The 71,665-nt window shown below is 43.1% G+C and overlaps 3 protein-coding genes across 6 annotated transcripts in view; 1 reads left to right on the forward strand and 2 right to left on the reverse strand.

Moving 5' to 3' along the window:
* Positions 1-7,508: 7,508 nt before the first annotated feature.
* On the reverse strand, positions 7,509-30,258 carry RGS10 (regulator of G protein signaling 10; the record flags this gene model as incomplete). 2 transcript variants are annotated; one of them, XM_084210214.1, is made up of 5 exons in its annotated part: positions 7,509-7,655; positions 11,339-11,482; positions 18,209-18,295; positions 19,711-19,829; positions 29,999-30,258. In XM_084210214.1, the coding sequence occupies 5 exons, from the start codon at positions 30,060-30,062 to the stop codon at positions 7,509-7,511; spliced, it is 561 nt and encodes a 186-aa protein (XP_084066340.1). The 2 variants fall into 2 exon arrangements, with proteins under 2 accessions (XP_084066340.1, XP_084066341.1); XM_084210215.1 differs by lacking the exon at positions 29,999-30,258 and adding an exon at positions 25,295-25,343.
* Positions 30,259-31,461: 1,203 nt separating this feature from the next.
* TIAL1 (TIA1 cytotoxic granule associated RNA binding protein like 1) lies at positions 31,462-54,042 on the reverse strand. Of its 3 annotated transcripts, none has more exons than XM_084210639.1 (12): positions 53,826-54,042; positions 47,364-47,460; positions 43,994-44,092; positions 43,641-43,695; positions 43,243-43,330; positions 41,266-41,341; positions 39,236-39,344; positions 38,861-38,956; positions 38,692-38,776; positions 38,280-38,403; positions 37,664-37,803; positions 31,462-36,815 (listed from the first exon to the last, which is right to left on the reverse strand). In XM_084210639.1, the coding sequence occupies exons 1-12, from the start codon at positions 53,852-53,854 to the stop codon at positions 36,698-36,700; spliced, it is 1,116 nt and encodes a 371-aa protein (XP_084066765.1). In that variant the 5' UTR covers positions 53,855-54,042; the 3' UTR covers positions 31,462-36,697. The 3 variants fall into 3 exon arrangements, with proteins under 3 accessions (XP_084066765.1, XP_084066764.1, XP_084066766.1); XM_084210638.1 differs by having other exon boundaries at positions 43,994-44,143; XM_084210640.1 differs by lacking the exons at positions 43,243-43,330; positions 43,641-43,695; positions 43,994-44,092; positions 47,364-47,460; positions 53,826-54,042 and adding an exon at positions 41,808-42,138.
* An 11,315-nt stretch (positions 54,043-65,357) lies between these two features.
* BAG3 (BAG cochaperone 3) overlaps positions 65,358-71,665 on the forward strand; it is a 16,669-nt gene continuing 10,361 nt past the window's right edge. The window contains exon 1 of the mRNA XM_084210324.1: positions 65,358-65,851. Within this exon, the coding sequence (XP_084066450.1) occupies positions 65,681-65,851 (171 nt within the window). The 5' untranslated portion in view covers positions 65,358-65,680. The remainder of the gene's footprint in view (positions 65,852-71,665) is intronic.

A 71,665-nucleotide genomic window follows, 5' to 3' on the forward strand; every position in this document is an offset into this window, starting at 1 on the left:
GGCAAATTAGGAATCAACAGTGAGGTAAATAATGGATTTCAGGTTATAGCTGCAGCTCCCCTGAGATCAAAACTGGAACTTGACTGAATGCAGATTTTCCTATGTCACTTTAGTTGCTATTATGCCTTTCTCAATTTTATTTAGCACACCATGAATACCTTTTGAAACTGATAAATATAAAAACATAAACTGATTTCTGCCCTCCTTTTTCTGTGCAGTTTCAGATCTCTGCTGGGACATCAGTTCCCTACACAAGGACAGCTGACCCTTAGCACTGAAACCTTGAACAGAATTTACCTTTGGCAGTTCCCAGCCCTGCAGCTTTCTCTCTCCATCCACTCCCACCCCTCTGGGGGTCAGCTGCATGCTTGAGCATCCCTCTTTGAAAGTGCTGAGCCCTGAAAAGTCTCAGCACTTCCCAGTTCTGTTTCCCTAACTTGTAGCCTCTCTTTTTCAAAAGTGAAAGAAGAAGAAAAAAAGACTGATTCAGGTTTTGGCAGCTCTCCTCTCACAGAAGACTATTCCACGCCTGCACACGAAAGGGAATTTTTAGCCAACCAGAAGAAGGAGTCAAAATAAAAAACACAATTAGCCCCCAAAAATTGCCAGACTCAGTAGTTTTTCTGACTGCTGCTACTGGCTCAGTGAGGGGATGGTTCCTTGCCTAATCTTGAGCTCAGAAAAAGACAGATCATCTTTAAGTTTGCAGTGCTGTTGGCCCAGCTACAGAGGATAGGATTTCCCTCAAGCCTTTGCCCAGTGATGACTCCAAAAACAACAACTCTCCCCGAGGCTGGAAATTCTGCTTCAGAGGGATTTTGTTCGTGTTCCGTAAACGATACACAAATTTTCATCTGAGTGGATGGAAAATGTTTGCAAGCTGCACCAGGCAGGGAGTGAGACCAGTCCTGAGATGGAAATAATTTCCTTAATTCCTTGCAGCACTGCTGTCACTTCCAGCCATCTGTTAGCTGGGAAGTCGCTGATAATCCACGGAGCAGCCTGGGCAATGGAACCTCCTGGAAGCAGAGATCACAAAGAGTTCACTTATTGCTCTACAGTAGGAAAGGAAGTGGGTGGGGAGAAGGAATGAAAGGATGAAACGCACAGCTCGTACCCCCCTGGCTCCAGGATACAAGATTTGCTTCAAAGAAAACCCTGGTAATTCCAGACTTCCTTAAGGAGAAATGGTGTCCAAGATGTGGAGTGAGCAGCAGGCAGAGTTCTGTGAGCCCAGTGATCTTCATTATGGGGTTAGATTGTCATTTTAATCCCACAGCTCTTCCCTGGGCCTGGAGATTTTTCCAAGCAGCGTGGTCAGGATGTTGAGAACAGCTTTTAACAGTGGCTGCTGAACACTGCAGGGAAAGCTGCAGAGATGGGTTTCCCACTCATCCAGGGAATGACTTGCACCAAAACTCTGCCCCTGAGCTCTCAGCACGAGCTGGGGTTCTCAGTCTCAGTGACATCTGTAGCAGTGCTGCTTTTTATCCTTCATGTTTTGGGGTTTCATATTGTTGGGTATCTCTTTGCTAAGAGGGACATGAGCTTCTCCTCTGTGCTCTTGGCTGTCACATCCATCTCTGTGGCACCTCAGGCATGCCAAAAGGATATATGTTCATGTTGTGTGTAGTGCAGAGGTGTAAAAAATGTCTAAACCTAATATTCAAACCTTGGAAAAATGATGGAATCGGTAAATACAGAACAGGAAGTAAGAAAAATTAATGTTCAGATGTTCCTCTGGACTGCAGCTTGAGAAAGGACCTGAAAGGTTTCAATTTACTGCCAAGTCACAGTGTGTTTTGGTAACTCTGGGAGAGCTTCAGTGCTGCAATTGTTAACCTAACTCAGTCAAACATTTCAACTTCCTATCTCATCTTAGTCATGACATGGAAAAACACTTGAAATCTATCTAATCAAATGGTTCACCAGCTGAGATAGGCCTGATGAAAACCACATTTGTAATGCTGATACAGCTGGAGCTCAGCTCCTGCCAGCTGAAGTGCAGCCTGGCACTTGGACATGTCACCCCTGGACGTGTCACCCTTGGGTGTGTCACCCTTGGACATGTCACCCTGTCCAGGACACACTGACCACCACCATCCTCCGTGGGCTGGCCCACCTCAGATTCCTTGGGAATTCCTTGGGGATTCCTTGGGGGAAATGTGCCCTGAGAGGCTGCCAGGATCCAGCAAGGGGACAAACTGACAGATTCTGCTTGAAATTTGTATGGCAAAGGAAACAGGAGCCTTTGCCTGGCATCATCCCCCTGACAGCAGTTGTGGTGCTTGCCTGAGACATGGGGCAGTGCAAAATCCCCATCCCCTGAGCCTACAGCTCTGCTCTGCCCAGCCAGCCTTTCCTGCTGGTTTGCAGAGTTCTGTGCCAGGTGAAACAAGAGCCTGAGAGTAACACGGGGTGCAGCAGGCACAGGGTTGAATTTTGGACACATGACCTCTGGAAAGGCTGCAGTGATGCCTCAGGTTTGGCTTTTATATTTTTCACATTCTGTGCTGCTTTAGTGTGTGGGGCTGGGGATGGTGAGCTCTGTGCACAGAGCAGGGAGACAAAACAATTCCTGCTCCAGCTGGGCACCAAGGACAAATGACCCAAATCTCAGCCCAGGAGCACAAACCCCGTGGGCTGGAGAGAGAAAAACAAGCAGGGTGGGACTGCAGGGGCTGAAGCTGGGATGGGACAATGAACTGCAAGGTGCAAATGGAGCAGAGCTGATCCCAGGGAGAGACCCCGTGCCCGGCCGGGCATTTTGGGGCCGTTTTGGGTCATCTTGGGTGCAGCCCTAGCTGGGCTCTGGTGCTGCCCAAGGTGCAGCCATGGAGGAGATCCTTTGGATAAATCCCTGCTTTATTCTTTAGCTCTGTCCAGCCCCTGTTCTAGGTCAGCCTTCTGAAGGCATTAGAGTGGCAGGAGCTGTCAGCATTCCGGTCACTGCTCCCTGCAGGAAATGTCCTGACTTTGGGGGGCTCAGCTGGGCACAGCACACGAGCAGCAGGGGTGAAGGGACAGCTGCTGGCCCTGCTCTGCAGGTTTGTGTCACAAATCACGTTATCTGAGTGCTATCTGCTCCAGAATGCCACCTTTCAAAGCCATTTTAATCTTAGTGCGTGGGGATCCCCCCAAGTTTTGATCAGCACGACATCAGCTGACAGGCAGAGCCACTTCAGCAGAGTGTTGCTGTCCCTGAGCTGCATTTCCTGCCGACAGAAAGGTCACCAAGTGCCCTTCATTTGAGGAACAAGCAGCTTGAGACCTTTTTCCTTGCTGGGACTCTCTCTCCAAGCCCGAATCCCTGCGAGTTATTCAGCCGAGATCCAGGAGAGGGTGCTGCTAATTTTGGCAGCGCTCCCGTTCCCCTGCCAGGAGCCACATGCCGCTTTTCCCTGCTTCTCCCCAAGCCCCTAGGAACGGGAATGCGGCGCTTTTGAACTCCTGGCTGCCGTGGATTCGCACAGGATCGGTCGGGATAGAGGAGCCCTGATGAGAAGCATCTTTCCCTTAATTACAGCCAAACGGGAGCCATCGGAACCGCGGCTGCAGCTGCTGAGCACTGGCGTGGCAGCACAGCAAAGTCCCAGAAATCCTCGGATAAAGGATGGGATAAAGGATGCCCCACAGCTCACTTTGCACTGAGGCTTTGCCAAAAGCCCTGGGACACGAGCTGTGCTGGATGCAAACGAGAGGAACTGCCTCTGGCACGGGGAATGATCGCTGTCGTGTAAACAGGGCTGCTGGTTTGTCAGGGGGGATATTTGGCCAAAAAAAAATGCATTACTTTGTAGGACTTGCTGCCCTGCTTTAGCATGAAAAGAGTTATAAACAATTTATAAAAGGGAGTTTATACCACTTTTCATCTTTGGATCAGTCACACAATTATACAGGCCCTCTCTGCATCACCGACCTAAATAGTTTTTAACCCAGATGCAACCCACTTAAAATGTCTGAATTGTCAGTAAAGAACCAAGCACATTCCAAACTGTCATCCAAACAGGAACATTAAAATCTTTTCCTCTGCCCCCCTCCCACTCTGATTTTTCAAACCCTCTTTCTCCACGCCAGTGCAACGAAAGAAACGCAGCAGGAACAAAGGAAATGGAGATGGAGCAGGCACAAGAAGCATCTTCCCCTGTCCAAGTGACTTACTGCAGTTTGTTCAGAGCCCAGGCAGAATGAGCCCCACTCTGCCATTCCTTCTTCCAAGGAAAAAGCCCCACACACTAGGGCAGAGTGTAAACTGTGAGAGCTGAAAATGAGATCATGGGACATGAAGCCATCTCAACCCAAACTCTGTTCAGAACATCAAACACCTGCCAGCACACAGATTTGGTGTACTTCTAGGATATTTTTATTTTTTAGCTGAGAAACACAAAATAGGGTAGAGTTTAAGGCATGCAATCAGGCATGAAACTTCTCTTGCTTGCTTTGTGTGCTCATACCTTCGGTGTAAGTTCCATGAAAGGGAGTAGATCCTATCCTTAATCTCTACATAAAGCAACTCTGAGCACCCACTTAAAGCCTGAGGTTGGATGCAATGTTTACAGTTCCTGGAATGAGGGATTTACTCCACAGTTCTTTTTCTGTCTGTGTGATTTGTCCTGTGCCACGTGGAGCAAGTGTCACCTACTTCCAGGAGCAAGTTTGTAGTAATAACAATTTTCCCAAAATATACACAAATTGCAATCACAGACATCTGCTTGCATGGGTTTAATTTGATTGCCCTTTTACTGAAAAGTACAGATAATCTAATAAATGGGAAAAACATCTTTTCTTTCTGCACACTGCAAGTCTACTTCTTGGTGTGGTAGAGAAACCAAACAAACCCAGGCACCACAGCAAGAATGGTGCAATCAACTTTTTACCTCTGAGGTAAAAGAGCAACTCGAAGACTGAGAATTTTGTGGGTTAAGGTACACTAGGTTAGGGACATAATAGGTACTGAAATAAACATGATAGGATTGGAGATGCTGCTGAAAGATCCATTTCCATTTCAGTAACTTCCATCCTGTGGCAGTGTAAAGCACCTTTGTGTCTACTCACGTGGGGATATTTGCTCTGAGCAAGCAAAGACAGTACCTGAAAGGGAACACATTGCCAGGGAAAGGGTTCTTCATAAGCAGCAACAAACTTGTTGTCTCTCTTTAACACCCCACCTTTGTTCATAAGGCTCCTGGTTTTGTTCTCTATTATTAATTACCCTTTTAAAACATGATAGCCAAAGACTCTCCTCCCTTGCTCATGCATTTTTAAAATCAATATGATTAAAAATGAATCTGCTGTGCATCCATGTGATGAATGTGGCAAGAGCTCATTCTGCATCTTTCCCATGAATGTCCCCACGCTGAATTTTTCAGTATCACTAAGACTAATGCAGCAAACACTGGGAAAATGCAAATCCCAGGTCCTAAACTGGTTAAGCTGCCCAGTCCCAAGGGTTTCAATGCTATCAGAAGTTCTGTCCTCTGCTGTGGTAGTCATTAAGAGTTCTGTTTTTACAGTGGATTTTCAAAAGAGGTAATCCTGAGATTACAAATAGTTGGCAAGTCCAGAACTGGAGGGTCCCATTTCCAAGGCCCCAGCAGAGAGGAAAAAAAAGAAAAAAAAAAGGTTCATGCACATGTTTAGTTCATTCTCATTCAGTAAAACATTGAAATACAGCTTAAGCATGAGGTCAAATACCACTGAAAGTGCCTGAAGTAATAGGACTTCACCATTAAATCCTTCAAGAGCATAAAAAGAACATTAATTCAGTGCATAAGAATTACACCTTACAACATGGATATTGGAGGCACTGACCTCTTCTTTTGATTTCCTAAAAATGAACGGGGCATGGAGCTCTAGGGGAAGAATCAGAACTTCCATCCCCACTTTTAACTAGGGAAAAGCCCATGGAATCAATTTCCTTTACACAATATCTGCAAGAGTGGCTCAGAGTTAAAAGAAATACTCAAGTCTACCAAGTGAGTTTGCATTCTCAAAAAATGACAAACTAGGCTTAGATTTTTAAACATTGATCTCGACAGCAATGTATGAAACATATCTGGCCTTTCTGACAAAAAAAATAAGTACAAAATGTTCAAAAGCTAACTGTGCATTTAGATTAACCAACACATAAACAAAAGTTCAAGACATGCAGTGCAAAAAATGGAAGAGTAAATAATGAGAGAGTGGGAAACAGCCAGACTACAGCTGTGAAGCTTGTAAATAGAGCAAGTAGCTAATACACTTTCCCAGCTTAAACTGCAATTTAGTAACAACTGCAGTGAATTAATCAAAAAATACACGAACCCATGAAAAACTCCACGCCAAAATGTGCTTTGCAGCGCTGACACATTCCCAGGACAGCATGGAATGCTCACTGGCAATGTTTTTCTTTGATTGCACAGGGCAGAAATGAACTCCCCTCGCTCTCAAGCTTGATGTGAGAGTGGCTGAACCCCAAACCCAACTCCCTGTTCCACTGCAGCTCTCCAAAATCACAATTAGGAAACCCTGAAATATTTGAGTGGGGCAAAAAAAAAAAAAAAAAAAAAAAATTCAGCAGGGTGATTTGTGATTTTAGCAGGAAAAAAATCGAGTAAAACAAAACCAGATTTGGTTTGTTGGTCCTTTGCCAAAGCACTGCTGCTGCACAGGGTTGGTCAGGGGTCTGGGAGAGACCAGGTGCTGACAGCAGCATCTGATGTCACACGGGTATGAGGGACAAGGCCAAGCTCTGCTGAGACCAGTGTGCCCTGAGAGGGACATTTACTTATTTGCTGTCACATTTCCTAATGGCAGTTAGGAATTCTTCAGAGATTCTGCCTCTTTTAGAGCTTTTGCTCCCAAGGGAATAGGGGTTACCCCATCCTCTGAAGAAGGTGATTGTCTACTGCAAAAAGAAGGGGGAAATTGAGGAGATACAAGAATGAAAATCATGACTAGGGAAGTGTTTTGATTCAGCAATAAAGGCAAAGCAAAACAGACTGAAAGAACAAAGTCACACAGGAAGGGGTTGGGTTCTACTGAGCATAACCCTGAAAGATGCTGTCCCTTTATGATTAAATTTGCTGTGAATGACTCACCCACAAACTACTGTGAAATGTTCTCCTCAGCTGCTTCTCCCAGCAGTTCAGGATGTAAAAGCTAGTCCCAAATAAAAATTACAAGGCAAAAATAAAAACCCAACCACGCTATCTCCCCATTTCTCGTCACCAAGATGCCTCACAAAGGAAAATAAAGGAATTGAAAGCATTTTAACTTGTGAAGTATGAAAGGCAATTCATGCTAGGGAGGAATACCTCAGCCTTTCAGCTGGGGAACAGTCCTTCCATGGGTGCTTGGTTAATAGCTATCATGCAAAAACAATTAGTCATTCAAGCAATTAAGAAGGTAAGTATCTCCTAAAAAGGTTCTGAGCTTTCCAAGCCCTAAATGCAACTGCTATAAACCTAGACTGTTCCTGAGTGTAATTTCCTTATTGTGTGGCCTCTCCTGAGGAGATCCATCGTGTCTCATGTGTTGTAAATTCTTGATGCTCTTTTAGCTGCAGTCTGAGCCTCTGGTGAGTTCTCCTCTTGCTCTTCACTCTTCTTATGGTTTAGGAAGATGTCTGACTTCAGGAAGCGGCTGTAGCTGTCATATTTCATGAGGTTGAATATCTGGGAAGAGGGGGGAAAAGAATACAAAGCAAATGAGCTCAGTAAAATGAGATTTTTCAATGAGGAGGATGCTTTAATTCCAATGTACTGTCTGTACAATGTTCTGTCTGTACTAGAGCATTACATTTAAAAAAAATGCATTTGCAGCTCTCCAAGGGGCAGCATGTAGCAAACAATGTTGGTTCTGTGGTCACTGCCTGGCAGTAACTGTAGCTATGGTATTTTATGAAAAATCCTTTCCTTAGGATTTTTTCTCCTGAGAAGCTGAGAGGCCTCAGGAACAAAATGCAAACAATGATTGTCTGCTGCTGTGGGATGCAGCAGGTGGATCTGGGATTGGGCTCATGTGGTTGTTTCTAATTAATGGCCTATCACAGTCCAGCTGTCCAGACTGTCTCAGTCAATCTGAGCCTTTGTTATTAATTTCTTTTCTATTCTTAGCCAGCTTTCTGATGAAATCCTTCCTTCTAGTCTTTTCATATAGTTTTAATATAATATATATCATAAAAGAATAAACCAAGCCTCCTGAAACACAGAGTCAACTTCCTCATCTCTTCCCTCATCCTGGGACCCCTGTGGCCACCATCACAAGTAACATCCACATTAGTTTAAAAATCAAATTCCACTTTTCACAATAGCCAGCTTTGCACACCCAACACTGAAGGTGAGAGGTGCCATGCCCAGGTCAGGGAGGAGATGCTCAGATCCTGCTGGCAGGGTGTCTGGAGGGCACTCAGAGGGACAGAGCAGAGCTCTGAAGCAGGAGAGGCACCTTCTGTGCACCTCTCTGCCTGCAGTGACTCCTGAGTGCTGCAGAGGAACTCATGCACAGCACTGGGTAACTAAGGAAAGCCTCTGAGTAATTCACACAAATACTGAAACAACTGGTTTGGCCAATATTCCTTAAACCTTCACCAATCTTCCCACCCTTGTTAGATGAAATGCCAAGAATGGTCTCAGGCCACATGAGAAACGTTGCAGGAACCTACCACAAAGAGTTGACCTGGTACAGATGTGTTTAGCCAGTCAAAATGTGGGTTTAAATTGCTGGTGGATTAAATTTGTGTAATTACACTTTTCACCAGGCCAAGAGCTTCTCACAGCCAGCATGGAAACACAAAGCCAGCCCCAAGTACAGCTTTTCTCTCCCAGGGCTTGAGTTCAGGCTCATCCCTCAGCATAACTTCTGCTCTTCCATTTATACCCACTGCAACTCTTGGAGTCTTCTGAAAACAAAAGGGTTGGGAGAGGAGCCTGGATTCTGTTCAGGTGTCAAGGGCAGGACTATATTCTGCTTGGTGTTGAAACAGAGGGGAAGGGAAAAAAGTAAACTTCAAAACTATAATTGAGGCAAAACCAAAGCCAGCCTACCCTCAGCCTGTTATTTCACTGGTGGAGCCTCTCTGAGTCATGTTTCAGGACAGATTATTTCTTTTTGATACTCAGAATAACTGAATTTCCAAGACAAATTTCTGGATTCTCACCTGCAGATGTGGCTACTCCATGTGTGGATAACTCATATTTGCCTTTACAGGCCTCACTTCTAACTGGTAATACAATCAGCTAACACAACTCTCTGCTAGGAGCAAAGAACCAGTCTCAAACTGATTCTTCATTTCACATCCTTGAGGAACCTGGACAGATACAGGCAAACACCCAAAATGTGACTGTTCTTGTCTGTGCATTTGCTGAAATAGCTCCCTTACAAGGAAATTACTAACCAGTAATTTACTGGATTTTACTCACCAGTGTTTGTTTACATATTTAAATATTTAAGTTATTGCCTAAAACTGTGGAAATATTAAGATACATATTGGAATATGAAAAAAAAAATCCCAAAACCCCCACTCTGTGTAGAGCCTGATCTTCAGGGTCTGAACTCTTCCTGAGTTAAGCAAAGTCAAATCATCCCTCCTGGCTAACTACAACATAATTAAATTTATCCAACCAGCTCAAGGGGGAAAAAAAATGGTGAGGAAGACATTTCCTGTTAAAACATCATGCCTGTGTTAAGAACTCAGACCCCTCTTGTTCCTGGTGTCCCTTAAAGCATCTCCCAGAGAGAAAGAGCACTGAAGATGAAGATCTGCAGTCTGGCCAGCCCAATCCATGGAGCAGAGCCCATGACCACGTGCCAAAGCAGGACACACTCGTCCCCCTGCCTCCCTCCTCCTCTCACAGCTTTGTGGAGCAGCAGCATTTACCCACCAGTCCTCTGAAGCCTGTGGATTTCTGAGGAGCACTCTCACCCCACCTCACCCAGCACAAACCTGGGGGCACCACCACACCCCACCAGTGTCCCCAGTTAGGGCAGGAGCTCTCTGGAGAGCTGGAGCTCTGTCAGCAGCCCTGTGAACACCAGGCTGTGACCTTCCAGCCCTGCCTCCTTCTCCTTCAGCCCCACAGTGCCAGCAGCGCTCAGCACTGCTCTTCAGAGAGCAAATTACAGCACTCCTCATAACTTTATAAGGATTGAAAGCTGGAGGAGACCATAACTCTTCTGAGCCATTATCTAACAGCAATAAACAGTAGCTTCAAGCACTGGAAACTTGCAATGACCCATAAATGCTCTGCATTTGTTTTCAAAAGCTCTGAGATTTTCTTCCCACACTAGAGGGATTCCTCTACCACTAGCCCAGGGTGTTTCCAGTTCAGGTATTTCTGATCTTTGGCTCTCCATGTGCATGCCATTTATAAAACAGCAAATATTTTAACTCACTCCAGTATCCTCTCCAGCTTCACTCTTACAGTCACTCACCCTGAGCTATCTACCAGAACAGGTCCTTCCCTTTACCCAAGTCAGAACTTTTTCCATTAAAAACTCTTTTTCTTCACATGAAAATTGTATTTCAGGTATTTCCACTGCTAATGTCTTGAAATCTGCCTGAAAAACAGCAGAGCCTTTGCTCCTCAGACCCCTCCAATGCATTCAATATCTGATTGAAATGGGCTGAAAACACTGCTTAAATCACTGAGCTGTTTCTCCACAAAAGGAAAGAGCCAAATGGAAAATACAGGTAGTCCTGAGGATGGTACAGGAATTAAAAATAGTACTGCAAGTGCTGGAAAGCTGCAGATAAGAATGACTCACTTCATAACTTATGCTTTGAAATCAGCTGAATATCAAGAAAATTTACCACCTGAAGACATGCCTGCAAAATTTCTAATTTCTACCAGACCTCCCAGGTTCTTTAGGGAAAGGCAAAGCAGAGACCAACTCCTCTAAGTCTTGCATGTTGCAGAAGAGGAGGGTTTTCAGAAAATTCTGCTACATTCATATCAAGATAAATGCCAAAGCAAAGTAAAATGAAGAAATTTGAGCTCTCAAGGAAACCAGGGGCAACTACAGAAACAAACATCAGCAATGACTCAGAACAAGTGAATACACAGGAAAACAAAGGCACTGAGTTACTCAGGGTGATTCTCAAGCTACCCACGCTGGAACCCCGGAGAAAACTCCAGCCAGTTTTCCAGGAAAGTCCTGAGCTGGAATTAGAATGATTTTATTGAGTTTCTTAATCAGATGGGGCCAAGAACCTAGAGTATCTCAGAGCAGCTGCATTAATATCCCCAACATGGACAACCCAGCCCTGTGCTTACCTGTTCAACCATGGCTAGAAAGCAGAGTTCACTAAAACCAGACAAAAATGAATGAAACTGTGCCATGAAATAAACAACTTTACCTGGTCCTGGAGCTTCTGGAACATGAGAGGGTGAGGAGTCTCCAGGATGGTCTCACTCAAACGGGACTGCCCCTCAACATTGACCTGGGAGGAAGCTTTGCTGGACAGGAAAGTCATGTAAATCTCTTTAGCTTTTTCCTGCATCTGCAAAAGGACATTGGTTTAAAGAATTATTTGCTGTGGGAATGTTCTCTGCATCAGGTTTATCTCACTTGTGTATGGTCATTTGTGCTGGAAGGGGAACACCCCTGCAGGCCAAAACCCACACTGGGATCAGTGAAAGCTGCCAGGATTCAGCAGGTTGGGATGGTGAATCTCAGCAGCCAGTGGAAAACTGGATGCTCAACATCATCAACTACACCTTCTCTTTGCTTTTGAGGCAAATGTTTTTCCTAACAGATCAGCATGGGCAAGAAACCCAGAGGGAGAAAAACTGGGAAGTGAATACAAGGGAAAATTAAGTGAAGAAAACAAATTAGGAAACACCAATTTGGCTAATTGGCAAAGATAAGACTCTCAATAGCCTCTGAGAGTTGATAAATAAGGGCCTGACCTGCATAGAGCTGTTTGTTGGCATTTGCCCTATTTCAGAGCTCGTCCCTTGTCAAACCTGTAACAGCAATAACATCTTGACCCCACCAAGCTTCAAAGCAGTGAGTGGCCACAACCCCCTGAAGTTCCAGGAAAGGCCCCTTAACAGATGGCTGGATGAGAGGGAGAAGAGAACCGAGCCAGGCAAGAGCCAAGCCCTGCTGCAATCTGAATTCTGCCTGCTGAGAGGCAGCCAGCAGCAGCTGCTCGGGGCCATCCCGAGCCCTGGGCACTCACCAGGCTCCCCAGGGCACCCCTGATGAGCATCCTCAGCAGCCAAAGGGCTCTGCCCCTGATGGGAAGGGGGCTGGAAGAAGGAGGCATTAAATCCAGCCCACGAAGGAGTCCCAGAATTACTTCCATGTTTTACAGCTGAGGTACATTTACACTCAGGGGTAATTAGAAGAAAAGCTGCATGTGCTTGAGCATTCAGGAGGCCTAAAGAGCTGGGGCTCTCTCACTGCTCAAGGGGACAGCCAGGCTCTAGAATGCCTTTTTTAAACTCATTATTCAGCTGGTGGGTAGAACATTACGTGTCAAGTGCATGAGGTCACAATGAACTGTTTTTAACAATTTCCAACTTGTTTCACAGCTCAGGGAGGACTGGGTCAGCCACTTCTGCTCTGAATGACCAATTAATCCGAGGGATCAAAGGTGTGACTGCTGCATGTGGCAAAGTTAAAGTCCTAATGAGGGCACAGCCAAGGGACCTTCAGCTATTATTGCATGAGCAATTGCATTGCCAGTCCCAGCCAAGTGACTTCTGAGCCTGCTGTCCAATTTCAGCCATACTTGAGAGAGGGGCAGAGGACTCAGAAAAAAATCACCCTCCTGCTGAGTCGATAGAAAATCAGCAGGAGAAGAGAGAGGGAGAGGAAAAGCAGCACAAGCACCAGGGGAAAAGCTGCAGTCAGAAGTTCTCTGCTCTGCTTGAACTGCCAGGATGTTCTTTGCTGCAAGGCAGATGTAGCTCCTCACCAGCCCCAGCACAAGGACACAGGAGCAAGCTGGGCACTACAGAGAGAGAGCAGAGGGAGGCTCGAGAGGGAACACAAAACTGGAAGTAACCGTGAGGAAGTTTAAAGAGCATGGAGAGGAACAACAGGACTGTGTGGGAGGCTGCTGAAACAGGGAGGCTCTTTGGATTTTGTGAGGAAGAATAACAAAGAAAGGAAGTGAAAGAGCTGTGGCAGGGAGAGGAGGCCATTGCAGAGACACAGAGGACCTGGATTTACAGCACAGATTTGGAAATGTTCAGCTGAAGGTTACAGGTTCTGCTGCAAATAGAACTGCTCTGCCACGTCTGTGCTTCAGCAGCACAGCAGCTGATTAACTGCAGCTTATAATTTGCTTTAAAAAGAAAGAACAGTTAAAGCTGCCAGTGTGCTCATACACCCCCCAAATGTCACTCAGGCAGAGCCAGGTTCAGGTGGAGGAGGCAGAGATTGTCCCTGTTCACTCGGTGACATTCTCTGCTCTGCATCAGCCTGAAACGAAAGCCTCAGCCCAGGGGACTCTGAAACAGCCCTTAAACTGGGATCTTCCTCCCAGGTGGTTATGAGAGGATTGCTGGCAGTCCCCAGTTCCATCTGCGTGCTGTCCCCAGGTCCCTGCCACATTCCCACCTGGAGTAGGAAGCTCTGCCTAGAGCAGCCCCTCGCTATTTCCATCCACTGTCCCTCCCCACTTCCCTTCCTAAGGTCAGGCCCAGCTCCCAAAAAGGGGAATGGGAGCCCCAGATGCTCAGCAGAGCAGGCTCCAGCCCTCAGCAGCTGTGCAGCATTCCCCAGCCCTGCTAAACCTCACTGCATTCCACATGGGGAGCAACAGAAGAAACCCCTGGATGCACAGGACTTTGTTCTGGAATCATTCACTACAAACCTTCAATGTGGATATTATTTTGGTGGCTTTTAGCAATAGCTGAAAATATTCCCTGTTGTTGGAAGCATTCATTACAATCTATAATTTATTTTTGAAGCTCGGCTGCAAGAGGGGAAACATTTAAACCCTGGGAAGCAGCAGGCTGACATGTTGTTTATTTCATTAACAGTCACAAATGCAACAACACATGACTAGCTCCAACAAAATATTTAGAGTTAAATTTTATTCCCTTATCCCCACCCCTCCCATTTCAGTAATTAAATTCATGCCCTAACACAAGGGCCACATGGGTGGCAGCAGAACTCACTGCTAAGAGTGGACTTGACCCCATTGCTTGCTCAGGCTTCACCAAACATTAAATCTGTATTTTAGCTTCAATTTTAAAGGAATATCCTGTTTTTGCTGTTTTTATTTTGTTGGATTTTTTAGCTACAGAGATGTGTCTTGAGCTGAGGGGTGAGTTTGTACTTTCCTGCCAGAAGAAGATGGGCTGAACCCACCTGAAACCTGCCTAGAGCAGCAATGCACTCTGCCTGCAGCTGCCAGAGATCTCCCCTGCTCCCTGAATCATCCATCTGATGGAACAGCAGCCTGTGCAAACCCAGCCTCTGCCCCAGGCTGGCACAGAAAGGACAACAAGAAATGTCCCTGGCACAAGGGATGCTTAACCCACTGCTCACATGGAGACCTTTGGGCAAGGTTAGACTGACCAAGCAGAGCTCCAGGCCAGAGCTCTCACCTCAAGTAATGAAAGGTTTATCTCATCCTTTAAAATAGGGGGGAGAAAATCCCATTCATAGAATCATGGAATGGTTTGGGTCTGAAACAACTTTAAAGTAATTTTGAAATAAAGTAAGTTTGAAACTACTTTTGGAAATTACTCACTCAGCTCCTTCCAACCCTCTGCAGGGACAGGGTTCATCTCTAGCTAGATCAGATTGCTCAGAGCCCCATCCAGCCTGGCACTGAACATTTCCAAGGATGGGGCATTGATCACCCCTCTGGGAAACCAGTTCCAGTGTGGCACCATCCTCACATTAAAGAACTTCCTCATCTTTATTCCATAAAGAATTTTCCTCTTTATCTAAATTTGTCCTCTGTCAGTTTGACATGGTGGATTTCCTCGTCCTGTCCCTCCATTCCTGTGCCCAAAGTCCCTCCCCAGCTCTCCTCCAGCCCCTTTAGGCACTGGGAAGTCTCCCTGGAGCCTTCTCTTGCCTGGGCTGAGCTCTCCCAGCCTGGCCCAGAGCAGAACCACTTCAGCCCTTGGAGCATCTCTGTGGCCTCCCCTGGACTCCCTCCAGCCTGGGCTGAATTTTCACTCCATCTCACCAAGAGCCTCAGTGCCCACGAGCTAATCTGTGAGAGAAACCAGTTTTAAGGAGAAGTGAGCTTCAAAACCAGTAAAAGACTGTTTGTAGAATGCTGTCTGCACAATGGAGAGATGCAAAGGGACTTCTGCAAGAGTCAGAAGAAGAATCCACGCTTCATGCTACCATAAACACTGGAAAGATTTCTATTTTTAGTGCTTTTCCTGGCTTTGTAAATTATCTAAACAAAGCCACCCATAAGCAGTAGCTACAAGAATTTACTGTAAGTCTGTGTCATTCTAAAGCACATTTATTCAGGCAGTTATAATAATTTGGACAACCCCAGACTCCAGGCTGACCACACTATGGAATGACTGGTACTGGATAATTAACCTAAATGGAACCTAGTTAAATCTCTGTCCATTCATCTGGCAATTCATTGAAGGATTCACCAAGCTCCTATCCCTGTACATCACTTTAACATTTTCTCTACTGGCATCCTAAATTAGCAATCCTAGATCAGCTAGAAATATGGAAATTATTTAGCAAGGGAAAATATGATTATTATCCCACTGAAAGCGTGGGACTTTACAGAAAAGTCGACTGCCTGGTTGTTCTTTCCTCAAGACTTTCTGTATTTCTGGACCTTAATGAGGGAGGGAAGCAGCTGAATACACAAAACTGGAATTACTAAATGTTACAAAGTTCACAGACAAATTGAACATTTCCCTCTTCTCGCAAAAAAAACCCAGTATTGTTGTATTTTTATGGATTTATCAATACCCAAAAAACACTCACAGCTAAACCCAGCAAAATTGTTTTGAGGGGAATTTTTTTTTTCAGTGCAAAACACAGGATATTTACAGAAAGTAGACTCCCCTACCCAAAATACATGGTTTGGAAAGACAGGGAATTTTTTTTGTTGTTGAAAATCTGCTGGGAAACTGTTTAAGCTGACAATATTTATTTACTGTTTAGGCTGACAATATTTGTTTGCTGTTTAGGCTGTCAATACCTGACTGACCTTAAGAGAGGAACCTGCAGTCTGGGCACAGCCTTCTTACACCTGCACTCCATAACCCCTCTCCTAGCCCAGCTCTCCCACCTGATCCCTGCTCCTGGGCATTCCTGCTGTTCCTCCAAGCACACACAGTCCCAGAGCACACTCCTGGGAAGCTGCAGCCCAGGGCTGGGACAGGAGCACTCTGTGCTGGGGCCAGCTCTGGTCAATATCTTTATTGATGACATGGATGAGGGTGTTGAGTCTTTCATCAGTAAATCTGCAGGTGACACTGAGCTGGGGGTGTGTGTCCATCTGCTGGGAGGCAGGAGGGCTCTGCAGGGAGAGCTGGAAGGGTTGGATGGATGGATGGGCAGAGTCTGGCAGGATGAAGCTGGATAAGCCCAAGTGCCCAGTGCTGCATTTTGGCCACAATAACCCTGCCCTGCTCTGGGCTGGGATGGGCAGTGCCAGGCACAGAGGGACCTGGTGACAGCAGGAGCCAGCAGGGAGCCCTGGGGCCAAGGAGGGCAGTGGGGTGGCCTGGGCAGGATGGAGAGGCAGCAGAGCAGGGAGGGCACTGTGCCCTGCCCTGGCACTGCTGGGGTCACACCTGGAGGGCTGTGCCCAGCTCTGGCCCCTCAGCTTGGGAAGGAGCTGGGACACTGAGCACATCCAGAGGGGCTGGGAACACAAACCCTGAGAGGAGCCCTGAGGGAGCTGGGGGTGCTCAGCCTGGAGAAAAGGAGACTCAGGGCTGCCCTCATCACTCTCACAGCTCCTGAAAGGTGCCTGTGCTCAGCTGGGCTGGGCTCTGTCTGCAGCAGCACTGACACAGCCAGAGCACACAGCCTCAAGGGAAATACAGGCTGGAGAGCAGGGAAAAGTTTTTCACAGCAAGAGTGATAAAGTTCTGGAATGTTCTGCCCAGGGAGGTGGTGGAGTGCCCATCCCTGGGTGTGTTTAACAAAGCCTGGATGTGGCACTGGGTACCAGGGCTGAGCTGTTGGGGCTGGGTTGGACTCGATGATCTTGAAGGTCTCTTCCAACCTGTGAATTCTGTGATTCACTTGGAAGAGGTTTAAGGGGCATTTTCCCACTCTCACCTCTTCATGGTGCCAAATGTGCCCTTTGGCAACAAGAGCTGCGCCCAGGTAAAAAGCATAAAAGTGGGATTTCAAAAAAAAAAGACCTCTAGAAGTCTGATCTGAGTCTCAAGGACAGGGATACTCACTCGGAGTTTTGATACTACTTAATTTCATACTCACAGAATGAGCTCTTAAAGAGCAGATAAATTTGAAATTTCTCAAGAAAACAACAAAACAAACAAAAAAATAGACACAAAAACATTTTGAGAAACAAGCAAACAGAACATGGTACATATTTTAGGCCTGACTCTAAAGGCTAAATGTGAAAGTGGATCCTGTGTTCCTGGTGTATTTCAATGTAAGCCAAGATCCAAGCAATGGGAAAAAAAAAACTTACTGAAGGTGCCTGGTTGAAAAATTTTCCAATAGAATATTTCCTACTAGAAATGTAGAGCTGTCATCAAAATGAAAAGACCCTGCAGATAAACATCAATTTGGATAAATATTTAAGTAAAAAATTTTAAACAGACTCCTTATATTTTGTAACTTGTAATTTGATAAGGCAAAATGTTTCATTTTGGTGCTGTAAAATATTTTTGTTTGGGCCATTTGTTATTTCTATGTTCCACTAAGATAGCACGGTGGTGTAAATTTCCAGCTAATAGCTGCTATGCTCTAAAAAAGTTCTGCATGAAATATCTTTATATTTGCAAACAAGATGATGCAACATCACTGAATTAATAAAACTTTTGCTGCTCCCTAGAAACTACAAAAAGTTCTGTTTTCAAAACAGGGGAAACTTGACAATTTCAGCACTTTGTTTTGATTTGAAATAGAAATGGTTTTGTTTCCGAACAATTCCACCAGGATGATTTTAGTGCAATTTCTTCAAATATATTTATTTGCATTCACACAAAGCACATTATGCAACAGAGATGGTTTAGCTCCAGCTCTGCTAAGTAAACTTTGTTGACAAGCAGAATTTATTTAGGAAACATACCTGCTTTTTTCCCTGTGTTTTCTTAAATTCCTCACACGCTAACCAGAACAAAACGTTTTCTTCACTAAATTCTTTCTTTAAAAATTCCTAGGAAAGAGAAGAACAAACACACAAAGGTTAGGATCCAATTTCTCAGCTGTTTTTCCCTCTTCCCACTACAGCTGTTAGAAGCAGAAGCTGCCTAGAATTAACTTTGCCATGGGTTTACAGAAGCACTCAGATGCATTTGTGCATCTGCAGGGCTGGTATGGGACACCCTGATATTCTGCTCTCTGAGAGAACATTCCAGGAGGAGGATGGGCTCCATCTAATCTCAGACCATATCAGTAACTAACAGGAACAGCTTCTTCAGCCTCCCTTAAATAACTCGAGCACTTTTACAGCCACTGCTCAAAGGGAAATCCAAAAAGAGATGAATTCATTCCCAGGTGAGTAAAATGAACCATTTTAATGAGAGTCACAAATCACTTGGGATTCTCAGGTAGTATCTTTCTGACTTTTGTAATGAGTAGAATCTCTACAGATAACAGTATTTCTAAATGGGATCATCAGTGGCAATAAATTCACTTAAACAAGCTGAAGCAGAAGATGTAGCTGTGTTCTCGATGCTGTTTAAACACAGCCCATTCCTCCAAAAGTGAGGCATGCTTTCAAAGGGGGAAAAATGTACATTGAATTTATTTATGAAATATAATGACTGAAACTTTTACAGTTCTGAGATCATCAGTTTTCTCTTTCAAGTGTTAAAAAATAGACACTAAGGAATGCCAGGAATTAAACAGCACCGAGATTACTTGTTTGGTTGGTTTTTTTAAGAATTTAAAACCAGCATTTTGTTATTCTTGTTTACCTCACTTTTTCAAACCAGTCTGGCAGGAAACCATTTTATCCCAGTGCATTTTATCAGTGCAGTATGGCAAAAGCACTTTGAAGTAGGCAGTTCCTATTCTTACATCTAGCATGGCAAGAAGGCCTTGAAACACCAACTCACCACCCTCACCTAATTAAACTTCGAGCCATTTTGAGCTGCACCAGCCCACACTTTGTAGTAAACTGAAAGGGAATATTTTCAGTAGAGCTGCTAAACACAGAGCAAGAGCCACAGAGTCATCAGAGTGCTCCTGGTAACTCAGGGCTTAAGGACAACGTGTGAGAAGTGGGAGCCCAGGATCTCAGTGATAAATAATGCCTGGCAGGAGGGATCAGTGGCTCAGGGACTGCAGTTTATCCAACAGGAACTCGTTAATCCTGGCAAGAGAGGACAGATCCCATTAGGAAGATGCAGCCAAAAGTCTTGCCCGTGCCTTTTGAGCCCAGGCTGCAGTGGCAGGGGACAAAAGGTGCCACCTCAGAAGCTCTACCAGTGGCACAGCTCCAGCTTTAGAGGGATGTGTGCCTCTGCTCACAGCCAAGCTGCACCCCTCACACTGAGGCTCATTCTGCCTTAAACCCTGAATTTGGCTTTATGTGGATATCCATATTGATATATTGAATATATCCACCCTAAAGCGTTTGACTCCCTCCGGGTCCTCCAGGAGGTTCTCCAGGGACGTGGCCCATTTCGAGGTTCCTTTCAAGGCTTGGTGGCTGCTGCTTGGGTGGCCCTCACCATCATTTATCTCTGGAAAAAAAAATAAAAGGGACAAAACAGCATCTTCTTTAGAAAGAGACAAGCATCAGCCACGTGGATGTCTCCCCCATTTCCCCCTGCACTCCTGATTTCTGCTGCTCTCTTTGAAAGAAACTCCTTTAAAAATACACATAAACACATACACATATTCTGCTCTGCCTGTAAGGAGGCAAAAACTCCTTACAGCCACATAATTCATGAGCATGCAAGGAGGCACTGTCACTGCTTTAGAGGGGTTCAAGCAGCTCCTGCCTGGGGAACACAATGACCACACCAATGTCCTTATTTTGCTCTGGCACTGTCAACAGTGTTGGCTTCTCTAAAGGACTTCTGGCCAGTCACACATGTGAAACTTATTTTTAAGAAGAGAATCATCACTGGAAGCTGGATGTTCAGTAAAAGCAGAGAGAGAAAGAAAAATAATGGTGTGTTTAGTTGGAGAACCAGTTCAAGATATGAATCCAGTCCAATGGGAGGAAATACACCCAGCAGAAGAGCATCACTCCAGCTAAGTCAGCCTGGGTTTGGGCAAGAGGGTGATTTTACTGTTTCCAAGCCCTGAAATTCTCCTTTTATAAGGTGTACTGGACTGTGCCCACACCTGATCTGCCAGCCAGCCTCCTCACAGACAGCAAAGATGGAATACAATTCCTACTTTATCCCAGGAACAAGTGCATTTCATTCAAGGCTGGTGATGGCAAAAAACCCTTCAGAAAACCTATCACTTGGAAAAACTCCAGGAATGCTATTGCTCATCTGAAAAACTCTAACACAGACATAAAGTGCTCAGCCTCCTCTCCTCTCACACACAAAATGCCCTGGGAACACAGGAGGGAAGTCAGAAGGATAAGAGCTGCACTTCAGGTCACTGTGCACTGCAGAGATGCACAAAACTCTTATTGCAACCAGTAGAGCTTCTATTTATAACTCCTTCATTTCTCCCTACCAACTTACTGGAAATGTGGATCTGGCTCTGCTTAAGCTCAGCTTTTAAAAACTCTCTCCTTTCACCACGAAACTAATCCTCGCTAAGTATCTCCAAAAACTCTCTATGCAGAAATACACATACACATATATTTGTATTTAAATACACACTAGAAATACACATATATATATATTTGTATTTAAATACACACTAACAGATGCCCTTTCCAGCTGGTGGCTGGAAATAAAGCTGGGGTTAAAGCCCTACAGAATATTGGCATGGCAGCAGAGGCTCCTGAGCTTTGGTCGGTAGGGACCTGTGGAGTCTGTTTGTTTCACCAACTGCTCTAAATGAATGAACATCTCTCCTGCCTTGATAGGGAGGGGATTTTGTTTTAGAAACTCTCTGCAAGCTTAAAGGTCAGGAGTCAGAGCCTGAGGATTGTCTCCAAACCACAGCTGCAGCCTCCACATGTGACAGGAGCACAGCGAGCCAACACCGCCTCAGTTTGCCCCCCTTCGTGCAAAAGGATGTGGTTCTTGATTAGCACTTGAAAAAATTTGTTTTAGAAACCTGACTCAAAGTATTTGGGCATCTTATCTCAGTAAGATTTGTGAGATTTGGGTGGGAATGGCCAAGCGTGTTGCAGCAGAGCACAGAGCGCCCTGAGGAGCTCGGATGTGCCGCTGTGTTCGCGCTCACCTGGGAGAGGGATGGCAGCTCTGGGTGTGCAGCTCCCAGAACCAGGCCATTCCCCCTCTGAGCATGGCTCAGCACACAACAGAAAGGGGCAACATTTGATTTCCAGTGTTTCTTTTCCAGCCAAATCTGAAGTGGACACTAATGATTACTTAGTGGTAAAAGCAGGTGTTTCAATGAGCCAATGCAGACCCAGGCCCTTGAAAACCTAAAAAAAAATTCTGGTGAGCAAAGGCCAGAATAAGTCCTTCCAGAAAACCAGGATACATCAATTTGCTTATCTTCTGCTGCTTTGACTGATCCTCATTTACTGTTGGCCATTCTCTAGCCTCCCTGATCATCATTTTCCCCATTTTCCTCTCACTTCCAGCCCACACAGCACAGCCCAACTTTACCCCTCCACTCATGTTCTGCCCCCTCTCCTCCTTGTCAGCCTTCAAACCCTACCCCCTCTACTCCCCTCTTCCCTGCCTTCTTCTCCTACAGCCTTAACTTCAAACCCAAAATTTGGTTCTGGAGGGAGGACCTACAGATGTCCCAGTGTCCATTCTGCTGAGCCTTGCCCAGAACTCTATCACTCAGTTTATTTCCTCACTTAACCAGCTCCCCACAACACAAAAAGTACCATGGTACAGAGACAAGGGTTGTCTGTCCATTGCCACCCTTCCATCACCCCTTGCCTCATTTATTCCATTTATCCCTTGCCTCATTTACGTCCCCAAAGCTGAGGGATGTCTCAGGTGCTGGGCAGCTGGGGTGCCACCAGAGGTGCAATCCCAGCTCAGCCCATCCTACAGCTGCCAGCACTGCCCACCCAAGGCTGGGGACACCAGGCTGAGCCCCATTAATTCCCATGTCCAGTGTTCCTCTGCAGCCACCACAAAACATCAACATTCCCCTTCAGCACAAACACAAATAGGCTGCACATGACAGTAGGAAACACCCTGAAATTTTATGAGGCTATTAAAACTGCTGGGTATTTTTATTATACCCCATTAAATATGCCATCACCAGCATTTATTCTAATACAAAAGTGACCTGACATCCCCTCAGTCAGGATCATAACTTCCCGCTCCACACTCTGGTTTCATGTAGCGGATTTAATATGTGATTTTCAGATTTTTTTTTTTAAAGACAGGAAAGAGGTTTTCCCCACAAATGACTCCAGAAGCTGATCCCCAAATCTATATCTATTACTAAATTACCTTAAAAATGATACTTTCACTGAAGTGCAAATTAATGAGTCTGAAAAAATTCATCTGAGGAGGAAATACAGCAGTGTAGTTCCAGGAATGATCCTTCTGACACCTATTTATCTGGGATATTTATAAAAAGACAACTTTCTCTGCTAAAACCATCTGCTGACACAGTTAAGTAATATAGCCTTGGAAACAACAAGTTTGATCCCATTGATTAGCAAGAACCCAAATGTACATACATTTGTGTGATCATTTAAATGAGGAAGGCAGACATTTGCTGTTACTAAAAACTGGGAGATAATTTTGTGCATCACAAAGGGCACTACAAAATGGCAGTTCTCCCACCAATATTTCTGTCAAAGTAACACACGGAATACGCATCAGATGATAAATAAGCCAACTGCATTTCTTACATTACAGTACATTTATTACATTATCACATGCTAATTAAACTTCAGAGCAGAGCCTGCTGCCTTTCGCATGGGTTAGGAAGCAAGAGGCAGAGAAAGGCAGCAAGGCACACACAGCAGAGAAGCACACACAGTTATAAGAGTTTCTGCTGAAGCAAACTTTCCACTGAGTTGGAAATCCGCTTGGGAGCCACCACGGCTCGCACGGAGCAGCCAGCTGCTCCTACCAACGCAGCAAATGATTAAGTGCTTCTTTTAACAGCACCATTCTTCAGAGCACTCCATGCTCAGCCAGCAAGCAGGCAGTTGCATTATCTGGAGCATTATTTTAGAGGGAAAGCTGGCGGAAGCTGCCTTCCCATCACACAATGGCACTGCAGCAGCAGGCTGCAGATAAAGGCTCTTTGTGCGCGGCACAACGGTAAGGGCAGCACTAAGAACGCCGTAATTATCAGCGGAAGAGTGCTATCAAAAAATGCCAAATATTTGCATCCTCCAAACTGAAATCCCAGGAGGTATCAATACAATATATACAACTTTGCAGGTCAGAACTCACAGTCCTGGCCCTTGTTTCTGACAAGCACAAAGAGCGAAAACCTGCGGGAACCCATCAAACGGAGTGATTCAGACACAGCTAATTGAGTTAGCCACGCTGATCACCCTGCCTCCCAAAGCACTGCCCACTGCAGCCGTTTCCCAAGCTGCTGCCACTCTCCAGCTGTTGATACCGTGGCCTTTGTGGCCCCATATCGAGCAGCACAGACTCACACCCTTCACAGAGTCCTGCTGAGCACATCCCTTCCCAGCCGCCTGTTCTGCCCATCTCCGGCCCGCACACCCCTTCTGCACACCCCCGAACAAACAGCAGCCACACAAACACTCACAATGACAAAAGCACCATGCAAGCAGCACATTCCTCACTCCATATTTAAGCATGGATGTACAACAGGAAAAGCCACTTCCATTTCTTTTTGAGGAACTTCTGACCAGTCCTCGCCTCATTCACCTGGATCATAAATCTGCAAGCCATGAGCCTTTATTATTACTTTAAAAGCACTCTGAGCTTGTCCTACAGTCACCAAAATGCCTACCCAGCAACAATCACCAGTCTGGAATTAATAAATCCAAGGTATGAAGCAGTGGGAAACTTCATTAGCAAGCAGCTGAAAAGGGAAAATTCCCTTACTTTCCATGTATCCAAGCATCAGCAGATGAATCCTCGCACAACAGTTTTTTCCTAGTAGCAGCAGAATTTTAGACCTTTTTGCTACAGCAGAGCTGTCCTCTCACGCGTGGGGTGTTCAGAGCACGAGCTTCAACATCCTCTTTTGACTGTCTCTAGCAACAGATGGCTACTGGATTCCACTTTTAACTATAAGGAAGGAAACTAAAGGGACGTTCCTCTTTTGTAGCATCTCTGGAAGTGTTCACCAGACATACAGCCTTTAAAATACCCCCTCCCCGCCTCCCAACCAACCCCCCCCCAAAAAAAAAAAACAACCCAACCCAAAAAAACCCAGAAAACCCAAACAACTCTAGACAAAGATCTCATTTGGCTTTTCTTAGAAAGATTGCAACTTCGTCCTGCACACCATAAAACACAGTGTTATTTTCTAGGATTTGGAGATTGCAACTGTCGCCCCAAATGTCTCAGCAGTGACAGGCATCAGACATCGCCCCTCGGAACCGACAGACTCGCAGCATCGGGGATACAAAACACCCAACCGCGTTACAGCGCCTGTCTACAGAGGGATCCGCGATGTCCTACATTATTACTGCTTGGAAATCTCCATCCCAGCTCCAAAGGCAAACTCCAAAGGCAAACTCCTCAAAGTCAATTTGGAGCCCGAACAACCACGCTCTGATGTCCCGGGCTGTCGCCTCGGCCCCGGTACCAGCGGCAGTTCCGACTGAGACTCGGCTGCCGAGGCACAAGCCCGAGCAGAGCTCAGTTCCCTCTTCCGCGCTGCTCAGCGGGAAGCGCCCCGGGCGCGCATCCCCCGCGGCCCCGCGGCCTCGCTGCGGAGCGGAGCGGCCGCCGAGCAGCCCCGGCCCCGGCCCCGAGCGCCGGCGGGGCCCAAGGACCGCCGTGAGCCCCGCGTTTCCCCCGGCGGGGCCGCGGGCAGCGCAGCCCGGCCCGGAGCGCAGCGCAGCCCGGCCCGGCGCTTCCCCGGCGGGAGCGGCCGCGGGCTCGCCCGGGGGTCGCCGCCCCGTCCCCGTTACCTGAGGGCGGCCGCTTCCTGCTGAGCCGGCTCACGGCCCGGTTGAACATCCCGGGCGCCGCTCGGCCCCGCTGCCGAGCCCGAGGGCGGCCGCGCTGCCCCGCCCCGCCCCGCCCCGCCCCGCCCGGGGAGCGGCGCCAGCCCCGCACCTGCCCGGCCCCGCCGCGCCCGCCGAGCCCGGGGCGCTGGGACCTCCCGTGCAACGTGGCACCGCCGGGGCTTGGCCCCCTCGCAGCCTTCCCCCGCTCTGCCCGGGCCACGCCGCCCCCGCTCCCACAGCCCCGTGGTTATCGCCGTGCGCCCGCGCCCTGCTCATCCATCCCGCCTCTACCTCCGCCCGGCTCAAGCCTCCCGCTCCTCAACCAAAACTGCTCCTGTCGTCGTGCTCGGGGACACGGGATAGCAGTGCCCGTGTCCCCGCCCGGCATTAGCCACCAGCCAGCCTCCCCTCCCTGCTTGGGCCACCTTAGAGCAGGTGCAAGAAGCAAAAACACTTCCCCAAGATGGGGAAATTCATGAAATTATCTCCTGTCATACCAGAATAGACACGCCAAGCTTTTTATGTTGGAGTGACTCCTTTGCTCTTCCAACATTTCAAAGGACAATTATTTCTGCACAGAAAAGCGCAATTACAATTTTAACACACTTTCACTTTCAGAAATGTTTTTACCAACGTATTTGCTCAAAAATCCAGCATGTGAGAAGTTTGTGTAATTCTGACAAAGCTGCAAGCCATCATACAGACAATTACTTCAGCAAAACAGTAGTGGGAGGCAATGGGAGCGCTTAAATCCCACTGGAAATATCACCAATACACAAAAAATCACAGAAACCACTGCTAGCAGACAAGTCAACAGTTGTTTTATTTCCACCTCAGCGAAATCCCATCCTGAACGCACAGTAACACATTGCTAAGAAGCTCCGTTCACAGAGGAAATTGGATGGGCTCCCCATCTCACTGAAAATTATGGATATTTTCCACTTATATGCACAAGGCCAAGATCTCATTCCTGGGAACTGGTGACACCAGAATACTGAACACAAGAATCAATTGCATCTGTGCTTCCAAAATAAACAACAGCACAATACCTTCCAGCTGAAGGGATTTGGCCTGCACCCCCTGGACCTCTGCCTTTGGCACTGGGGCCAAAAGCTGTCTTAGCTGGTGAAGATTTCTTGGCTTTTGGGGTGGATTAAAAAAATATGAAAGTTTGCTGTTCTGCTGAGGGAACTGCGAGCAGCTGCACGTGGTGCTTCCAGGCAGATGTGTGAGACAGGCACAACATTTGGGACACAACTGGAAATTCCGTGAAGCATCAGAAGAACAGGGTGTAACACCCCGGCAGCAGCAGGGCCCGGGAGCCACAGCTGGGAGAAGGAAAGCACGTGGAGAGGCACATGGGAAAGGAGCAGGGGGCAAGGTGGGAGAAGACAGCTTGGACATGCACTTCCCAAAGCTTTTTATAGTCATATCCACTAGTGCCAGGTATTCCAGGCAGAACATTTACACTGAAGCAGTACAGACATCACCAGATTTTATTTTTCCTTCAGAATCAGGTCACAAAGCCCAAAGTTTCTATTTTAAGTCTTAGGAACTCATACTCCTAGGACAACTACATCATCTTTGAGCCAGTGTACTGACAAGAAGTTACCAGATTAGCTTTAAGACTTAACGTCAAGGATTTGGGGCTGAGGGAGTACATAAGAACTGTGAGAATGTTTGGAGGTCAGATTGTGCTCAACAGACCCAAGAGAGCCCAGCTCCTTGTCCATTCATATAACAGGACACTTGACCTACAGATGTGCCACAAATTGACTCCAGAATCCATGGTTCCTTTCCCCACCTTGATACAAATATTTCCAAGATTTGTTTCTCCCCTTTTCCTTGAAAATACTGCTGTAGAGGCAGAATCCCAGGTGGGCACAGCAGTGCCTGCCCTCAGTGCCGTGTTCCTGACACTGCTCTGTGTGTTCTGCTCTCATGTTCAAGAGCCAGGGCTCCATCAGGCAAAATGACTTCAGGAAATTTTCCTTCCAGGTGAATTCAGTGCAGATTTTCAGGCATGGTTCATTTGCTGGTGTTTTTTGCATCCTTTTCCACAAATAAGCTGCAATACCCATATATAGCAAATCATTATTTAATTCAAATTGTGCCAGTGTCCATATGCCACATCTCTACATTTTCACATTGATTTTTAGACCTTGCATCACTTTTTTACCATCTTTTACTCATTTTCACAAGGCAAAATTTCCCTTACAAATGACCCCACACACGTGTTTCATACTCTCTGGCTGCAGGCCAGGCAACATAGAGAGGATGGTGTGCTCTGAGTACTTACCACACCTAATGAACTGGGTACCATTAAAACTGAAATCTGTTCAAATAGTCAAGTGCCCTTAAAAGTGACCCTGAAAGCTTTTGTGAGCCTCTCCTGCTCCATTCTGCACAGACATGACTTGTTAGCACACGGTGTGAGAGCAAGTCTTGGGCTGCTCATCAGCCCAAACCAGGGCAGCTTTTTGAATTTGGATAAAATTCAGCAAATTTCCCACTGACACTGTCAGGAACAGGTGTGAGTGTGTGTAGGGGGAAAGAGAATGTGCAAGACACCCAAAAAGGCAGACACACGGTTGATAATGTGATTTCAGACAAAGATTCTATTTTAAAATTTGACTTGTATTCTGAAGAGTAATTTTACTTAAATTTAAATAGCTGGATTTGAAAAGAAATGAAAGGAGTTGTGCTTAGCTGTTGCCATTGCAAAAATCTATTCTGGAACATGCTGAGCTATGAATAACACCACAGAAAATTCATAAAATGCACAGCTCATTTCAACACCAAATTGCAGTTGAAAGACTCAAAATTAATCAATAGACTATGAGAACCCCAACTCATGATTTAAAGCTGATTTCATTTACATCAACATAATGCAACTGATTTCAGTAGAGGTGGAACTTACTTATGTGATTATAAGAACTTAAAATTAGAAGTGTTAACAATGAGGAGAGGAGGCCCGGCCTTCAAAGTAGGAAACTCTCTTTTCTCTGCAAAAAAAATCCCAGCCTTTAAGTCTGGATTTTAGACTTTAAAAGGTTAAGAGTAGAAAATAAGACTAGATACTGCACTGCAAACTAAACACTGGCCAGAAAATGAGGAATTTTCATCAAGAATTAGTGCACAAAAATCATACACTGTTCAGAGAATCACAGGTTCAATAAAAACACGTTTCAGACTTCATCAGTGTTCATCTCAACATCTTGACATTCACAATGGGCTGGCAAACTCAGCTCGAAAGCTTTTCTTTCCACATCAGCCAATGCTGAAATGCACAGAGTATCATGAACCTGCAGGGACTCATTTATGGCGTTTTGCCTAAATGCTTCAGCACAGACATTTTCAGTTTCACCACAAAGCACGGAGAGACTGCCTGCTAGAACACAGCAGTGTGGTTAACCTTGGTCCTTTCAGAGGAAGCAACGGGACTGGATTCTAAGATTTGGGGTGGTTTTTCACAGTTCAAAGCCAAGAATCACTTTTGAGTTTTATTAACCTTAAATCAACAAACTGTTTTTAGCTAAATGCAGCTATTGCCTGAAGATTCACAGATGCCAGAGTGAAAGAGCAGATAATAAAAGGTTTTAATCTTTTAGTAAGATAGACACAGAGTAAATCTAAACATAACCTTCCTGCAAGGTACACAGCATAAAACAGCCTTGAAGAAAATTCTTGTAGAGAATTATATTCTATTTCAGGCTTGCCTAAATAAATCAGGGGAATTCATCCAGCACTCCTCACTTTGAACTCACAGAAAGCTCTGACTCACCCCTTTGCAATACTTTCTAGTAGAAGGAGGTTCACAGGGTCAACTTTTATCCCTAATCTTGTGGAACATTCCTCGGTGCCTCCAATCCAGCAGCTTTATGCGTGCCAAAATAAAGACTGCAAAACTCTGGCAGCGAATTCAAACATGCAGAAACTGAATTACAGGCTGAGTAACAGTAGTGCTCCCACCTTACATTACTTACACCTATATCTCTTCATAAATTGCTCTCAGAAAAAACAAGATCACAGGTTTCAAACCTTGAAATTTAGGTGTGACTGAGATTTTTTAGTTTTATGCTCTTTGCATCTGTCAGGGAAGAAAATGTTTCATTAGATTAGTAATAAATGTGTATTTAAGTTTGATAACAGCCCTACTACTAAATCACTCTTGTTTTCTTCAACTTTGTTCTATAAAGAAGAAAAAATTGTATTTTTCTTTTATATTGCCTTTAAATATCAAAGGCAAATACCATTTTTTTTTTTTTACCTACAGGATTTAAACCCAGCTTTCAGAAAATAAAGGAGCACTATGAATCAAGTCTTGAGATGAAGAAGTATGGTTTTCAATAAGCAATTTTACAGCAATAAAAATCTTGACTTCATAAAATATTCATATATTCAACTAGAAATAAAATAAATCATCATCAAAATCTTAAAAGCATTCTAAGGCCTTCTAGACTACACATAGGTAGGACTGACTGGGGGGGTGCAGTAAAGAAAACCCAACTTTTGTGACATGTTCAGTCTGGCATGGAGCTGAAGATTAAAAAAAAAAAAATTACTTAACACATGCTTTCAACACCCATCTTTAAATACTAAAACAGGTATAGACAACAGAAATAAAAAGATTTTTGCATTACAGGGTAATATTAAAAGTGATACCTGAGGTCAGTGTGTTTCTGCTAAGAACCAGATGCAAATACAACAGACTTGTCTTCTGGTGCATGAAAAGCAAGTACAGCTCTGTTGACTAGAAACATAATCAAAGTGAGAAACACAGCAAAAGGGGTGTGGAAAATGAAGGAAACGTGGCCCTGACAATAACTGAATCAGAGCTCACAATTCAAACATCCACAGGCATTTTCTACAGTGAAAATAACTACAAAGGAATGTCCGTTTCTCCAGCCTCAGGAAACTCAGACCTACCTGGATCCTTCTAACAAGTGTCTTGCGTCTTGTCTTTCTTTTACTCAGGAGTCACTGACAGGAGAGACCCCAGAAATACCTTTCAGTAAAGTTTTGCTATAGAAGCATTTCAAGGCAACATCAAGTTTTAAGTCATGCAGCTTGTCAGACACTTGGCACTAGACACTGTGACCTTGGAACATGAATTCAAAGTAAAATGTTACATACCTTGGCAAATTTTTATGCATACATCTTGTAGGACAGTTCCTGTGTTCTTCCACAAAAACCCACAGAACAAAAAGGTGCTGGAAAGAACTCTTTCAGAAGTCAATGTGAACAAAGCATTACCCTGTGTATTGGCCTTTCCAAAATGCAGCACACATTCAGCAACAGCTGTTGGTCCTCTCAGGTATTGAGCATTTCAAAATGTATCAGCAGTACATGTGAACAGCTGTTACACTTCTGGAACAAGATCTTGTTATATGCATATTTCAAGTTTATATAGATTTATTCCCTTATGAAAATATTCATTATAAGTGATTTGAGACATGTTTCTGGACCTTCATGCCCTTGTTCCATAGAATACATAAATCCAAGTAGGAGGCAAGATTCACTTAGGAATAGTATCCTAGAAACATCCACATTTTATTTTTCTCAGTCTGAAAAGAACCACGTTTCTAGCTAATGTCACAAACACAAATTCCTCCTACAAAACCACAGCATGTACCTGTAAATGAAAGAAGCCCCAGTTCACACCAAAATAGCAAGAGCTCAGAAAACATTGCACTTCAGCTTTCTCTGAGTATTTGCAAATATTTAGAAGAGATTTATTCTGTACAGAACACAAGCTTTGCACTTTACCAAAGAAAGGAGCAAGGCATAAATGTTTCCAGCCTTTGACTGTGCAATGAGATCTGGTGCAGCAGCTGTAGGATGGAACAGCAGCTCGAAGCAGTTGAGTCCAAGGTCTATTTGTGTAGACTCCTTGTGCTTTCTGGTGCAAGTAAAACCCAAGTAGAAATGGTTCCATAAAGGTATATTGCAAAATTAAATAGTCCTGTTAAATTAAATAGTCCTGTTAATAACTAAGAGGGTAATTTTTTCCCCAGTCAGTACCTGAGTTGGAAGATTTAGAATAAACAATAAATATTATCAATTAGTCTTTCCCATCACACTTGACAACCCAACATGAAAGGAAACAAATAATTTGTGGAGTGAAAAAGATCTGCCCCATTGAAAGGAACAAACAACCCATGAAGAGCATTTTTCATGGAACAGCAGCCCAGTAATAATTCCCCATTTATTAAGGTCAAAGAACTAGCTACTCAAATGGAGGACAGCAGCTTTTCACCATCCCCTGTGATATTTACACTTTTACAGAGTTGGCTCTAGTAAGTCAATTTCCATCCAGGAAATGTGAGCATTATCCAGTGTTTCATGTGGTAGACCTACGATTTTTATTCAGTTCTTATCCATCCCTGTTCCAGAAGTTGTCAAACATGGGAAGATGTTCAACAAGCAGCTGTGCATATCTGAAACTACTTCAATTATAAAAACAAAAAGGTCAATACAGATATGCAACAAAATGCCAAGCTAAGAGGTCTACATTAAGCAGAAGTCTGCAAATTCAGATGCTTAACACAATTTCCTCCTTTGTTTAGTCATCTTCAGTGTTCTAGGTTGGCTGTTTTAACATGCACCTATTTTGTGAGGAACCAAAGAGGTTATGTGGTTTCTACTTTTGTAATTTGAAAGCCACATTATTTGAAGCAAGCAGATAAAGCAAGTTTGTGTCTGAATGGTCACAACTCTCAGGGTACTGCTGCAGTATCTGTGCAAACCTGTTGTGATCTTAAACGTGTTTGACAGTCTGCCTTGGCACTGCTGCACCAGGCACACTGGACTGTACCACCTCTTCTCACCATCTTCAGCCTCCTCCCTTCCACACCAGCAGCTGGGAAACACAGCTGCTGAGAATCTGGGATCTGTGAGAGCCAGGTTCATGCAAGGAATGGTAACTGAGCCACTGTTTCAGAAGGGAAACATTCAAACACCATCACCCATCAGTACAGAAAAGTCAGTTTACACTGAATTCCCTGACAAATCCATTAAGTGTTTTTCTTCTAAACAAAAAAACAGTCTGTGCAACTCTGATGTCTTATTGACAGCTTCAATACTAAGATAGAAGGCAAAGCCATGTTTCTTTCCACAGCATATCAAGAATACTTTAATAACCAGTAAGATTCAGATCAGCTTTAATCAAAGCATAGGGAGCTGTGTATTTAAGCAAGAATAACTTGTATTCAAATAATCATTACTGATGTCAAATTAACGTTCTGAGTCATTACCCTTGAAATGTCAGTGAGCAGAGCATGTCATTCACACATCCATGATCTACATCAGCACACAGCCTCAGAAGGACAACACAATCAGTGTTCACTTGTCAACATGAAGTCCTGTTTCTTTTTCAAGTAAAACATTCAGTAAACACTTCAGCATTTTTCTTTGATTTGAAATTATGGTATGGCAGGATGAGATTTTATCCATGTGATACTGAAAAACACAACAACTTTTAAGGGATTTTTTAAACAATCAACTGGATTCATAGGAGTCAGCTGAAATGAAACACGCCAAAGATCTTCCCAGAAGCTACTGCCTTGCAGTTGCCTTTTTATGAACAGAAATTTCATTACATAGTGAAACCCTTAAATTTATCAATGTGGGATAGGCACCACATGTGATCAGAACAAATGAATTCTCACTCAACTTTCAAGAGAACTTTCTTTTGCTCTTACAGCCGCAATCCAGATCCCAGATTATATCTATATATGAAAATTCAAGCTGGAACAAGGCAGTTCTTCACAAACCCCATCCATTTTTTGGAAGTATACTGAACAAAAGATTGCCTGTATCTTGCAATGTAAGAACAGTGCAACAAAATCTTTTATTGCTGACCAGGAAACAGTTTCACGTGATTAAAACAAACACTTGTGCCCTTGTTCAAAAACAGTCAGTTAATTAAGAAGTATCAGACACTAATCATGTCCATACAGTTTAAGTCTGCTTCCTTGTGTACAAACACAAGAAAAACAAATCACTATTTTTCTGCAAAACTAAGCCTTATTCACTGTGAGACTTTTTTGAGTGAAATGAAGGCAATGATTCTGGTACAGTGAATCGCTTCTCATGAAGTTATCTTAGTAAGAAGAAGGTTCTGCAGGTATGTCTAAAAACTGTTAGCAAATATACACAAGGAGGCAGGATTGATGAGAAGCTACGCATAACCTTAGATTTACAGCCTTACTACTGCAATTCTGCAAAATACAAAATGATTTTGTAGGAAAAATTTTTAAATAAAACATCTTTTACATGGTTGCAAGTGCATAGTTTACAAGTTCAGCCTTGTCTGCCTGTTGTCAGTTTTACAGCAAAGAGGGACAATGCCTTGACAGATGACAAATACAGGATAAGCCCTTTATCATGTTCCACTTTTATTGAACATTTTCTGCAAATGCAGATTACAACCTTGATTTAGGTTGCACGCATCAACTTAAGCCATAATAAATCAGTGTCTCTGAAATCCAAATTCTAGTGGTAAGGGTTAGGTAGTGGTCAATTTCTGTAGTTAGAGAAATTACAACAGTGTAAGTGTCACTCATAAAAGCAGTATGGTGCAAGAGGCTCTTTGGTGCCAAAAAACTGTCAGTGATGCATTAATGAATGCTACTGAGTAAAAAGCAATCTAATTTACAACTCCTCCTCGCAGCGCTAGAGAAACATTAAAGGACACTGGAGACCCCCACACCTTGAGCAGTCTGCGAGGAAATATCACCAGTACAGAAAAGCTGTATAAAAATCAATGACAAAAGACTTAAATCAGAAGGTATATCCTATCTTTCATCCTGAAATACAGGTCAGGTATGGCCCAGCTCTACAGCAGGCATATTAAATAATCAGATTTAAAGTGATCTACACATTGAGACCTGAAAGATCACTGCCTTAATCTCACACCCATTTATATGGGCATTTATGTGGCAATGTACTTGCATCATCTAAATCTTCAGTAGCGCCTAAAGAACAAACTGCCTCCACACCAGCATGCACCCAGAACAGCCATATGGCAAATACCTAGAAGGATGCAGAAACCCCAGATTTCAAGTGAAGCCTAAGAAATCCTAAAGGAACTCACAATTCGTATCTCTACTGACTCGTGACTTTTTAAACCAGCTGAGTGTAACAAAACCACAGACTTACTTGTGAGGTTTTCCCAAACTACAATGTATAGGCCGATCCTCGCATAGATATACACATATGTACAAAATGTATAGAAAAACAAGAGTCCTGTAGGCAAGAGTCCTATCTTGGGTGGAAAGACACTACAGATACCCTAAGGGGGAAAAGGAGATAAAGGGCCAATTCTGCCAGCACGAGCACTCGTGGTTCCACACTAGCCTCAGTCATTATTGCATGCATTAGATGCCCAGAGTCACAAGTACCTCTGGTGCAGCTGAGCCAGCTGACTAAACTGCTCTTCCAGTACGTCTCACTCTCAACCTGATCTAAAAGTCAAGGTACTACTTCACACATCAATAAAAGAGGAAAGAAAACCCTCATGTGATTTGCTACAGCAATAAGTGTAGTTATTTGCACAACCTGGCTGGGGTTAACACAACTGCAAATCTCCATTTCAAAACAGACTACTCTACCTCGCAACACCTGCATGGCCAGAAACAGAGAAGAGAAAATACACAGCTTCTCAGACACTCACTTAGAACTACCGTCTCTAAAAACCAAATTTTCTGTTTCTTTTAAAATGCAAGTTTGCTGCACTGAGCTACCACTGCAAATCCTACTCTTTTCCCTTCCAACCTTGCCTGCCTCAGCATTCCAGATGACAGCTGAGGCATTTGCACCCTCTAGCTGTCACAGGGAGGACACATTACTTATATCTAACTTACATTCATTTTCAACTTCAAATTTATTGAGGCAGTTTATATCAATGTATCCATAAAATAATTCAGAAATAACCCAAGTATACCATTTAAACATCTTCATGATTTATCCATTTACACACTCAGTACACAAACAACCCAGCCTCTGTACAAGTTCATCACATGCAAACCATCCATAAAGACAAAAACTTTAATTAAAAATAAGTCACAACTCAGTGTACTGTTTCAACTGCATCTCCATTTACCAAATGGCACATTGAATATTCTCTAAAATAAGATGTTTTTAACAATCTTGTTAAAAAATTCTTGGGCAAAATATTTCTAGACTTAAAAAACATCAAGATTTTTCAAAACACTCAAGATACTATACAACTTATAATAACCTTGAAATAGGTTTACAAGGTTGTTAACCAAGGTATTTACATACCAAATAATGTAAAGCAAAAAATTTGTATTTCTAATGACAAAAAGGTGATGCATTAAAGATTTATGAAATTAAAATTAAGGCTCTTTGTTATAGTTCTTTATGTAACTTTACATAATAGCCAACTTTGGAAATGTCAGTCTTGCACATTCTTGTCAATCTACTGCATTTAAAGCAGTAGGGTATATTAAGTATTACTTTGAATAATTACATTGCTACTTCTATGTTTGAGCATGCTTTTGAAACACTGTAATTATGAAATATTTACAATGTGTAGCCTTCAAACTTTATGTAAAAGCCCAAGTATGACTGTCTGATTTGAATACAAACAACATACTTGTAAAAACACTTTTACTTCTCAAAATTAAATGTAAACTACTAGAGTTTTAACAAGCAAACCAGCTCTGAAAAGTTTCAACGTGTGCCTGAATGTGGACAGTAAAAGTTATGTGAAATTTCTCAGACAGTACTGTTTTTCATTTCAGACTGAACTGTTCATTGTATCAGCTGTTTTCTGTAAGCATGTAGAAAAATTAAATATTTTTTTAAAAAAATTATTCCAAGACCTACATATACTGGGAGCTATGTCCATAGGTTTCTTGAAAACTCAATACTGTCTCGCAGGTTGTAGTGATTGGTCCACAGTTTATTTCAGGATGTGTGTTCAACTAAAAGCAACTCCCTGTTTTTCAACGTCATTTCTCTTAAAAGCACAATGATATAAAACACTGAAGACAAAACAAAAAAAAAAAAAAGGAATGGTAACCTCAAGATCAAATTCATTAGCCATTTCTCCTACTATATCAAAATTTGTAGTCAGAATTGTCTTTATTGACTTTATTTTTAATTTTTGTACACAAAGAAAAACATGTTCATATCCATCATGAACAAAAACTTAAAAAGGCAGAACTAGAAGACATTTGTGTCCTTCACCAAAGCAAAGCTGTGCTAAAGGTTCCAAACATTTCCATTTTTAAAATAAATATTTTCTTTTTTTTCATTGTCTACATTCCAGTCTTCAGAATGTCACTGGAAACTGCAGCCTATCATGAAATACACACTTTTAAACAGAGTCCCAGCTCACTGCGTTTGGTAGCTTGCCATACCATATCCAGCTTGGTTAGGTATTACAGGAGCACCTTGTCCCTGGGCAGGTTGAGCACCAAATCCACCCATCCAGGCAGCAGATGGAGATTGGCTTAAAAAGAAACAGGATGGTTAAAAAAAGTGGGGAAAAGCAACTTTAAAAAAAATATATATATAAAAATATACTTCCTACACAACTGCTTGTATCAAAATAGAACAATTTCTTCTTTTTAATGAGTAATGCAGGTTAAGCTCTACAACATGTGATTCCTGAAAATATCATGAGCTTTTTAAGAACAAAGGAGAAAAAAAACCCACAAACCTTGGGTACCAGTTTGATATGGCATCTGCCTCCCAAGGCATGAACACACACAGGTGGCTGGAACTCAACATCAGTGATGGCACAAATGCAAGAAATACCCAATACCTCATAGGCATGAACACCAGAGATAGGTCTATCAGGGCTTAATATGTTTAACTGGCACCAGATAATGAAGAACTAGGCAAACAAGTTATTTCAAAATTATGTTAAAACAAAGAGTTCTTTTGAAGACTTCAGTCTTCAAGAGAGCCATTATTAAAAGCCCATCCAAATTCTGAAACTGCTCAAGTTCAAGGGTCTGTGTTCCTTCTCTCCCTGTAGGCAAATACCCAGGCTCCTGGCTCAGACTCACCATCTCAAGTCAGAACCCAGAATAGATTTAGATACCAGACAAGACCACCACCCAAAACTTTTCCACACTGGGTAATCTTTGTGCCTCTATCACACATGAAATGTGCCATCAGGTACAAGTCTGAGTGACTCACCCCTGTACCTGCTCATGGCAAGCACTGAACATAAACTTTAAGCACACAGGAGTCCCCCCTAAAGTTTGAAACCCTGTGCAGTCCTTGACCCAAATGAGCCTGAAACTTCAGCATTCTTGGACTATTATAAAACAATTAAATATAATTACTCACTCTACTCCAAAACCCTGTTGATTCCATGCTTGGCCATACATTCCATATGATGGTACTTGCCACCCATTAGCCATATATTGCCCATACTGTTGTGGATTTCCATATACTTGGCTCCATTGTCCCCACTGACTGTAATCCACCTGCAGAAAGAATAATCCATTGTACTTCAGGTTCTGGAAATGGTTTATTTTGCATTTGTGCTGCTGAAGGCAAAGTTTTGGCTATATCACTCAGAGAGCTAAAACAAGCAATAATGAGATCTGAAAAATAAGATGTCACTATGACTTAATTAGATCCTTGTACTGAAAAATTTATTTGTGTGTGCTTGAAACCCCAAAGACTATTTGGTTGGACAGCCACCTAATCTGCAGTTAGCAAAACAGCAAGAATTAAAATTACCTCAAAGTTTCTCCCTATCTTGGATCATATCCAGAAGACAGTAACAGATATTCCATCAAAATCACTAGCCCAATTTGATGAACTGGAACATAACTGAGACAGAACATGGAATTTCATAAGAACTCCACCACAAAATTTAGCCATTATAACTGGGAAGTCATTACAGGTATAAACACAATTGCTTTTGGAATACAAAGAAAAGGTTAGGTACCGTTACCTGTTGGAAGTTTTTAGTCATATCAGGGGATTCTTTACCCCAATAACATTTAACAACATGTCCTTCAATTGTGGTTCCATTAACTGAAACAATAGCATGTGCTGCACTTTCATGGGTTGAAAACCTAAAAAATGTAAAAACAAACTGTTATGTTTCACAGTACTTCCCCCTGATTACTTAAAAAACAGTGACTCCATACATACAGGATATCCAGAGAAAAACATCTGCTTTCACAAACATTCATCTTCTCAGGTAAAAATGTTTGTGGGCCCTTTTACAAGTTCCAAATTATTCTATGAATATATGGTGACAGCTTTTATTGTATCAGGACAAGTTCAATCAAGTGAAATTACAGAGAAATGAAGTGTTATTACATGCACAGACCCAGAGATTTTGCTTTCTCTGTCCATACCTGACAAATGAGTAACCTTTTTCTGGAAACACCCTTATTTCCATAATCTGTCCAAAAGGTGAAAAAGTCTGTCTCATAAGCTGATCTACAACATAAGATATTGTTGAATTAGTAACCATCCCAGTGTCCAAAAAATTTCAATAATAAAAAATAAGAGAACATTTCATACCTGTTAGCCCCGAGGCAATTCCTCCACAGTACACAGTACAATTTTTTGGACTTGACTGATTTACTACATCTTCAAATCTCAACTGTTTTGTATTATCTATAAAGAGAGAAGGCTGGTTTTCAGCAGTGGGCTGACAGTAACCTAGACATTTATCTTGTACACAAACATGAATTTACCATTTAACAAACACATTATTAACAAACATTAAATATTCTATGACTATGTTGATACAACATACAAAAAAAAAATTCTAATCAAGATCTGGAAAGCAATTAAATATGTGTTTTAAGTGACATGATTTTGGCTTATGTTTTATTCCCCCACTGAACAGTGAAAAGACAGCAAACACAACACAGCATGACATGAAGCTCTTACTTTCTTGTGTACTTTTGGGGGCTGGTGGTTTCCTTGTTGCCCAGTTAGTTCTGATCTGGCGGCCTCCCAACCACTGGCCTCCCATGTGTACAATAGCATTTTCTGCATCCTGAAGAGATTAAAACAGAGATTGTAGCACTTCCAAACAAAAACCACATACAAATATACTCCCAAGACTTGGTTATCAGTTAATTCCACCAACAAAACCAGTAACAGTACTAAGAAGAGTAAGAAATTCTTAACAATCATAGCAAGCAGACAAACATTAATTAACATGACAGAAACTTGTTACAGAGAAGGCTCTCAGAAGTGATCTAGCAAAAACTTCCTCCCACCCATTTTCTACACAGGATAAAAGCCAACTGTAATCATATATATACCACCTGTATATATACTACCTGTATACATTAATGTACACACACACACACATTTATACCATACACTATACAAACATCTGTATTAGAATGTTCAAAAGCTGCCCAAAAAAGTGGGAAGGTCACACAGATGTCAGAAGCAATCACTGAAATAAAATAACTATCACTAAATATTTCTTTTGCTTTCTGGAGGTGTGCAACAGATGCTTTTTAAGTTCTCTATGTGTTAAAGTCATTGTATGAAGACACATGAGAATCCATGGCCCACTTTTTATCTTGAACATGAAACTGAAGACAGTCTTAAAGTTCACAGTGTAAGCAGAAACATCTGGTAAGCAAGGGTAAGTTTGCAAACAGCTGCAAGAAGCAATTTGTCTCACAACTGCTTTGGAAGAAGACAGGTAGAGCAGTTAGTGCACATTTGAAATGCTTTTCCAAGGGCACAGAGCTTAAGGAAAAAACTGCCAAGCACAAGAGACAAAGAAAATTGGACAAGTTAAAGGTGAGCTGCTCTCAGCTAGAATTCTCATCTCAAATTCAGGACCTTGATCTTTCTACATTTTAATTATATTGAGTACCCATTTTGAAAACACAGAAATACAAAAATCAAATTAAAAAGATGACCAATAAGAAAAGAAAAATTCGATTAATGATAAAACCAAACCCCCAGACAATGAAACACCCCAACTGATTCAAGCACCCTTGGCTCCTAAAACATGTTGAATACATAATGAACTGACTAGGAAAGGAAACACTCTCTGATGAATCTTGCTGCTAACCCTGCTTGAGGATCATAGCTGAGACAAAAATGGAACAGAGCCCAGGCCATAACAGATCCAGTCCAATGCAAGAGTTCCATTTTCTCTTAACTGTGTTATGCACTAAGAGCTCAGGTTGGAAGTCTAGGAGCATATCCCACTTGCCCAAATCCAGCAGAATGATACATTCTGAAAAGCAGGCCTTAAAGTACCAGCTCACACCATAACCCTACAGGTGCAGCTGCTGTGGGAACGAACAGCAATCAGGACATAAAATTTAGAGTACTTTTTAGTGCTGTGCTTAGAATTCATCCATTAATTTTGAAGAATGAATACTAATTTCAAATTGGAGTTTTTATGGCTCAGTCTAAAAAGAATCCAGTAACTTTAATTCCATGACTGTTAGTGTTCCCTCCCGGTCACAGGAACCAAACAACTGTATGATAAAGGAAGAGGGATACAAGGAAATAACAGCTATTCCTTCCTTTTTCAGCTGTAGAACAGAACAAAGAAAGTGCAACTGGAAAAACACACTAAATCAAGGCATTCAATTGCAGTAGCTTATGGCATTGGCAAATCTGAAGAAATTAGAACTTTTTCTGATTATGACATCTCCAGGTAACTGTTACAGAACATCAAAAGAGGTCTGACATGTAGGACTTCTGACCACACAAACAGGCTTTATATGCCTAAAATCCTGAAACTGCGAGTTTTTCCTATGCAAAATATTTAAGGAAAATGATTCACAGTTTCCTCACGTTGTCCTAAACATACATCCAGCTCCTGTACATGTAAATTTGTTTCCCTGGGTGAAGGCTAATAAACAGCGAATACATAAACAGGCAAAACTAAAAATGGAAAATAGAAACTATTTTAAACCTGCATTGTGATTACTCACCAGTTTGTTATAAAAAGATACAAAACCATAGCCTTTTGACTTTCCAGTTGCCATATCTTTAACTACCCGTGCATCCCTGTGAAAAGAAGCACAGCTATATGAGGGTAGTATTGATAACCTGCAAAATAAAAACTAAAAGGAACCACACACACTGTATTGTGAGCATAATTTTTTCTTATAAATTCAGTTAGCCCTAAAACTACAGTCATTCCTGAACTCTCCCTATTGCTTCTTTACCTGTTAGAAAAAAGCAGTAGGACAAAAAAAATAACATGTAATAAACATGCAACCTATGCACATAACCTATACTGGCTATAACTAGAATGTTCAAATTTGAAGTATAAGAGAAACAAAGTTTCCTTTTCTAATATTCTATTGGCTAGGGTCCTCTAAGGTTTACTGTTCTATAAATTACTGTAACAATTCTATCTAATTTACCATGCATTTTCTAAATAGTTAAATGTCTTCTGCCTAGTGATACAAAATATATGAAATATTAAAAAAATCGAAAAAGAGGAAAAAATAGGAATTAAAAGGCATACATGGCCTGTTAACAGATTTCTTTATTTTTCTTGGTCAATTCTCTACCATCATTTTGGAGTTTGGGTAGCTGTAAATTTTGAAAAATTGACATTTTCAGAAATTTAAGAAAGGAGAATAAAACTAACAACAATGCTAAGCACACCAGTACGAAAACAACAAATTTACACAGAAATTTTAGTGAGTAAGTTAAAATGATTGGAAATATAGAACTGCACTGAATATAGAATGTTAAAATGTAAATACTAAAATATGTATATATAAATAATGTATAATAAGAATAAATAGAAATGAGAAAAAATCTACAACTGAGTTCCAGTGTGCACAGTTCCTTGCAGTTAGCCTTCAAGATCCTGTCCATTCTTATGAGCAATTCTGCAAAATAACCAGAATGCTATTACTTTTAATTGTGACTTGGACTTTAGAAAAACTGCAGGTCTCAGGTATAAATATAGATTGAGAAACAGAAACCTGAATTATTCTTTTTAAATTGATTTTTAAAACAGTACTACTTACCACATTAAGAGACAAAAAGCAAAGTAAACAAAACAGCAGAGGTAAGAAATAAGATTTATGATTCATTTAAAAATATGCGTACAGAACAAGAGAAAAATAAGAATTTTGTTCTTAGAAATATATTCCTGTAAAGTAGTACAAAAACGTTCATGTGCAACTTTGATTTTTATAAAGATAAACTGATAAAAGATTAACAGACTTTTTTTGTAGCAGTACTCTTTAGGACATATATACTTTAGCACTCTCGAGAATTTTGTAATGTTAAATATGTTCAATTAGAACACCAGGTGATTTAGGATCACCTGAATTGTCCAAGAGAAGTTTAAAGAAACATTCTCTTAACTGGCAGAAATGTGCACATATTTTAAAGCCACCATTCTTTCATTTAAGATATTATAATTGTAATTCATCCCATTATCATCCAAAAAACCAGATTTCATTCTCATAAGTATTAGGCTTTTTTCAAAACATTCCCAAGTTATTAACTAGCTGCTTTATAGAATTATATTTCATTTGCCCAGTTTTCCACACTGCCTATGAAATGCAGCAAAAATGTACATAAAACACACCCAGAATACAATTTATACCACTTGTCAAGTCACTACTCTGTACACATTCTCAACAGCAAAAAATCACACTTAGAACAGTAATTAAATTTTAATAAAAAGTTGAAGGACATTAGCATATAAATAAGGTTAAAAGCACATTGCTTTCAGCAAACCAGAGCACAATTACATTACTGTATTTACATTGTGAAACACACTGAGATACAAGCCCCCTTTACTACCCACCCACCCACCACAAGGAAATGAACAGCAGAAAAATTATCCCAATAGATAAGAAACAACATTTCAACTTAGAAACACATTTTCACTACCACATTTTCTGACTGATAATGGAAATGTTTATGATGATACTTACGATATTTTACCAAAAGGAGCAAATGCTGACTTGATGTCTTCTGTTGTTATTTCTGGACTTAAATCCCCAACGAACACATGGAAGTGATCTGAAAATAAATAATTTACTAATCAAATATTTAACTGCTATCTGAAGTTTCCACTCCTGAGAAAGTGATGCTCTGCACACAGCTCTGGGAATCAGGAACGCTCAGGATTCCATGTGAAGAGCAGCAGCAATTTAATCTGTCCACTCCGGTTTCCCCAGTTGTAAAGCAGAAACAGAAGAATTAGTTTGCAAAATTCTATTAAACACTAGATGGGAAGGAGAGAAGTTATGTTTAAATGCATTTATGATAAATTATTACCACTTGGTGAAGTATTTGTGCAGAAGTGATACTGTGGCTTTACATTACTTACTGGATGTATCTTTTTTCTGGCTACTTGGTGTTGTTGCCCAGTTTACTTTGACCTCCTGAAAACAAGTATAAGATTTAGTATAAATTCACAAAATTCTTACATTTTTTAAGTTCATTCAAGGATGGGTTACAACTGTCAACATTTACAAATCATCATTTAATACAAAACACCATCATACGTAGAAAATCACAAATAATACATTTCCTAAACAAGACTTACTTTTTTAATATCAATAACTTAAAAATATTATTCTATCAATATTTAATCTTGATAAAACATCTTCAACGGTTTTATTAATATTTTCACACAAATCTATATTCGTTAAATCTAAGATTACCATGTGAGCAACTTACCTTTCCCAAAATTTTTCTCCCATTCATAGCAGCTAATGCAGCAGCTGCATCTCTGTGTTCATAAAATTCCACAAAGCAATAAGGGTCATTGCTTGTATGCTGCAAAACAGAAAATCCAACAGAAGAGTTGACCCTTCTGCTATCGGGTTGCTGAGAAGAAAATCCAGGAAAATATATTACTTACAGCTAGAAACTTTCAGAATGATTTGCATCAGATTTATGAAATAGCCTTTGACATTACACTTAAATGCAAGAATTCTTAAGATGGATTTTTTATTAAAGGTCTAGCAGTTTCTGAAGGATAGCTTGCTTTGAATGAGGACTGAAGTTTACTGAACTAAAAATAACTGATCAGAAAAGTGACCTGCAAACTGGATGGAAAGGGGGGGAAAAAGGGAAGAATGGAGAGAAGTAAAAACTGCTTCATGCATATACTCAAAGCTAGAAAGGTTTATTCCCCAGACACATTTTCACCAATTTTCTCTTGCCCTACTTAAGAAGTCTTTTCTTTTATTTGACTGAAAACCAACAGCAGGCAGCAACCTGGAACCTGCACAATGTCAGTCTCAAGTGAAAAATGCCACAGCAAACGACTGGGAAATAACCTTTTAAAAGAACTCAAAATAGTCTGACTGAGGGAAAAGGATATTAATCAATTGACTGTAAACTCTGTTAAACCTTGAGTACAACCTGTTTTTGTAGGATGGCCTAACAAATCACCTTTAAAAATACTCACTGACAGAGGTCACTGAAGTAATAATTGTACCAGAGTATAAAGTGCAAAGAACAGAAGAGTTTTCTGAAAAGCTGATCAAGTGGAAAGGATGTCAAGAATGCCAACTTGAACACTGGATTTGATCTACCTCCAGGATGTAATGAGTACAAAAACTCTAACCAAAACATTTCCATTAACTATTCAGCATGTGCACGGACCAAAATGATAAAATATAATTCTATAAACACTAATATTACCCTAAACAAGTTATTTCTCACATGGAAAAGGGAAGGGTCTAGCAGAGAGGAACTGTTCTGGCATCAGTATTCTCATTATCAACCCCTCCCAGTGCAGGCAGAACACAGCTGTAACACAAGCTAAGAGAAGCCTTTCCCAGCATTCCTATTTAACTTCTGACAACCCATACACACACTGATGAACAATTCTAATCCTTCCCCCTAAAACTGGGGGAAAAACATAGTTCTGTCTACTTGAGAAGTGGTGAAGATGCAACAGTTGAATGGATCATAAGGCCTTTATACACCTAAAATGGTCTTGGAGTCTGAAGTCATCCTCCTGAACACTGTCACTACCTGGGGACTCTAACTGATGCACAATGAACAGATGAGAGAAAATGCACCTGAGATCATAAAAAAAGTTTCAGTCACAAAGTTATCTACAAGCACACTCACCTCAGATGCCCCAAAAAAGAAAGCCTTAATTCACCCCTCCTCCCACACTACTTTGGGAAACCCATTTAAGGCTTCTTTAGGAAATTTGCTGTAGTTTATACTTCAGTAGAAGTGCAGCCTTACTTTTAGATTGTAGGGAGGTCTTCTTTAGCACTGAGAACTTGTCTGAACATGAGAGGAATCTCTTTTACAGACACTCAGATCTTTAGGTGTTCAAACTATCTACAAATACTGTGCCAGCAGCCTGAGTACTACATACCCCCAAAAGAAACACGTGAAATTTTTCAACACTTGATGTGTTCATGTCATATACTCTACAAAAGAAAAATAATGACTTGATACACCTGGCTAAAATGAAAAAAATCACAGTTTTTTAAAAGGTGATGGTGGTACTAACAATGGTAAGAACCACCTAACCATGACACAGTTCCTAGGACAAGTTAATCACACACCGTAGAAGGATGGACACCATGGACAGGTCCTGTGACAGTCTAGAATTCAACCTGCACTTCTGTGGCTGCTTATTGGCAGGTGCTGAGGTCAGCCCAGTGCAGTCACCTCTGTGTGACTGAATACACCTGCCAGCAATTTTTGTTTGTCTACTTGTTTCATGAAGATGTCTCACTTATGGAAAGATCTTAAAACCACAAAGCCTCAACCAAGGTAAAAATGTTGGAATTTCTCATCTGATCCTCAAGAAACCAAACTGCTGCTAACAGCTCTCACCCAGCCAAAAGTGGGAGCAGCAGCACCTTATGTCTGTAGAGCACATGACAATCAAAACTGTTTCTTCAGAGAAGAACTAACAACTGTGATCTGTCAGCCTTCTGCTATTTTTCTCCAATAAACTTAACGCAAATCCAGCAGAGAAAAGCGTCACATGAGAAATTATTAGTCCAGACAATGAGAGTGATTAAACAAGCAGCAAGTTGATGATAAGCTAAAAACAAAGAAACAAACAAGCTGTGTGGCACATTGAAAGGAGAAGAAGCCCACAGGGGAGTTTTTGGTAGCATTCCTAAACAAGTCTGGTCACAAGATTTGCCTTTCAATACTTTCATTAACAATCCTGACAACAAAATAATGTGACTGACCTCAAGAAATCTGTAATTACAAGTTAGTAAGAAGCATAAGATGTAGTAAAAACTATGAAGAGAATACAGAAACCAGAGAGGAAGGACCAAAGCTTAAACCTGGCTGAAGCTCAGATTAGTTCCTGCCAGCTCAAAGCTTACCAGTTACTAATGTAGAAGGAAGAAAAAATACCAGGGAGAGAGAAGTTTTGTAGGATGTGTCAAAAAGCTCACAGAAACAGCTGCCAACCATAAAGGTACCAGAGTATTTACAATGGAGATAAGAAAACATTAATACTTACCAACACTCTGTGCAAAAGACTTTATCTGAAATACTATGGAAATTTTGTCACTTTGTTTCAAGGAAAAATTAATTTAAGGACAGGTGCAGACAAGAACTACTTTTACTGGTGCAGACAAGAGGTATTTGAACCAGTGCAGAAAAAGCTGAGGAAGAGTCAAACTTATTTTGAAGGATTTCTTACTTTTCATCCATAGCAAAGAATCATTTATTCAAGAGGGACAAGAATTACTGAGGCTCATGTTCAAATAAAGTGAAAAATGTACAAAATAGCCATGAATAACACTTGAAATAATAAGGTTTCTGATCATCAGAACAATGTGATTCTGCAAAGAGGGGGTAACAATCTTTCAAATAAAGTGGAATCTCATCACCAGCTGACAACAGCTATGTCAGGGCTACAGGCAAAAGCACAGGACTGCACCCACCAAGTCTCTCCTGCAAAGAGTTATCCCCAGAGCCAAACACAATCAACCCAAAGAAACCCACTGCCAGTAATGTCAAAAGAAGCCCTCAACTTCATTTGTTTTGGACAACTTAGGATAAAGTTACATTACATTTGCAACCCCCCAGATGTGGAAGGCCTTACCTCTGTTATCATTTTACAGCTTTTGCATGGTCCAATCTGGCTGAATAACTGAAGTATGAGAACCTCAGTCACATCTCTGGAGAGGTTTCCTACATAGCTACACAAGGAAAGAAAAAACCAAGATTTTAAACCAGAAATTGTCATTTTTTTAAATATAAGTACGGTTTTAAAAACTTGTCTATATAAAGAATCTCCTTTTAAAACACCTCAAAGACAATATTTACTAATTACTTCATAGTTTTAATGCAGTACTCATGTGGTTTCTGAATTATAACATTGGCCACACAACTGAGAAGTGAAGCTCAATGCAGACAACACTGGACACCAAGACCTAGTGCCAATCATTTCCTTGGCACAGAGATGTCAAAAGCACGAAGAACATTGCTGAAGAATGTTGTGCAGAACAAGCAACCAACTGGGCAATGATATTTTAAGTTTCACTTCCCACTGAGTATCTCATCAAGAATACTTCTGAATTTGGGTACAAACACACATCTCACTCCCAAGAGCTCAGGAGCAGCCCTCGGACAAATTGTGCTGCCTTGCAAACAACCAACTCAACTTTTTTTTTCTGTTTTCCTGAGCATTTGGAAAGCCAGCCCACTCACCAACAGACAAGGCAATTTATGCAGCATTCTGCCATAGGAATGCTCCCACCTTTGTAATACCCCCCAAAATTCTGGCAGTGTTATTTTAATATCACCCAGACTTCTTGATTTTTGTTAGTTTGTAAATCTTGAGAGATAATTCCAAGTTTTGAAATACTTATCAAGTTTAGATAAAGAGTCCTAGATTTAGCAGGTCACAATAAGGGCTGAGAAAGTCAGGAACTCAAAACGAAATTATTTTTAACAATGTGACTAATTTGTAATCAAATTGTAAACAAAGTGATCAGTTAAGAGAAAGGCTTGTCACAGTAACAGATGTCACAAGCCATCAGCAGAGGGACATTCATCACCTTTACAAACAAGCCTGTCAAGGCATCAAGAATTCAAGTGAAACCAATAAGATGAGCAGAACCTTCGGTGATTTAGAAGTTGAAAGAATATACATTTTACTCTGGTCAGTTACAGAATGCCATAAAACTGCAAACTCAAGTCAGCCTGACCTGTTAATACAGTGAATATAAATGTGAACAAGCCTTTCTTAGTGCTCACAGACAAATTATTTTGAGTTAACTAAAGGTGTGCTCTGAAATTGCTCTGAGAGGCAACCCTTGAAAATTTTTTAGAGGCAAGTTGTGTTTGACAGCTGGACTTTCATCCAGATCAGCAAAATTAAAACGGACACTGTTTGCTTTCATTAGAACACCACACAAAGTTATCAACAGATGTTTGTTTATGTTCTTCTTTCAGCAGCTATGGGGCAATTCTGCACTTTCTCAGCAGGACTTCAATGCTACAAGATCCAGAGTGACTTTCTGAAGTACCACCTGAATAGAGAACATCCACTAAAATCCTTCAGGTACTCATTAGTTTTGTATTAAATATGTATGAATTAACACAAGTCATTGACAGAAGCCTGGATTGTTATGAAGCTTTTCAGAAGAGAAGTTAAAAACTGCAGAACTCTAAGAGCCCTTACAGGACAAACTGTCCATCTCACTGACTTTTCAGTTCTATCCTGAAAACTTAGTAGTTAAACATTTATCCATACTTTTTTCCTGAAATATTAACTAAATTTTTGTTAATCATTCACCAAGAATAAATTGCAAATCACTAATAGCTTTTAGTGGAAATATTAACCTTTGAAGATACTACTAAAATCAGATGGCAAGTGTATATCCCAGTAGGAATTCCAAACTAAAGGGTCAGTTTATTGCTAGTACTGGTTTCCTCTGTATGCTGCAGAACAGAATTCATTAATACTGAGCCTTCACAGCACACTGATACAGTAACACTGACACGAAATTAACACATTCTTTCTACTGCAAATCAGATACAGTAAGGAATACAATTAACACTAACAAAAAAAACCCCTAGTATCATCCTCTTCTGCATAATATTAACATGCATTTGGAAAACACAAAGTATGGAAATCAAGCTGGAGAATTTCTCTTGGTCTGACAAAAATTTAAAAAATGAAAAAAAAGCCAGAGAACACCATTCCTCAGCATCTATTCAACTAATGTAAGAAAAGTTACACTAACTGCTAGAATATTTAAGATATACTAAGTGGATTTTTGATACCACCATGCCTTCAACAAGATAGTCGTGAGAATGTTGCATCATAAACCTTAGCTATGAAACAAGCCGCTTTTTCACAAAAATCAGGACCACCTTGACTGCCAGATTCAGATGGGATGTGAAATCCTACTGGTCTGCTAATTCCCTAAATGTATCTGCCAAACACTGCCTTGGTGCACAATATCACCATTAGTCAGAGGCATTGCCACCCTTCCCAAGTTGCTAAAACTCAAACTTCAGTAATGCACCCACTAAGAATACTGCGCAGTAAAGGTTCATGCAGCAAGGACAATACTCAGAGAGACCCAAACCTCAAACTAAATGGAAAATATGGAAATACAAATCTTTACAAATTTGAAACAATATGCTAAAAAAGTAAGACTTGATGGTTAGTTCATGTCTAAGCAGACTGCAGTAACATCACCTTCTTCAGTACAGTTAGAAACTACTTTAATAAAAACATACAAGCAAACCTCTTCAGTGTCAATGTCTGAGTGCTACAGAACTAAAGAAGTCAATATATTCACCACATTAGGAGCAGACACCTTACCTTTCTGGAAACACAAAACTTGTTCTGAGCTGATGCTAATCACCCATGGCCAGCCTATGGTCACCTTCCCCCTTCCTAGCTCCATTTACACATCATGTAACACAACAGCAGCTTCTTTTCTACTCCATGAAACCAAAATTATCCCAACCACACCTCAAGAAACCAGAAGACTCCTAACATGCTATTGTACTGTATTCCAACCTTTCTGGACTGATACATTCTAGAGGATGTATTATGCAAACTTTAAAAAAATTATGAAACCCAGCAAGTCAGAAGCACTTACTAAACTTTTAAAGGTGGTCTTGGATGATGTGACAGGGCAGCAAAAGTTGTGCCTTTCTGCACACAGGGAATAGTGTTTGCTCCCTTCTTCAACAACAATTAATAAGCAGCTACAAAAAAACCCCAACAACCCATAGACAGATAGATGTCCTGACATACATTTTTATCTATTACACTTCTGAATGCTGCTGACAACACAAAAAGTAACAAGCTACTTGAAATTCAGAGATGTTGTAGAACTTCTAAGGAATACAAGAGGCATGTATCAGTCCATAATGAGTTTTGGAAATCAACTCTTTGGCTTGAGCAGCAAAACTCTTTTTGAAGGTGAACAGGTTTGTATTGCATGCTAGACAGGGAGGTAAGAAAGGGAGATTTACAGCCACTACTTTGAGGTACACAAAACTCCTTTACACTCTTTTTTTGAGGAAAGATAGTAAATCTGATTTCTCACTCACACAGGCAACACACAAGAAATGGCAGTTTCCATATTTAAGAGGAAATTATGATAAGCAATAAGGTAATTTATGTGCTCAAGAGCCCATGGAAATTCTAGCAACTCTGCCTAGTGCTTGTGAGCTACTGGAAATAAAATGACACCAAGAATAATCCACTATACAGCCTCCTCCAGGAGACAACATTCCTGTACAGAGCTGAACTGAGAGGAAGTTCAAAAGAAGTGAATCCGGGTGAAGCTTTATTCCTGCACCTTTATCCACATTCCAGACTTGGAATACAGCATGGCAAGGCTGATGAGATAGCAGCTGTAGGCATGCAGTGACTTCAGAGCAGTCCCTGAACACCTACAAATCACACAGAACATTTCTAAAAACTTTAACAAGAATATACAACTTTGCAACTTTACTGGCTGCCTGTGAGAACTGATAACATTAGCAGCACATCAGGTTTCTGATAGTTTAGTTTTCACTTTAAAGTAAAAGCAGGACTTTGATACAGCCTGTGAAATCACAGAGCTTTTAAGTGTTCTACTAAAAGAAAAAACAACATAAAAAATCGGAAGCTCACAGCTCATTTTAGGATCAGCTAAAAAATTACATGTGACAAATCATGCAGAAGGGCCCCCATTCCTGGAAAGTTTTTTGGCAGAAAGTATCTAAGGTTATTCTTCACATTTCTATAAAGAAATAAAAATGCAAACAGTGTCAGCATTCTATATTAAGCTTCAGAAAATATTCTGAATTCTTAGAGGTTTATGACTGACCTATCATGACTGGAATAAACATAACAGCCCTGTAAGGACTGCAAACTGGAACAATCCTTATTCTGAGCTGGTCAAGATGAACATAAACGTTACAGTGGTGAGGTAGCTTTTGCTTTTTATAAGTTAAAAAAAATGGCTTGCAACTGTTAAAAAAGAAAATTCTTTCCAAATTTACAGATTTTGGATTTCATTTATTCCTTCAGGAGTGAAAAACTAAGACATTTATCATAAAGTTCTGCTTACACTATCAATCAAGTGCTTTTGCACATGGTGAAATAGCTACTGAAACAATTTGTTTTTCACTTTCTCCCCCCTCCCCAAATACACCAAACAATGAAAATTTAGAAGTTCAACTAACAATATTTTTATTTTTTCTTCTTGGGAGACAGTAAGTTTTATTTATGAGATCACAATTGCTTTATATAAAAAGCAGTGCTCAGGAAAATAATCTTTAAAACACACCTTGCTATTCTAAATTTAAAGATATTTCAGATAAAAAGTAGGGTCAAGAAGGTAAAATGTAGAAAATACTGCAGCAAAATTTTTGTCTTCCAAGCAAAAAGCCTACAGATAATTACAGGAAAGTAACCCTTTGTGATTGTGGTTACTACAGAACTACTAGGAAATTAATGTGCACGCTGTTTATTACTTTAACAAATGAAACAGTCACACATGTGCAATAAACCATTTGGGGCAGCTGTAGAGATGCTAGTTCAGAGATCTTAGTACAAATTTATTTTTTTCTTGTTAGTAGCTAAGAGGGTTAAGTCAGGTCCTTGATGGATGTGTTCCTGGGAAGGACCCACAGCCAGCGTGGTACCCAAACTCGTTAACACTAAAAGGACATCTTAAAAGTTAGTGAGAATACAGCAGCTCTTAAAAAGAAAGAAAAAAGAGCCAATAATGAAGAAAGAAGCCTTGAAAGTAAAATTGAATAAAACACTGTGTGACTCTGCTCTTTTCCCTCCTCCTATTCTAAAACAACACTCAAACCTAGGTCTGCTCTGAGGGCCAAGCAAACTCGGATCATTTGGGTAATCAACACAAAAAGCATTTTAGATCTGCTTACTTAAAATATGCACCTCAGGGAGCAAGGACTAAGTACTTATACTACCCTATTAACGACTTTAAAGAACTTTTGCAGACCTAGAAAGGAGAAAAAACAAATTGCCTCGCTAAGCCTTAAATGCCAAGTCATCATTTTGGGAGTGAGAACAGAATTATGAGACATTTTACTCTGTTTCAGTAGTTTCTTTAGAGTGGCCTTCTGTCCGGACTATCTCGGAGAGTTTTTCTGAAGGCTACTGTCCTGAAAGCTAAATAGACAAAGATTTCATTTGCACAGTCCTGAGCTGTGTTTGTCATCTGGGCAGCCCGAGCATGAGCCTGCTTTTCTTCCAGGGACAGCCCGAACGCTGCACCGCTCACAGAGCCCGAAACACCCTCTGGCAGCTGCTCTGCAAATCTGGGAACTGCTGAAAATCAGCAGCAGCACAAAATCCCTGCTCTCAAGTGCCCAACCACAAGTGCGAGCCTCCCTCGTTCAAGCCAACAGGACAAAGAAAATTCATCGAAACCACATCTGCAAAGCTGAAAAGAACCCGGCAGCAACCCCAGAATGATCAAATTTATATTTTCAAACAGAAAACGGATGACAGCCACCAAGTGACTAACCAGCGCCGAGAGACACGGCCAGCACACAGTTATTTCTTTCTGCTGGGCCCGATACCCTGTTATTGAACCACAGCGTGACACGCTGGAGGGAAGAGCGATCCCTCCCGCTTTCCCGGCGCTCCCCATCTCACCCACCGCCGGCAGAGCACAAAGAACTTTCCCAGCGCCGGGACCGCCGCGCAGGGGGCCCGGGGGCGGCCTGTGCCCCCCGGGGAAGGCTCGGGACCCCCGCCTGCACCTCCAAACCCGCGGGGACGGGCCCCGGAGGCTCCGGGGATGGACCCCGTTACACGCCGGGTCCAGCCGCGGCTCGCCCGCGTTTTCCTTGGATCGGTGCGGCGCCGTCTCCGTGCGGGCCGCGCTCCGCTCCCGCTCCCCCTGCCCGGACCCCGCGCCCGGCCCTGCCGCACACGCTCTGTCCCGCTCGGCCCCCTCCGCTCCCCCGGCACCCCTCGAGGCCCCGGCCCCGCTCCCCGGGAGCGCATCGCTGCCCCCGCCCCGCTCCGCCCCGGGCCCGCTGCCCACCCCGCCGCCCCCTCCCCACTCACAGGGTCCTGGGCTGCCCATCGTCTTCCATGATGGTGGGCGAGCGCCGCTCTCCGCAGCCGCGCCCGGGGGGCAGCGCCGGAGGGGCTCGGCGGCGCACGGAGGCGAAGGGAAGGTGAGGAGGGTGCGGGCGGCCCCGGCTCCCCCCGCTCCGCGTCGCCCCCGCGCCAGGTCCCGCGGCCGCAGATCCCGAGCGGGAGAGGGAAGCGGCACCACAAAATGGCGGCCGCCACCAGACGCTCAGGAAGCCGCGCTCTGCGCAAGCGCCGCCCCGCGCGCTCCCGGACCCGCTTCTCCTTCCAGGCCCCGCGGGGCGCGATGGGGATCGTAGGCACGGCCTGGCACGGCGCGGCGGGGCCCCTCAGGCTACTGGGAGTTGTAGTTCATCTGGCCGCGCACAGAACGGCGAGACACAGGGAGAGAACTACAGCTCCCGCCATGCCCGGTGGCAGCAGCGCCGCGGGGGCGCGCCCGGGCCGCCGCGATTGGCCGCCGGCAGCCCGGGAAGATTCGCTTCGTCCCGATCCCGGCCCCGGCCCCGGCCCCGGTCCCGGGTCTCATCCCAGCTCCAGCCTCGGGCCCACCGAGCGGGACGGGGGTGCCAAGGCTGCGCCGGAGCGCGGTGTCACCGTGTGCGGGGGACAAACGCCGCGCTGTGCCCCGAGGCTCATCCCGGCCATTCCGCATGGCTGCGCCGGGCGGGCGCGGCGGGCCCACACCGGGACGTGTCACTGCGGGCAGCGACAGCCTCGGGACGAGCATGGCCCGGCTGCGTGGGCTTGGAGCTGGCTGCCCTGTGTGTGGCAGGGGGTTTTTAAGGTCCCTTCTAGCCCAAAGTGCTCTGATTCCGTCATTCCCAATAATTCCGATTTCATGGGCCACATACGTGTGTGTGTGTACTGAGCACCGATCGGTTCACCGGGAAGATTAAGGGGTGTGTGGTGTTTAGGGAGCCCGCCGAGAGAGCCAAGTGAGGAATTGTCAGTGGGAAATGGATCTGGATAGCTCTGCACTGGCAGAGGATGAGCATCCCCACATGCAGCTCTCACTCTGGAATAAATCACAGAATAATCAAAGAAGAATAATCACAGCACTCTCACTCTGCAAAAAAAAAAAAAAAAAAAAAAAAAAAAAATCCGTTTGTACACATATTGAATATTCAATACTCTTAAATACTCCCCCTCTTCCTAAATAGTAATATCACAGAGAAAACTGCTTATATAGTTATCAAATTCAATATTTTCATGCCTGCTGCTCTCACAGTAGTGTTTTCCTCTCTTTAATTTAAACATGCAAGACCGTTGCCAAGCACACATTTCTGGTAGAAGTTTTTGTAGCACATGGGTGCAGAGACAGGTGGCTTAAATAACTCTTTAAAATGTATAGAACTCTTAAAAATGTATTAAAAGCAAAGCAGTTTGGCTATGTAAGGAATTAGTGGAGTACTCTAAGCATGGATTTTGAATAGCCAGAGGTCTGCAGGTAAGGAATCTCTGTATCCAGCAGGCATTGAAGGCATTTTTTGTTGGTCTTACAGGCAGTAAATGCCAGGAATTCTCAGAGTGTTGTGACATTTTCCAGTGCCTGCAGCTCCAGGAGATGATGCAGCAGGACTGGTGAGAGACAATGGAGCTGTGGCACCCAGTTCTGACCAGCATCAGTGTGTGCTGCACTGCCTCAACTGCCAAGTCCCTGGCAATGTGTTTTTGTCTAATGCAGCAGCAAAAAAAATAAAACAAAACAAAAAAAACCTAAGGTTTGTTTCAGTTTCAGAAATACTCAAGGTCCCTGCAAAAAGTAGGTATAAATATATAAACTGCTTTATAAAGATAAAGCAATTGCACACTGACTGAGTCTTCCCCAAGTGTGTACTGAGGGTGAAGTTTTTCTGCTGGGTTTAGGATTTGCAGTATTCAGAGTGTTGGATAGCACTGATCTCAGGAAAAAATCTCTGGGGAAAAAAACCTTCTCTGTGCAACACTTTTCTCATTAACAAGTACCTCTTTTGAGATTTGTTAATGGGGGGAATCAGATCCAGCCAACATGAGATTAGGAAAAGGCAAACCTGCTTCTCCTTCTATGAGGGGGACACCCACGTGGTGGATGAGGAATGGCTGTGGATGTGTCTGTCTGGACTTTAGAAAAGAGTTTAACACCATTTCCCACAGCATCCTCCTGGAGAAACTGGCTGTCCATGGCTTGGACACTCTGTTTTACCCACACCACTCTGTTTGGGGGGTAAAAATCTGGCTGGAAACCCAGAGAGTTGCCCAGATGCTACGACAACATCACAGTTTTTACTGAGTATAGACTCCAGCAAAGGAATTGTTTGGGACTTGCCTCTTGATTTATCTCTGTCAGAGCAGCTAATCTACTGGGAATTGTTAGCCTGCATACCTTTTTCTTAATTCCAAGTCTGACAGCTCTGCTGTGGCAGTGAAATCTTGCAGAGATGATTTCCTGACTGGTCTTCACTTCAGCTCTAAAATCAAAGCACTTCTAATTTTTTTCCTCTACAGAACCCACATTTTACAGATTTATGAAGAAAATCAAGACACAGGAAAGATTTGAGTTCTTAATCATTACCTCAGGATGCTCTAGGTGCTCCTAGGAGGCAGCACAAGCAATGTGGAATTAGGAATAGGGATGTCCTGGGAGGCTGCTCTGGCACTGCTGCTTCCCCAGAAGGGAAGAGGAAGGGATGGGGCAGGAGGAGAGGGATCTCGGGTCTGAGAACATCTTTGAGGAGCTGTTCTCACCCAGCAGAGACACTGCAGCACGTGGGGCAGGGAGCTCAGAGCCCTGATGGGAAGCAGGCAGAAGGAAATTAGACTGAAATACAATCTTTTCTTGCTCTTCATCATCTTTACTTCAATGGCAAGAGGGTTAGGCTTGATACCCAGCCTCTTTTAAATCTAATTACTGTGATTTTTTTCTTTCTTTACAGATCTAATTATCCTTCTGAAGAACAGGAGGTGTGGTGAGACTTAAAGTAACTCTTCAAATATGGACAACTTCAGATGTGTAACAGAAATACCTGGGGTAAAATTTGGAGCTCTCCTCACTACTGCTACCCAGCCCTTGGTCAGACTGGTCAGTTTCCTGTGAGCTAACTGGGGAGTAGCACAGAATTATGGAATACAACCAGGAAAGGAGCCTGAACTCAAACCATGTCCTGAAAACATGCTCTCCACTCCTGATCTTGATTTCTTTTATTTATTTTATACATTTATTCTCCCCCCAAAACCTAATGCTTCATGTATTTAGTTTTGCCTGACTTAGCTGGGAGGTTGACATATACAAGGAAACAGGGCTAATAGTGTGAACTATTTGAATTCTGCAATACAGACACAGCCAAAGCTCTTCCCTCAAAGAAAACAGGTAGGAAAGCAGATCTAGGAGAGGATGGGAGCTGAGCAAAGTAAACTAATTGAATAATAATTCATAAGTAAGCAGAAAAGGAATTGTCAAATAACTAAAACTTCTAAAAATGAGAAAACATGAAAAAGGATCAGTTTCCTGCATCAAAATACTCTTTTATTTTGATATCAGTTTCCTTTTACTAAGAGAAAGAAATCTTACCTGTAGGTCAAAGCCAGAAGAGTAATTTCTCTTTTTTCATAGTTTATCAAGCCCATCAACTCTTCCAAAAATCTGGTTGTAATAACTGAAAGCAACCAAAGGAAAAAAAAAAACGAAGAAAAAGCAAATTTCATTACAGATTTATGTTTCAGGGGACCACCCTTTTTCTTAAAATTTCATTTAATTCCTCTGAGCTGAAAGTTTCTCATGTGGAAGTATAACTTAATCAGGAAGCATCTCGAGCCTTTACACATGGAAAGGTCATTCCACCAAAAATAAACATAAAGACGCTGCCAGTCTACTGGAAGTTTAGTTCAAATGCCATCCACAATTTGTCATCTGTCAGCTTCCTTGTTTGCAGCAAGAAAAGACACATGTATTCTAAAATGCAAGAAAACTTTCTATTATGTCACACTGCTCCTATTTGATCACAGTGTAAACTCTGAAAAAGCTTTGGATGGGATCCCAGAGAGCCAACAGCAGAAACTGTGCCTGGCAAAATCAGGGAGTGAAATACACAGACAAACTGAGGCAGTGTTGCTTCCTGGGGTTTACAAAAAGAAACTTTGAAGGCTGTACCACCTCTGTCTTAACTGGAGCTACTTCAAAAAGCCAGAAGCTTCACAGCATCTTTATTTCTGTTGTGAAACTGAAGAAAAATATTCCAAGAGAACATGACTCCCTGGGCATCTTAACAGGAGACACCTACTTATCACAGTTACCCCAAACTTTGATTCTTGCAGCTCAAGAGTTTGTTATACCAAAACTATGAGGCAGAAGTGTGTAAGACATTTTTATCTGACTGCTCAGAACCAAAAGAGATGTTATTCCAAACCTATTTGTTTTTAAAATGTATTTCTGTGCATTATGCATACTTCATAATCACTCAGCATCTTTGTTTAATTATGCTAAATAATGGGGAACAAGAACATTCTCACTGATTGTGCATTAAAACATCATCCACTGACACATAAATGCACCATATTACAAATGCACAACCTTGCACAACCTCTTCAAAGATTTTGTTTCTGAGACTTTAGCCCTGGAACAAGCAAAAAGGGGAGCCATGCACACAGATAAATGTGTATTGTAAAAATATGGTGGGGATTCTGTGCAAAAGGCACCTGGAGTTCTTTGATTAGTGAGGCTGTAAACCTGAAATTCTCTTCATGTATTTTCTTTTGGGAAACTTCTGGCTGTATTTATGTTAGAGAGGAAACAAAGTAATGTAGGATATTGTTGTCTAGACACTATTAGATCACAGCATCCCACACTGTGTGCTCAGTACAAGGGCTCAGTCATGCAAGATTCTTTCTTTTAATCTGTTTATTGCTCTGCTGGGTCTTGCTGCCTGCTTGATATTGCTGCAGACTGCTCAGCTCCCTCTCCTGCAAGTTCTTCCTGGATGTTCAGGCTTGGCATTGCTCCCAGTGAAGATGTGGAGCTGAAAACTCGTGGTGAAACACAGAGAACTTCAATCCCAGAACTGGGTTCTGCTCCTGTTGATTAAAGCAGCAGAGGATAAAGGCTTAAAACAGAATTCTCAAAGCAGAAATTTGCACCTAATGCAGGATGGGCTTCAGGAAACACAGACATGGAGCCAGTAAAATTCTCAGACAAAAGACAAAAAACCCACATGCAGTGATCCTGTGATATAGAGCTGAACTGGGCTGCAACAAATAAAGGTTAAAGGTTCTGATCTGGGTAAGAGCCACAAGACTTGAACCACAATTCAGTGCTTGCCCTAAGCATGGGATTATTCTGGGATGATAGTTAAATTTGTCTACACAATGGCAAAAAAAATAAAGATTTTTCCTTCTCAGTGAAGATCACTGACAATTAACAAATCTCCAAAGATTTTTGTGGGATAGAAGGAGAAACCAGGGCAGCACTCAACTGCTTCTCAGACTGCTCTGGCTCTCTCACCTTGCCAAGGCAGACTATTTTGGCAACTCAGGATGTGCTGAAGAGTGGAAGTGATCTGCTCCATTTAACTGCCAGGCCACATTCCCAGCACCAGGGAACACAAGGAGGGCTGTGCTGTCCCAAAGCTTAGCAAGGATCTTTCTTTGCCAGTAAAAACCTCTAGAAATCAGATCCACTGTTTTTGTGTTTTGCACCATCTGCATTTTTTTTTCTAATAGATTTGATATTTAAACCACAGCACAGATGATGTTCAGCCAAGAAAAAAAAAAAAAAACCCAAAAAAACCCCACCAAAAACAAAATATGAGACTTTAGAAAGATATGAGAAAATTTGCAATATGCCCTTAGAAACAAAAATCTAGTTTTCCAGCGCCCTGGACTATTTAGAACTATAAACAGTGGGAAAGGAAAACAGCTTTGTTCTGGGTATAATCAGCCAAAGACTGAAAAAAATCCTTTTTGGTACTACAGACCAAAATTGCAGTTCTGTAAACGCAGATAAGCATCACCTAATCTTCTGTTTCAGAAAATTGATTAAATTTGGAAAGTATTTCCCTGCAGCTGCTCTGAACTCCAGGTTTTTTGCATTACCCAGGTTTGTCTTCCTCTGAATCTCTGGAGATGCAGTCGTGACTCAGCCCCTGGAGCAGAAGTGGAGTCCCCAATTTCCTGCCCCTCTGCCCTATCAGGTGGCCCTGCAGCAAGAAAGGCAGAAAATAAAATGTGCTCAGGAGCTGAAGATTACAGTTTTCAGTTCTAATTTAAGAAGGAAGTTAGTGGCAGCTCAGTTTCACCTGCAGGTTTTCCCTCTGTGGCCTGCTGCAGGACCCCTGGGCCATCCAATCCAACATAAACCATGCCCTGAACACAGACAGAGCCACTGCTACAGATGGGATTTTTACTCAACTCTGTTAGCAAGAAATTGGAGGAAAATTATTATAATAAATAGTCTGTTATAAATGCCTCCTCTGGCTGTTTTGTTTTTATCAGGAATATGCAGACTAGGATTTTCCACTTGGATTTCTTTACTGCTGAAGACTGTATTAAAATTCACCATGGCAAAACTCACTTTTGCAGGAGGACACCTGCAAGCATAGTTTTGTTTATAACTCCATCTCCTGAAGGTTGTTGTGCCAGTGAAGATTTGTGCTGACTTCTTGGCTGGTTCAAATTTCAGCAGAGGCACAGTGATATTCCCCATTAAAGGAATGTGTGGGTTCTGTGCCACCACAGGGTTTAAGTTTTCAGGTTTTAGCTTTAGTTTTTAGTTTTTCTGACTGGTTTGCAGCATTGAGTGGATGGGTAAATGTCTCCATGGATAAGATAGCTGGTGCACTGAGCAGTGACACTGTCCAGAAACCCTCTCCTCACCTCTGCCCATCCTGCTGATCCAGCTGTCCTGTGTGATGGATTTCCTAGGAAGGCAAAGAGCCATTGTGGCACTGCAGCTGTGGGATATCTTTGGAGGGGGCCTGGGGTGAGAGCTCAGCAGGAAACAGCTCCAGGAGAAAGGAGGGGAGGCACTAATGCTCCTTCCAACCCTCGTCACTGCTCTTATCAGCCAGCCAGCCTTGAGCAGCCAAGCACACTCCTAAGAAGTGGAGGGGCTGCATTCCTGGCACGGCCCGAAGAGCTCTTTGTATGGCCAGGAAATGCTAGCACTTCCAAAGCTGAATTCCCAGGCAGAGGCTGCTCCAAGGAGAGCCAGGAGGAGCAGAGACTAAAGGACATGCATTTGTTTCTTGCTTTTCAGTCTGTTGCCTCCTTTGAGACTCCACTGTGCCAGGGAGAGAGCCAGAGATGCTATCAGCTCTGCATCTGCTTCTTCAATTCAAGGGAATAAAAATATTTGGAAAGGATGATTAGGGACAGATATAATTAAATCAGCTGCAGTACCCACAGAAACTGGAGAAATACTTCTGCCTTTACATGTGCAACATTCTGCTCATAAAAGGATGGATTTGCTCATGAAAGAGGCTTTTTAAACTCCCTTTTCAGTTGTTTTTTTCCAAACTCTGTACTGTGTCTGCTATTGGGCACTCTCAGGTCTGGAAATTATTCTGTTTTGGACCAAGATTTGCCAGTAAACTTTGGAAAAATGACTCAGACGTTCCCAAGCACATTTGGACCGTGGCAGCCCGGAGTACAGCAGGGCAGATTATCCACTAGGTGGGAGCCTCTCAATTCTAATGGGTGCTGGCCGCTGCGGCAATTAAACACCGGCTCAGACCGATTCTCCTTCATCCTCCCGATGCCTGAGGGAGACAAAGTTCTGCTCCCTGCTTAGACCCAGACACTCCTAAACCAAAGAGCTGCCTCCTTAGGCTTCTGTCTGACTGGCACTGGAAGAACAGGGAATGAGTAGCCAATAATGCCTGTTTTGGAAATATTAATTCACCTTACATGTGCCATATCATGACATATTAAGAGAGTGTGCAGCTCTAAATTCAAGTTGTCTTCTGCTGCCTATGCTTGGAATTGAATTTTGCTTTTGCTGCATACAGGTCACAGAAATTAAAGCTGGTTTTGCAGCATTCACAGCCAGATTTGCTCCCTGATTTATGACAAATTTCATTCCAGGTGGAAATAAAAAGGGAAAAGAAAGTAAAAATTGTGCTGGAATTAGCCCTTCAATCTTTATTCAAAAATCTGATATTTTGAAATTGGAGTAGGTGTTTTATGAATGCCCAGCTTTAGTGTAGCTGTGGTGTGATTGCAACATGTACATTTAAAAAGCTTTTCTCCATTTAAACAGTACAATTAGCACTCTAATTTCTTATTAATATTTTGAATTTTCTATTAAAGTTCGTAGGAAATATATTTATCTATCAAATGACTTGCCAGTTACTGTGGCTCCAACAAGCAGATGGCATATCAAGCTCTAAGAGCCAAGCAATGTCTGCAGCATGCAGCAGTCAGAGTGAGATCAGACATTGTGGATGGCTTCATCCACCTACCTCAGCTCTTCACTTCACCACCAGTTACACTAAATTGTGTAACAAACTCTGGAAATCAAGTCTGAAGTGGTCTGTAGCAGAAGTGGCAGAGTAGTACAAGATTAGCAATCACTTTGCATCTTTAATTTTCTTAAAGGCAGCCCCAATTGTATCAGTGGCCCAAGAAACAGCTCCACGATTCTGAACAAACCACGAAGGCAAACATCTGTACAGCTCTGGTAACAGTCATTCATAGGTGGGACTTTTGTTTTTAGCTGAAATGGTTCATACACCTGGAGCAGGATATTCAAAGTATAATCAGTGAAGACCTGGGCTATTCAGTGATACTCTGGATGAAACAACAAGTGTTGGATATCATGCAGGTCAAATTCATCATGTGGCATGAATCTGAGGATTGAGAAAGTCAGTGTTTGTTGCATTTATTGGAGTGTTTATATGACTCAAATGCATCCAGCAGAGGATTTGGGCTGGATCCTGCTTCAGAGCACAGCCCTCAACACGTGCCAGGCACGTCACTCAGCCAGGTTCAGCAGTGACAGCTCTCTGCAATACTCATCCAGAGCAAACATCTGAACTCCCAGTCCTGGTTAGCAGAGCTCAGGTGACCTGCAAAAGTTACTCAGCTACTCAGGAGGTAGAAAGCTGATTAGATCTCACTGCAAGATGTGTTGTTTCCTGACACACCAGAGATATCTGCTTGGTTAATACAGTGAATAACAATTCTCTTACAGCAGTGCTGTGATGCACAACCTGAGCTAGAGGTGCTGTGCAGCTGGGAGAGAGCTCTCTGCAGCCCATGTTCAAGTCAAACAGACATGGAAGACCCTGTAGAGTAAATCAGCTCTGGGTAACTACAATTACATGGTTTCTATTTGTAGTGGAACACCCTGGAGCAAATGTTTAGTTCGGTACTCCTGGGTGTGTGAAGCACGGTGCAGATAGTAACCTGGACAAGTCAGGAGTGCTGTGTTTGCAATTACATGAAGAACAGGAAAATGGAAGATGGAAATGCTTCTTGAGTGTTTTCCCTTCTGAAATAGAGCACATAGACCTTGAACCTGGAGTCTCATCTGAGATTAGCCAGACACTATAGAGACTCACTTATCTTAATAACAGATTTTCCTGAAGCCAAGATTTTTGCTTGGCAGTATTCCCTACATGGACATTTTCATATATCATTCTGATCTGAAGGATAGCTAATGACAATGTGAACTAGAAGCTACATTGCCTCAGGGTCACAAGTATGGCCCAGTGACACCCCAGCACCAGAGAGCAAACAGAGAGTCCCTGTACAGAAATCCTGTGTAACCTGCCTCACTGGCAGTGCTTTCACCTGCACAGGAAACCAGGCTAAATCCTACCTGTCAGGAAAGACAATTTCATTAACAGAAAAAGCATGATGTCTTGCCAGCTAAATTCAATCACTAAAAGGCTTTTCCCTGTCAGCTCAGACTGTTCTCTTTCCAGCTGGATGCTTGCTGACCCTGCAGCAGCTCAAATGAATCTTGAATCACTAGCCCATGATAATTTCTGTGAAATGCAGCCCCCTCTGTTTCTTAGCAGGGTATGCCCCCACAAAATTGTCTAACTTAAGTTAGATATGTCTTTGAAATTTCCTTTCATTAATTTTTCACCTACTTGTGACCTTATTCATTAGCTCTGTTGAGTATATGGTTGGCTGCCAGCTGCAGCAAAATAAAAGACCCCCCCATTCTTCATGCCTTTGTTTACATTCTCTCAGCTACAAACCCCATCTGTATCACTTCCTCAACTTACAAAAGTAGTTTTCCTGCAGGACCTTTTCAACATCTGCGTCCCCTCTGTCTGAATCAGCTGCTTTTGTTGATTTGGAAGAGACTCTGGCATATGCTACAGGGAACATATGGTCTGTGTGCCTTTCTGTTGCAAAACTGAGAGTGAAATTCCTCTGCAGATTGGAAGCAAAATAAATCACTGATATTACTCCTTTTGAGGTTACTGCTGACACTGGTGAGGCTTAGCAGAGGTTTTATACCAGAGAGCATGAGAGGCAGCAGATGTAGGAAACATGGCCAGGGACAGGCACCACAGTTCAGGACTTTGAGATGAGCAAAGTTTGGGATTTGTTGCTTAGAAAATAGGTGAGTCAGAAAAGGTGAGGGCAATACAGACATCTGCAAGTAAATGCTCTAGGAAAAAAAAAATGATCAGTTTATAATACTTAGGAGTCAAAGGCACACAACAGTGGGGACAGAAAATGGGTCTGTGATGGAACAGTGTGGTTCTGACAGCAAGGAACACGCAGGATGGCAGAGCTGCAGGAGTAAAGGAGCAAAAGTCAGCAATTATTTGGTTTGTCAGTGTGATAAACAAAACCTCCTGTCAAAAGATGAATGACCATCAGTGGGAAGCAGTACCAGGAGATCTTTGATCCTGTCTCAAGCAGGAGGAGATCCTGGCTGTGCTTAGGGCTGTGAAGAGGCACGGGTCCTTTGGAAATAAGAGATACTTCAGTAATAAGCCTCTACCTCCGAGGGATTCATACTTGGAATGCCTCTAAGCAAATAGCTTTGCAGAAGGTAACTTCTGCGTTTGAGGGACACTGTGCATTCACTCCTGTACTTAACTATCGACAGGCATCTGCGGCTGCTCCTGTGACTGTCAGATGACTTGCAAGTGGTGTAGTTGTGAAGCACAGTTACCTCCAACCAAACCCACTGAGTCCCTGAGAAAGCCACTGTTTTAAACCTCACAGACATACTCTCTGCCTTCAGGTGTATTTCTAAGTGAAACTGAGAATTGAGACACGCATTTGCAAAGTGCTGAGAAAGTTCAAGCCAGCTGGATCCGAAGAACAACGCCTGCCCACACCCTCACTTGAGAAGCATTATTTTTGTTGTTTATCTGCCATAACCTCGAATTATCAGTCACGGGGCAGGGCGTTTTGGGGAGGAGCTTTGATCTTTCGCTCAGGGCACGGGGCAATAGTCGGAGCTGCCTTGCGAGAGTGCCGGAGGGCTGCGGGCTGCCCAAGGACGGGCTCGGGGGCGCGGCGGGGACCGGCCGGAGCAGGAGGGCAGCTCGGGCCGGTGCATTCACCCCGCGGTGCCGGTGGCGAGCAGCCCTGCCCTCGCCGCACACGGAGCCGGCCGCGCCGTCCCGGGGCCGCCTGCAGCTCCCGGGGCGTTCCCCGCCAGCCCTCCCCGGTACCCCGGGGGTCTGCCGAGCCGCGCTGGACACAGCCAGAAGTTTCCAGCCAGCGACTCCTCCACCGTCCCCCGCGCTCCTCCTCCGCGTCCCGCCCTTGGTCCCTCCCCCGCCGTCGCCGTTTCCAGACAGTTCCAGCCCCGCGCCCCCGCCCCCCGGCCCGCGGCGGATAAAGCGGCCGGCGCGTCCCCCGGGCTCTGCCCCGCCATGAGTGCCGCCGCGCAGAGCCCGCCGCCGCCGCAGATGGAGGGCAGCGCCGAGCCGCTGCCCCCCGGCTGGGAGATCAAGATCGACCCGCAGACCGGCTGGCCCTTCTTCGTGGATCACAACAGCCGCACCACGACCTGGAGCGACCCGCGGCTGCGGGCAGCGCCGCAGGTAGGGCGGGCGGGGGTGCCCGGGCCGGGTGTCCCGGCGGGGCGAGGGGGGTCAGGGGCCGCGCTCCCCCCGTGCGTGGCGATGCGGTGAGCGCAGGAGCTGCCTTTTGTCTCTGACGCACTGCAGTCCCTTTTTTGTGCATTCAATCATTCGATACCTCGGCCCTGTAATGTTTATTTAAAGTTGGTGAAGTCCGCCCGGCCTGCCAGGGGAGAGGCGAACCTGATTTATTTTTCAGCTGTGAACTGCCCGAACGCTGGATGCCTTTAAAAAAGGAGCGATCCGGCTCGGAGTCCAACTACTTTTTTCTTTCCCCGTTTTCTTTTTCCCTGGTCCCAAACTCTGCCGGCAGCTGCCGCTCCGGTTTTGTTGCGAAGCACGCTCGGGGAAAAGCCGCATCTCAGTCCAAATATGTCCATGGAAGGAGCGGCGCGGAGGGGAGAGCGGCCGGGGCCCTGCGGGATGACCCTTTCGGGTCAGCTTCTGCGGCTTTCGGGGAATACAGCCCGGTCCTTGGGGGAACGCAGCCCTCTGACCCAACAGCGCGGCGGCTGTGGGCAGAAAGTGCTGGAAACTTGAGCCAAGTAGGATTTGCCTGGTGGGAAGGCGATTCCCCGGGGTCTCGTTGCGCTTCCCTGCGCGGAGCATCGCCGTGACCCCGGGCGCGCCGGGCTCTCGGGGCGGCCCTCCCGGCCGGGGGCTCGGGCACGTCCCGGGCACGGAGATCCGCGGGGCTGGACCGGAGCCCGGGGTCGGCGGCCGCCGGGGAAGGGCCGTGCCGGGGAGCCCCGGGGGCCGGCGGGGTCGGGGCTGCGGGAGCCCCGAGGGCCGGCGGGGTCGGGGCTGCGGGAGCCCCGAGGGCCGGCGGGGTCGGGGCTGCGGGAGCCCCGGGGGCCGGCGGGGTCGGGGTCCGCGCAGCAGCGGGGAAGGAGCCGCTGGATGCGGCTGCACCGGAGCTCTGTTGAAAGTTTTTCTCCCCTTGCCTTCCGTACGACGTGAGGAGCGACGCGCTCAAGAAGTGTTAATTATTTTATGAACTTACCGTTTCTTAAAATAGTAATTGCCCGGTTTGTGAGAGCAGACCGTGACTGAAAGCTCGGTGTGAGAGCAGCTGGCCTTGGAAAGGAAGGGACGTACGTCTCTATCGCAAATTAACCCCCTTTGCAGCTCTCTAAGTGCTAGTTCGTTTGGTCTATAAATAAATTATAGTAATAATGCACAGAGGTCTTAAAAAAATGTAATTTTATAATAAGGATATTGAGACTAGAATAGGAAAAAGTGTTTTCTCTCCTTTTTGGAGGCACCTGCTAACACTGGCTGTTGTGGTAGTAAAAATAAAAATAGTGTGGTTTTTATAACCATAGAATGTACTTGAGAAGAAAACTGTGCTGTTTACTGAAAGGGTTTTGTTCCAGGAATACCACTTAAGCCTAACCCATTTAACAGAATAGTCAGATTCAAGCTGCTTTCAATAATTGTGTGAAGAGAGTTGGAAGCTGTCTGATGGATCAGCCCTCTGCTTGAGTGGGTGCCTGAAACAAAACAAATTTTCACCCCTATCTCGTGTGAAATCTGTGGTGATGAGAATTGCCTCTGTGCCTCTTCTGCCAATTGCAAGGGCAGTCACAGGTACACTGTATCTGCTTTTCAACAGCTTTTGTGGGACACACTCTTTTCCAAACAGGAAAAATTTGTTAGTCCTGGCTGTAAGCAGGAGTGTGTGTTTTGGGTTTGTTCACTGGGAGACAAAGAAATGCCTCTAGAGTTGAGCTGTTGATTTTTGGGAGTTTCTAGCTAAAAAAAAGTCCTCCAGTTTATGGTGGCAGAAGATGTGGATAACTGCTCTCACAGAGCCATTTATCAGAACCTCGAGTTAAATGTGTTTGCTGGAATTCATGGACAGCTGCTGAAATCATTAGTTTGTTGAATATTTCACAAGGACAGGTACTAGTTAGCAAAAGAATCTTAGAATCATGCCCAAGAAAAATATATCTTTCTCTAAATATTCTCTTAGCTGGACAATGCCAAGGAAGGCAAATTACCCACTGACATTGAATTTCAAATCCAGCAGGGATTTTTGAAGATGCCAGACTTCTGTTAATACCTAAACAGGTAGGAAGGACATAACCACAGATAAAAGCAAAAAAGCAGATGTGATGGGGGAGAGCTTTCTGATTTCCTTCATTCTCAGCCTAGCTCAGATGAGAACTTGGGGCTGTTAGAAGTGATCTGAGGATCACAGAAACTGACTGCGTATGTCAGACTTCATGCACCTTTTCAAAAATGAGTATACAAAGATCAAACTTGTGCTGACTCCATCACTGCTTTGCTTTCACTGATATCTGACAGTGAAATTAACAATTTTTTGCCGCCTTTGGGGTGGTCTTGCTCTGTATCCACCAATATTCTGTCTGGAGAGATTAGGCAATGAAATGAGGCGTTCCACTCTAAGTGGACAATGACTGGGGCACAGATTTAGGGCTAGCTGAGCTTTTCTAGCTGGGTAAGAATATAGCTGAGGCAGTGTCATCATAAAGTCCTGTTGTTCCCAAGTGCTTGATCTTGGTCTTCTCACTTACCCTAGGCTTAACATCAGTGTAGCCATGCTGACTGCAGTAGTCTGTGCCAGATACATAATCGGGTAAAAGTTGAAGTGGCTCTTCTGAAATTTTAACCCATGACAAGGGCATTTTAAAGCAATGAAACCAGACCTTAATTTTGCATTTAACTCTGTATTTGAGGTGCATTTGTGAATTCAGGCTCTCTGTTATTTCCTCTTTCAGTCTGGCCTTTTTTTTTTTCCTGACATGAAGGATGAATGTTCTTCTGCATGTTTGTTTCTGTTACATGTGAGAAATCACTGCAGCATAAGGATGGATTGGGGAGCCCTTAATTAGAAAGAGGAAAAATCTCATGTTGTTTCAGTGAGAAATAAGGAATGACTTTGTAAATGACAGAAAAATATTTATTAATGAAGCTTCTTGGTAGACTGATGATTTTCTTTCAAGGATCTGATTAGTTATTTAAGGAGTAAAGTACAATTAATATTATGAAGATGTAGATACATCTAGTAAAAAATGTGCTTACTAGCGATGCCACTCTTCCTTTTTTTTGCTAGAATTACTCATTTCCTATGTTTATTTGTTGTAGTTACTTTCTGTGCTAACTTAGGGTATCCCAGCTCTGCATATTTCCTGCAGGATTGTTTTATGACATTAAAGTGTTACCTTGGTGTTCCCTGAAGTGTGGATAAAAATGATTGCACTTAAAGAAGAAAACCAAGGTTTGTATAGGTATTTATCAATACCCCTTCTATGTGTTGTTTCCACATGCAGTAAACCCCGTGGGAAATAATGCAGCTAAAAATAACCGAAAGGAATTGACTGTGCTGAGCTTCACTAAGGGATATTGGAGTGATCAATAGCTCAGTGGTGCCTTGGGTTTGAGCTAAAAGCTGCAGCAGCAGCCAGGCACGAGTCAGGGAGCAGCCATAAAAGTGATCTATGATAAGTATTGGCTGCAGCAATGACTGCACAGGCCTAAACAAAGGAAGAAGAAGCCATCTCACCCTGCTGCTGATGCTTCACTGGGGAATGACTGACTACACCTAAATTTCCATCCTCTCCCTTCATAGCTGTTGCATCTCTTTTCTCTCTGCTTCCCCAAATAAGTCTGAAGTCACTCAATTCACATCTCTTTAGTAGAGAGCTTATTTTTGAGCACTGACTTCTCGTGGTCAAGTTGACTGAAAAATCCTTGGCAGACCGAATTAGAAGTTGCATGGAGAGGTCAGAGCAGCCTCTCTGAAGCTGCACCTCTCACTGTGCTTCTCCTCAGGGGAGGGGAGTGTGAGGTCAGCTCAGTAACATTTAAGGCCTCTTCCACCTGCAGTGTTTTTACTTCCCTAATGCTGCTGTGCATTCTGTCAGGCTAATAAATTAGTTACTGGATTAAAAAGGTACTGCACAGAAAAGGCTTAATAGGTAGGAGTGGTAAAATTATCAGTAGGGGATTTTTGGTAGGGTTGTGTCCTTGCTTTGCCCAGATTCCCTGCAGCTGCTCAGTGTAGTTATTTAAAGCCCCCCCTGACAGAGCATGGGGAGCAGGGAGTTAACTTATGGATGTATCAATTAACCTGAAAAGAAGGGGTGGGGCTAATCAGAAATAAGAGACAGGAACAGGAGGAAATGATACTGGAGATAATGCAAGAGGAAAAGCAGAGAAGGTGTTGCAGGGTTCTGTGGAACTCCTGGCACCGTGTGCCCCTTATCTAAAGGACAAAGGGGGAATGCTTGTGCCAGGTGGCAGCATTCTTACCTAGGAACTGTATTTTTAACACTTGTATGCACAGGCAGAACTTTTCCATGACTACATGGCAAAAATAGAATTGTTCCCACTTGAGCCATGATAAGGCAGGTAACAATCCATTATACTTTGGGGAGTGCAGACAGTATCACTCTGTAGGTAAGCTGTGGTCTCCCTTCATGCCAAGGTGAAGGTAAATGTAAGTTAGAAGAAATGGCTTCTTCACACAGATCACATTACTTAATTACAGGCAAAAAGAAAAATGCTGTATCTTAAATATGCTGCAGAAGCTGTTGGTTTGATTATTTTTATTTTTCCTTTTTGGTTTTACAGACAGGAAAATCAGGCATGGGATGGGGAAGAGACTTGTCTGACATGACCTGGTAGGCTAGGTAGCACAAAAGTGTGTTTTTTATGGCTGATGGCAAAGCCTTATAAGTAATAAAAGGGGTGCAATGTAGCAAGGGCTTTTGTAGTGTTGGAAAATTGCCCTTTGAAGAAGAGAAGTCAAAAAACTGCTGTGTACAGAATGAAATTTTAGATGAAAGTTTGAAGCCTGACTATAAACTGAAATACATGGCCCACTCTTCCACCATTATCTGCTTATTCTCCTTTTTTTTTTTTTTTTTGAGACATTGTTTTGCTAATTTTTGAGGCTTGTGCTTTCTGATGTATCTCACATTCCTGGGTCATAACTAATAGGAAAGCAACAGTTTGACCACCTGCTTCTTAGGTAATGAGGCAGTGAACAGAAATAACTGAATAAAGTGTCATTCTCATCCCCCTTGGCAAAGGTATTTGTTAGCACTCTGAAGGGCTGTTCTCTAACTCCATCCACTGAAGCTGGCAGGGTGGGTGGTGATCCCAGCTCTCTAGGAGCACTCTGCTCCTGGGAGCAGTCATTGTTTCTTTCTCAGGCATGTTCAGTTTGGCCCATGGGGTGCTTTCAGTGCCAGCTTCCGCTCATGGGCATACAGGGCAGGTGTTGTCATGTCCTCACCAAGGCATTTTAGCTGAAGAAAGAATCCTCCTAGTGATTAAAACAGGACAGGTTTTGTTCCTGGTACAAGATTGATCTGCAAGATAGCCAACATATTTGCTCCAGTAAGGCTTTCTGTTCTGAAAAGCTGAGGATTAGTTTTCTCCTTCAGTTTTTAATGGTGTTTATTTGTTTCTAATGGCATCGTTTAGAGCGAATGTTAATGTAATGCTTGTATAATACAACTTGATAATTACAAGAGAGAACAAAAGGCCTGTTTGCCTACACATGTGTATGTTGGGAAAGAAAACTCAGCATTCAGCAAGTAGAACATCAAAAGCAGCTTGGCCTGTAATTGGGTTACATGATGCGACTGACACGAAGTCCTACTGAGACAGCTCATGCAGCTAAGCTTATTCATGGTTTCCTTCAGTCATTAGCTAATGATATCTTGCTCAAATGCCTGTGTGCTCAGTCTATATATTTAAGCACAAATTGTGAGTAAAAGGGTGAGAATGCAAATGTCTGCA

The sequence above is a fragment of the Fringilla coelebs genome, assembly GCF_963513975.1.
Source record: "Fringilla coelebs genome assembly, chromosome: 8".
Taxonomy (NCBI): Eukaryota; Metazoa; Chordata; class Aves; order Passeriformes; family Fringillidae; genus Fringilla; species Fringilla coelebs.

Excerpts from the sequence above, each read along its gene's own strand:
- TIAL1 (XM_084210638.1), bottom strand. The coding sequence starts at position 53,854 with ATGGAAGACGATGGGCAGCCCAGGACCCT. Across the intron at positions 41,342-43,242 it reads GCTCCTTTTGGTAAAATATC|GGATGCACGGGTAGTTAAAG; the intron begins GTAAGTATCATC and ends TTCTTTTCACAG. Across the intron at positions 39,345-41,265 it reads TATCTTTTTATAACAAACTG|GATGCAGAAAATGCTATTGT; the intron begins GTGAGTAATCAC and ends TAATCTCTTCAG.